Source organism: Abrus precatorius, unplaced genomic scaffold, assembly GCF_003935025.1.
Source record: "Abrus precatorius isolate BTA unplaced genomic scaffold, Abrus_2018 Scaffold6, whole genome shotgun sequence".
NCBI classification, from domain to species: domain Eukaryota; kingdom Viridiplantae; phylum Streptophyta; class Magnoliopsida; order Fabales; family Fabaceae; genus Abrus; species Abrus precatorius.
Window position 1 is genome coordinate 13,327,091 of NW_020874406.1, and position 71,633 is coordinate 13,398,723.

General features: G+C 31.7%; 10 protein-coding genes across 15 annotated transcripts in view; 5 read left to right on the top strand and 5 right to left on the bottom strand.

Moving 5' to 3' along the window:
* The window catches only part of LOC113868922 (putative transferase At4g12130, mitochondrial), an 11,367-nt gene extending 2,253 nt beyond the window's left edge, over positions 1-9,114 (top strand). Inside the window, exon 6 of the transcript XR_003505438.1 lies at positions 9,103-9,114. The gene's annotated coding sequence lies outside the window, so the exon portion shown is untranslated. The remainder of the gene's footprint in view (positions 1-9,102) is intronic.
* On the bottom strand, positions 256-3,156 carry LOC113870209 (LRR receptor-like serine/threonine-protein kinase GSO2). Its single transcript, XM_027506803.1, has 4 exons — positions 2,727-3,156; positions 2,221-2,481; positions 1,190-2,074; positions 256-737 (listed from the first exon to the last, which is right to left on the bottom strand). The coding sequence occupies exons 1-4, from the start codon at positions 3,154-3,156 to the stop codon at positions 256-258; spliced, it is 2,058 nt and encodes a 685-aa protein (XP_027362604.1).
* Positions 9,115-18,030: 8,916 nt separating the features above from the next.
* Positions 18,031-18,960, top strand: LOC113869481 (probable calcium-binding protein CML13). The gene has a single exon (XM_027505810.1). The coding sequence runs from the start codon at positions 18,184-18,186 to the stop codon at positions 18,625-18,627; it is 444 nt and encodes a 147-aa protein (XP_027361611.1). The 5' UTR covers positions 18,031-18,183; the 3' UTR covers positions 18,628-18,960.
* A 7,654-nt stretch (positions 18,961-26,614) lies between these two features.
* Positions 26,615-28,441, top strand: LOC113869429 (40S ribosomal protein S13-like). The gene is made up of 5 exons (XM_027505750.1): positions 26,615-26,721; positions 26,798-26,870; positions 26,961-27,099; positions 27,184-27,370; positions 28,200-28,441. Exons 1-5 carry the CDS (start codon positions 26,699-26,701, stop codon positions 28,231-28,233), a joined length of 456 nt encoding a protein of 151 aa, XP_027361551.1. The 5' UTR covers positions 26,615-26,698; the 3' UTR covers positions 28,234-28,441.
* A 610-nt stretch (positions 28,442-29,051) lies between these two features.
* On the bottom strand, positions 29,052-31,315 carry LOC113869128 (UDP-glucuronate 4-epimerase 5-like). Its single transcript, XM_027505290.1, has one exon. The coding sequence runs from the start codon at positions 31,086-31,088 to the stop codon at positions 29,793-29,795; it is 1,296 nt and encodes a 431-aa protein (XP_027361091.1). The 5' UTR covers positions 31,089-31,315; the 3' UTR covers positions 29,052-29,792.
* Positions 31,316-32,322: 1,007 nt separating this feature from the next.
* LOC113868754 lies at positions 32,323-36,311 on the bottom strand. 4 transcript variants are annotated; one of them, XM_027504621.1, is made up of 4 exons: positions 36,172-36,311; positions 35,542-35,646; positions 33,210-34,881; positions 32,434-32,789 (listed from the first exon to the last, which is right to left on the bottom strand). In XM_027504621.1, exons 3-4 carry the CDS (start codon positions 34,876-34,878, stop codon positions 32,434-32,436), a joined length of 2,025 nt encoding a protein of 674 aa, XP_027360422.1. In that variant the 5' UTR covers positions 34,879-34,881; positions 35,542-35,646; positions 36,172-36,311. The 4 variants fall into 4 exon arrangements, with proteins under 4 accessions (XP_027360424.1, XP_027360422.1, XP_027360421.1 ...); XM_027504620.1 differs by having other exon boundaries at positions 35,542-36,044; XM_027504622.1 differs by lacking the exon at positions 35,542-35,646.
* Positions 36,312-42,174: 5,863 nt separating this feature from the next.
* On the bottom strand, positions 42,175-43,630 carry LOC113868755 (protein ODORANT1-like). Its single transcript, XM_027504624.1, has 2 exons — positions 43,299-43,630; positions 42,175-42,755 (listed from the first exon to the last, which is right to left on the bottom strand). The coding sequence occupies exons 1-2, from the start codon at positions 43,559-43,561 to the stop codon at positions 42,221-42,223; spliced, it is 798 nt and encodes a 265-aa protein (XP_027360425.1). The 5' UTR covers positions 43,562-43,630; the 3' UTR covers positions 42,175-42,220.
* Positions 43,631-62,199: 18,569 nt separating this feature from the next.
* Positions 62,200-64,016, bottom strand: LOC113870210. Its single transcript, XM_027506804.1, has 2 exons — positions 63,689-64,016; positions 62,200-62,297 (listed from the first exon to the last, which is right to left on the bottom strand). The coding sequence occupies exons 1-2, from the start codon at positions 64,014-64,016 to the stop codon at positions 62,200-62,202; spliced, it is 426 nt and encodes a 141-aa protein (XP_027362605.1).
* A 2,345-nt stretch (positions 64,017-66,361) lies between these two features.
* Positions 66,362-68,300, top strand: LOC113868727. 3 transcript variants are annotated; one of them, XM_027504569.1, is made up of 8 exons: positions 66,362-66,602; positions 66,681-66,827; positions 66,911-67,008; positions 67,099-67,171; positions 67,249-67,309; positions 67,406-67,491; positions 67,577-67,666; positions 67,988-68,300. In XM_027504569.1, exons 1-8 carry the CDS (start codon positions 66,486-66,488, stop codon positions 68,048-68,050), a joined length of 735 nt encoding a protein of 244 aa, XP_027360370.1. In that variant the 5' UTR covers positions 66,362-66,485; the 3' UTR covers positions 68,051-68,300. The 3 variants fall into 3 exon arrangements, with proteins under 3 accessions (XP_027360370.1, XP_027360372.1, XP_027360371.1); XM_027504571.1 differs by having other exon boundaries at positions 66,387-66,587; positions 67,988-68,298; XM_027504570.1 differs by having other exon boundaries at positions 66,420-66,602; positions 67,994-68,162.
* A 1,423-nt stretch (positions 68,301-69,723) lies between these two features.
* LOC113868728 (21 kDa protein-like) lies at positions 69,724-70,532 on the top strand. Its single transcript, XM_027504572.1, has one exon. The coding sequence runs from the start codon at positions 69,727-69,729 to the stop codon at positions 70,345-70,347; it is 621 nt and encodes a 206-aa protein (XP_027360373.1). The 5' UTR covers positions 69,724-69,726; the 3' UTR covers positions 70,348-70,532.
* The last annotated feature ends 1,101 nt before the right edge of the window (positions 70,533-71,633 follow it).

Consider the following 71,633-nt stretch of genomic DNA (forward strand, 5'->3'; position numbering starts at 1 on the left):
TAATTGACAGGGTCTTCTACTTTTGACACCCAACTCACCCTTCGATTTACAAAATCAAATTTGATAAAGAATATACTTCAACAATCCCAGTTGTTGCATAGCAAAACAGGATACGAATCCGTTTAGATCTACAATTATTTTGCAAAGGCTAATTTTGCCAACTATATATGCTCATGGAAATAATAGCCATGGATACTGTGAAATGTTTTCCAGTTTTAACGTCTCTTAATACCAACAGAAAGTAGTAGATGATGATTATAAATGAGCAGGAAACACACTTAGCTCCTGAATCACATCCACCATTGTTGGCCTTTGGTCAGGAAGCTCATGAGTACATTGTATTGCAAGCTTTGAAAGCGTCTCCGCTTCGGATTTAGAATATCTTCCCCTAAGGTTTGTGTCAACAGAATCATCAAATCTAAAAGACTCAACTGCCATTCTTATTGAACTACCTATTGCCTTCTTGCCAGATAGAACTTGAAGAACAATAACCCCAAATGCGTATATGTCACTCTTCTCAGTAAAGCGTCCAGTGGTAATGTATTCGGGAGCTAGGTATCCCATGGCGGCACTTACTTTTAGTGCTGAGAAAACCACATCATCAGCAAGAAGCTTGGGGAGTCCAGCATCCATGATCAATGGGTTGAACTGTTGATCGAGGAGAACATTTTCCACTGAAATATTCTGGTGAACTATGGTAGGTTTGCTTGCTTCATTGCTATGAAGATATCCAATACCTGCCCACAATCGAATAGCAACTATCAAACAGAAAGAAGAAATAAATGTTATCTACAGTAGTATCTCATGCAGCATGACATTCAGTTCTCATGAATTTTAAGAATCGTAAGGCAGTCTCAATTGTTTGAATGACTGCATTGTAACTCGTAATCTCCTCCAATGTCCTTTTCTGAAAAACTGACTATTGTTGGAGTCATTTTTCTGTTGTATTCATTTGCACAGAGGACATTGCTGGAATTTTTTTTTTGGCTTGAAGTTTTCTTGTGGTACCTTATGTTGCTTAAAAAATATAAGGGGAAAGCTTAAGACACATGAGAACATGAACTAATGATATTGTTCTCCAATTAAAATTATCATTTCATTTCGGTAACCATTACTTTCATTTCAATAACCAAAATGGAAACGATTATCTAGGTGAAACAACTAAATTAGATAATTAGAAACAACTAACCCTTTGCAATGCCCTTGATGATAGAAACCCTCTTGGACCACTCAAGCACATGGCCACTTCCATCTTCTATGTCAAGATATTGAGACAGGTTACCCATGGTGACAAAGTCATAGATAAGGTAACACTCACCTCTACTACTTGAGCAACAAAAACCTCTCAACCTAACAAGGTTTTCATGTCTCAAAGAGGTTAATAAGCTCAACCCCTTTACAAATTCAGCTTCCTCAGTTTTGCAACATGTCACGCTAATGCTTCTAATAGCCACAAGAGAACCATCTCTGAGAACCCCTTTATAAACTGCTGAGAATTTGCTCTTGCCCAATATATTAGCTTCGGATAGGTACTGTGTTGCAGATTCAACCTCATCCACATTAAACCTAAATTGATTTAGATATTCATTGGATAATCCCCCAGCTTCAGCATTTTGACCATTAGACAATGGATCCCATCCATTATAGTACTCAAGATTAACAAGGGCAGATGGACTTTTTCTGTAGAACTCTTTAGGCTGGTCAGGACTAAGTTTCCCTTCAGAAGAACTTGATGTATTACTAATCCTCTGCTTTTGACGGCGGTATTTGACAAATGTAAAAAATCCAGCACATATTAATGTGAGAGTAATGATTATAACACCTGCTGTGATGACAGTTTGAGGAAACCTTCCTGATTTTGAGCAATGGATTTGGTTACAATGCCACTGGAGATTTGCAGGCTCAGGGAGCGCCTTAGCAGGATTACTATTTTTGTGTTGGCCTTGATCTGAGGTGTCAATATGATTGACTTTTAAGTCTTGATCTTTGTTGCAAACTCTCAAGGTTGAAAACCCAAATCCACACAAACCTGGGTTGTTTGCACCTTGGAATGCTTCCCCAAGTCTTTTCAATGCTTCATTTTCATTTTTAAAATTTTTATCAGTATATAAAAATTATACAATACACTAAAATGTATAAAGAACAATGCGAGGAAAGTTTGGTGGTGTGAGAACCTGATAGAAGTTTTAAAAAAGTCGTCTAAGGAGGATAGAGGCATACCCGAAGGAACAATTCCTGATAGAGAATTGTTCTGAATGTCTAGAACTTCCAAATGTTCATTATGTGCTAGTGTTGCCGGAATCATACCACTAAAGTTGTTGAAGCTCAAATTTAGCCTGCTTAGCCTCTCCAAGTTCCCCAAGCTAAGAGGAATTTGACCAGTTAATTTGTTGTACTGCAAAGCAAGAGTACTAAGCTGCTTTAAGGAACCCATCTGAGTAGGTATATTCCCAACCAACTGGTTGTCAGCCAGTTGCAGCACTGAAGAAAAAACAAATAACTTGTATCAACATAATCATCGAAAACACTTAAACCAATTTCTAAAGTCCAAACCTTTTAATTGCAGTTGATTCATATGGTTGAAGGCAATTCAAATGTTATGCAGCATTAGAGGTATCTTCTTCATCAAAGTTAACATAAACTTACAAGAACTTATCTTGTATAATATTAAACCACTATGGAAAAAATGATACTAGAACTAGAAGACTATATTGTATATACTTTACCTTGGAGACTAGCCATGTTGCCGACCTCAGGAGGAATGGTTCCAGATAGACTATTCACATCAAGATAGAGATCAACCAAATCAGTGAGATTTGAAATCTGTGGGGGTATCTCACCAGAAAGATTGTTGTAATGCAAGTATAAGCCCGACAAGCATTTGAGTTCAGCCACTGCTGGAGAGAGCCAACCCGAAAGACCCTTTCCCTGCAAGGAGATGTTGGCCACTTTCCTGTGCTCGTTGCACGCAATCCCTTGGAACAAGCCACTGCATGGATCACCATCACTGATCCACGAGCTAAGGATCTTGCCCTCTGGGTCCAGAGAGGCCTTCAAGTCCATCAGAGCTCTAACCTCTGCATTTCCAAGAACCTTCTGCAGACTGGGAAATGCAACCAATAGAAACAGAGAAATGAAGAGATGAACGGAATTCATGTCTGATTTTTGGAGTAAGAAATTTGAAACAGCAGCAGAAAGAGAGACACCCGTGTGAGATTTTATCTTAAATAATCAAACTTTTGATTTGGGGTATGCTGTAACATGTTGTTGGTCAATTTGTTTTATCTTTCTTTGTGGACTTAGGAGTGTAGATTTTGTTAGTTAGTGGATAGATAGAGAAGAAACCAGAAAGTAAGGATTTTCAATTTGAGTGCATAATTAATTGATTGAAGTAACTTTATGAGTTGCTGACAGTGAGAAGCAGGTTGGTTCACATTGCATATCTCTGACTCTGATGGAAGGAGCAGGTTTTGGGGGGAAAGAGAATTTTAATCATTTTATTCATAACACCTATGATAGTCGGCGGGTATGGCTGCCACTCCTTGTGAAAACATTTTCTATCGTGGAATTAAAGCCTGAATAATCATGCGGGTATTGCGGACCCACCACCTTTGACTTAACTATTCGGCTTTCAATCAACATTTTTTACTTATTTCAGAAAGATTTTTAAATAGTTTATGAAATTAATTTATATTTTTATATTTTTTATATAATTCATTAAAATAAATTATTTTTTAGTTATTTAAATAAATTTAGTAATTAAATTTATGTTCTAAATTATATATCCAAACATACTCTCATATATATATATATATATATATATAATTAAATAATTAATATTTAACTACTATTGGATTTAGCGTTTACAAATTACAATTGTTCTCCAGACAATTAAATTCAAAAATTATTTACGGGTCCATTGCAACATTTTTTTAAAATAAATATGTGATTCAAATTTTTATAAATTTATTATCTAATATTTAAGAACATATTAAAATGTGTTTAAATCTTCTGCTTTTAAAAAGGCCATATAATTACAATAAATTTTGTTATCTTCCAAATTTATAGTTTTGGCTTACGTAAGAAAAATTGTAATTTATTCCATAACATAAGATTTTTGACTAATATAAAATAATAATAACTATAATATATTGCCAAAAAACATTAACTTAATCATGAATTATGATCCTATAAAAAATCTGACAATCAATAATAATCATAAGATGGAGTCCACATGTTGCTGAATGGAGCAGTTTTCGTATCTTCTTTGAGGAATAATTTTTTTTTTCTAATTGCGTGCTGATTAATATGTTTTCGGATAAATAAATCATAAGAAAATTTGAAATATAAGTATACAACGTGGAACCAAGAATCAAAGGAATCGTCGATACACGTTAAATTTTATTCATTTCAACTTTGAAGTGCTGTTTTGAGGTCAAGGAGGGAACCTACCCTTAACCTAACTTTTGGCACCTATAACTCGAACTTTACAGCTATACGATGAAGGAAATATAAAATAGGGAACTCCGAAGTAATGAGAAAAATGAAATTATTAACTACTTAATTGTGATGATAATAATTATAATTTTAAGTGAATTGTATGTTAGTGTTGACAACTACTACTTTTCAACTTTCAAAATTCAACTACGTTCCAAACTTTTCAAAATCCTCTTTGACAAAGTTTTGCAAAGGGACAAAAAGATAACTGTTTCTAGTTCTTGGATTCTCCTTAAAATATAACCAAATTAATACGAGGCATAAAAAGGCATTAGATTAAAGATTTAAATTACATAATAAGATATTAATAATTAATATTTGAATAAAAACATTAATGTTAAAATTATTTATAATAAAATACAAATTAACATAAGTTTCCAGAAAGATACTGGTTATTTTTTAACAATATATTATTGAATATTCAAACTCTTGTTTTGCTACAAGGAGGAACAAGTTCCAAACTAAACTAAAACACTATACATCATGTGGGATAATTTTTAAAGTCCACATTGTTCTTCTTCTATTTTTTGGTATATCAACATTCTACTTTATCAAGCACTTTTGTGTATCTTCAATCAGATACTTATTTATGAAGAAAAGTTAATAGACGGACCCTCTTTCACTGCGTGTCTTCCTTTTTTGGTTTGTTCCTGTAGTTGTCATTAAGAATGTGAAAGTGATGTCTTTGATTGAAGCAAGATGCTCTCCCCACCATTCTCGACGTGATTGAGAGAAAAATAACAAATATTTAGAAATTTCAAATTCATTTGTCACCCCATCTAGTTGAACATTAAAGACATACAAAATTAATAGATAAATAAATTTAATTGAACATCATTTATAATACCCATAAAGTGAAATGAAAGATTGATATAGCAGTTCAAGTAAACAAATTAATGGACTTTTTTTCATTTGTACAGCATGTATGTGAGCTGAACTAAATGACACTGGTCAATTTTTATAGATTGAATTAATTCAAAATATTTAAATCCGCGGGTCTATTTATATCGGATTTAAGAAGAAAGGAAAAAGAAATCAAATTTTTATCTATTTATTTTCAATTTTTTTTACGCTATAAAATGAAAACATACACTTTCTAAGATAGTAACCAAAAGCTAATATATTATCAACCTAGTGAAAGTTTACAGTGAATAAGCAAATTCCAAATTAAATAATAAAAAACACATTTCAAATAAATACATAAAATAGCCTTTGAAACTGACATTTTATTATTTTTTTTATTTTGAAACTTTTGCCTTGTATAATTTAGTTTTCAATTTTTGTATTATAAGTTTGTTTATTACTTATTCACATTTTACTTGCATTTTTATGAGAAAAAACTAAAATACAAGTATATCAACACATTCGAGGACTAAATTGTATAATATAAAAATTTTAAGGATAAAAAAAAAGATGTTATCTTTAATTAAGATCAAATTACACATTTATTCATGAACTTAAAAAAAAAACTCGTTATCTTAATTTATGGACTAAAAATTTCAAGAATCATATTAGTAATAAACTCCTTACAACATATTTTACTGTTATTTAAATTTATTGAAAACTATGAAAATTATGTAAGTCACCTTTTTTTATTTTTAAATTAATATTACTTTCATATTTTTATATTTTTAATAAATTTTAATAAATAATAAAAAGAATGTTAAAGTAAGAGAATTATTAGATATTACTGTCATTTTAAAAAGCACATCAATTCTATTTCTTATTCATTGATATCAGCCGGACATAATTCTAACATGTTATTAAAAAAAATTATAGAAGGAGAGTTTTCTTTTAATTTTTATTCGTCAATATACATACCTTACAACATACAAGACTTAACATTTTATAGGCAAATATTTTGAAATAAATAATATTATTATTTTTAATTTATTATTTTACTAAAAATTGAATAATTTACATCTTGATGAATTTGTGATAGCGCTGATAAGTTTATAATAGACCTTCTTTTATAGCTCATATATTAATATTTAGTCTTTATTTTATTTAGTTTTTACACTAATTTATTTATTTGTATATCGTGTAGTTTAGCATAAAAAAGTCACGATGGGTTTAAGACGTGTTTTGGGTTCAAATTGGTTGCAAAATAAAGCTTTATAGCAGTCAACAGGTCCAGATCCTATTATCGAGGATGAGAGTGCTTCAACACATACACAGTCGTGCATATTAACCAGCACGTCCATGTATCAAGGTTAAGCATGGCCATGCTTATCTGCAAAAAGCCCAATTATAAAGAGCTTTTATGATTTTTAAATCATATAAAAAGAGAGACCTCAGTGTTAGAAAGAAGAGAGAAGAAGAAGAAACTAAAAAATACTTTCATTGCTGAATCAAAAATTTAGTACAAACAGAAACAAGAATAATCTATATATAATACTAAGTCTCAAGATTCTAACAGAATATGGTTAGGTACTAATTAACAAAATAACGAACTACTAAACATAATTATAAGTTTGGTCCTGCTCCCTATTATGCCCCTGCAAACTCAATGTGGATTTTTGTTTCACATTGAGTTTGGGTCTTAACTCCAAAAAGATGCTTGATAAAGGTGCCTTGGTGAGTAAATCTGCAACTTGAAAATGAGCTGGTACATGTTTAACAATCAATTCTCCTCTGGCAACCTTCTCTCGAATATACTATAAATCCAATTCAAAGTGTTTGGTTTTGCTGTACAAAACTGGATTTGCAGAAAGAAGCACAGCTCCTTGATTATCACACCAAATCAGTAGAACTCTTGTCATGGGAATCTGCAGTTCAATGAGCTAGTTTCATATATAAGCAATTTTTGAGGCTACTACTAATAAGGATCAAAATTCAACTTCAGTACTTGACTTATATACAACTTTTTGCTTCTTTGTTGTCTAGGAGACAATGTTGTTTCTTAAATACACACAATAATCAGAAGTTGACCTCAAGTCATTGGGATTTGAGGCTCAATCACTGTCGCAGAAAGCAGAAATGTTAAGATCATTTGTTTTATTAAAATAGAGACAATAATAAGTGGTGTCATTTAAGTATCTAAGTATCCTCTTTGCAGCAATCCAATGAACTTCAAGAGGATTATGCATGAATTGACATAATCTGTTAACAGGGCAAGCAATATCCGATCAAGTGATTGTAGCATACTGCAAAACTCCTATTACAGATCTGTATAATTGAGGATCTTGAGCGTGATTAGTGCCATCAACTAGAAGTTTGGTTGAAAGAGAAAAAGGAGTTTTTATTGACCTTGCATTTGATACATTAATCTTTGTTAACAAGTCTAAAATGTACTTTGTTTGAGAGAGCTGGAGGCCACCATCTGAAGCTAGTTAAACTTCTAGACCAAGAAAATGATGCAACTTGTCTAGATTTTTTAGGGGAAATTCTGCATTGAGTTTAGCTATTAAGTGAGAAATTACTTGACCGGAGCTGCTGGTGATGATAATATCATCTACATATACTAAAATGAATATTGTAAATTGTTGTGTGTGAAGAGTGAAAAGAGAGGTGTCACTTCTGGTTTCCTTGAAGCCAAGTCTATGGAGAGTTGAGCTAAGCTTTTGAAACCAAGCACATGGTGCTTGTTTTAGACCATAAAGAACTTTGTAAAGTCTGCATACAGTGTTGTCATTACCATTACTGAAACCTGGTGGTTGTTTCATATAGATTTTCTTCTAAAGAGTGCCATTGAGAAGGGCATTATTAATGTCAAGTTCTGGATTGGCCAGCCTCTTGATAGAGCAATGGAGAGGACTACCCTAATGGTGACTAGTTTGACTACAGGGCTGAAAGTTTCTATGTAATCAAGCCCTTCCTGTTCTGTAAATCCACGGGCAACCAATCTGGCCTTATGTCTGCTGATTTTACCTTTAGTATCACACTTTATTTTAAACAACCATTTGTAGGTAAGAGCTTTCCTGCCAAATGAAAGTTGAACAAGACTCCAAGTTTTATTGTGTAAAAAAGCATTATACTCAGCTTGCATGGCTTCTTTCCATTCTAGAATGGCAAGAGCTTGTGTATGATTGGATGGTTCTGTAGTAACAAGAAGAAGTCTGGGTTTAAAATTTTCAGCTTTGGCTCGAGTAGTCATAGAATAAGTGTTGTGGATAGTTTGAGATATGGTCAGTGTAGGAACAACAAAATTAGTTTATGGTAAAGTAGATGAAGTTGTCTCAGGGTTGGTTTGAGCAGAAACAAATGCAGATGTTGATGCGGAGATTGAATTCTCAAGAGTTATACTTGGACAAGGAACAATATCAGTAGGGGTCCTAGAAAGAACAAGATTAGTAGTTACTTGGAAAACTGGATGTTGTTTTGAGACCATTGGAATTGTAGGCAACATTGTCACTGGTTGTGCATCAGTGAACATGTGAGTAGCGGTTTGAACTCTATCTTTGTAAGGAAACTCAGTTTCATAGAAAACCACATTTCTTGCCATAATTATTGAACCTTTACTAGTGAGACACTTGTAACCTTTATATTGAGGGCTGTAGCCAACAAAAGTACAAAGTTTGGATCTAAAATCCATTTTATATTTGTTGTAGGGTCTCAAATATGGAAAACAAGCACAGCCAAAAGGTTTGAGAAAAGTATAATTAGGTAATTTGTGAAAAAGCTTATGAAAGGGTGTCTGAAATTGAAGATTAGGAATAGGCAATCTGTTGATGACATAATTAGGTGTGGCAAAAACATCTGCTCAGAAACTAGAAGGTAAATAAGAAGAAGCTAACATGGTAAGGCCAATCTTAGCTATATGTTTGTGTTTCCTTTTAACAGTATCATGTTGCTGATGTGTATATGAACAACTCATTCTATGTATAATACCTTGATCTGTCAAAAATTTAGTAAACATAGTATATATTTTTCTACCATCTAGTTGAACACAGCTAAGTTTTCTTTGGAATTGATTTTCAACAAATCCCTTAAAAAAGAGTAGTCTTGGTTCCCTGAGATTTAACAAGACAAGTGTCCAAGTGAGACTCAAAGAAAACCTTGTTTTCATGAGCAAAATGAGAAACACTTAACAAATTCTTTGTAATTAAAGGCGCATGCAAGAGATTTTTCAGGATAAGATTTTGATTAGTAATATTTAACTAAATATAAGAAGTACCAATATTAGAAATTCCTATACCTGAGTTATTACCTATATGTATCTTCTCGGAGCCAGAATACTTTGTTTGTTGTTGAAGATTATTGACATCAGGAGTTAGATGATTAATGGCTCCTAAGTCAGGATATTAACTATCATCATAGAGCAAGTGTTGGGCCGAAGTATTCATGACTTGCATAGCAACTAGATTTTGACCTATATTATGAGAAAAAGATATATTTGAGTTCTGATTTGGATCAGGTAATTTTTTATCATACCTGTGCCAACAATCATAAGCTTAGTGGCCCATTTTGCCACATAGTTGGCATTGAATTTTGTTATTCTTTCCACCAGTATGCTAAAATCTACTTCCTCAAGCACGACCACGACCTTGAAATCCTCCACCTCTGCCTTGATTGTTACTAAGACCACGGTTATTTGAGTGATTTTCATGTGCAAGATTGGCTTGCATGTTGGTACTATCAACTTTCTTTCGCGATTCTAATATGTCTTCTTGAACCATTAGCAGAGCTTCTATTTCTTGGATAGTGTAAGGATCTTTTCGAGATAGAATGGAAGTGACAAAGCCATCATATTTATCAAGAAGCCCATCAACAATTGCATCAAAATGTTTTTCAACACTCAAAGGAGCACCAATTGCTGCAAGAGTATCTACAACCTTCTTGATTTCCAGAAGATACAGAGTGATCAAAGACATTTTCTTAATGGATCGCAAATGAATCTTGAGTTACTTGATCAGAGCATGTGTTTGGGAACTAAAATAGGTGTCAAGGGTTTTCTAAATCTGATAGCTCCACTCACAACCTACCATTTGAATCTTGAATTCTGCTTCCATGGATTCAAAAAGTCATGATTTAAGAAGAGCATCTTGTTGCTCATAATCTTCGAAAGCTTCACTCAATTTATCTTTGACTTTATCCTCTGTAGAATCATATTTGTGAGGGATCGATGCATCTTCATGAATGAATTTCTTCAATTTGAATCCCTTGATGGTGGATTCAGCTTCATGTTTCCATATGAGATAGTTGTCTTTATGAAGACGACAGGGAATGGGGGTGGAGAAAGTTTGGACAAGAGATTTTTGAGTAAAAGCGAAAGTCATGGTTACGCTAGAACTCTTGATACCATATTAGAGAAAAGAGAGAAGAAGAAGAAAGTAAAAAAATACTTTCATTGCTAAATCAAAAACTTAGTACAAATGGAAACGAAAATAATCTATATATAATACTAAGCCCTAAGATTCTAACAGAATATGGTTAGGTACTAATTAACAAAATAACAAACTACTAAACAAAATTATAAGTTTGGTCACATCTTATCTTTTACTCTTTGATATACCTTTTATCTTGTCTCTCTTGCATAGGATCATTGGCATATTCTTGGCGAGACTTGAAGTTTTGAGCGACCATACTTGAAGACCGAAAAATTATATCTTTCTAGTTTGCTTTTCTCTATGGCTTTATTTATGATTGTTTTAGTTCTTCTCTTTAGCATGAGTAACTAAATCCATAGTTAGGGCTATAGAAACTATTGTTCATGAATTTATGAGATTTTAAAGTTTGAAGCTATATCTGGTTTCTGTTTGTGATTAGCTTTTATCTTATTGTACATAATCATAATACTAATTAATTATATCATCAGGCAACCATACCTTGATTAATTAATGGATCTATAGGATAAAATAAGACAAAATATTAGGTGGACCAAACTAATCTTTCTCTTTCAATTGTTATTAAATTAACAAGTTTGTAGGTGTTTTATTAAATTACCAATCTTAGGGAAAAGAATATTAATATTACATAACCATTGAGTATTAATAGTATTTGTATAAATGATTGGTAATCATAAGAAAAACGAATTTAGAGTTAAACAAAAAAATAACATAAAGAATTAAATGAGAAAACTCGTACACCATAGATTCTTCTCCTATAAGTTCAACTAAGACGTATGCTGTGTTATTTACTTTTATTCATAATTAATTTTATAATTAAATTTTGATTCTTACTTAATTTCACATTTTTTAGGCTAAAACAATTGAATTAAGAAATTCTTAATAATTGAAAATCAATCCTTGTGAAACGATATTTTGAGAACTTATTTTAGAATCATTTATTACTTCTCGACAGGTACACTTGTCTTCCAAACAATGAGTCTTTCCTTTGAGCAGCATCATCAACTCTTTGTTGTAAATTTGGTTCAATAAAACTCTAAATATTGTAAGCTTTCAAATGAGTAAATATTAACAATGCTCATTAATTATAATTTAGTTTCTCATCTAATTTGAAACTAGACAAAATAATATTATAATTTGTGATAATTTCTCTTTCTCAAATAAACTAAAAAAATAATATAAAAATGATAAAGTGAGAACTCTTTTATTACTCACACACTTAATAATTTGTTTTAAAAAATTTTTTAACAATAACTCTTTTACAAATTCACAAAATTAAGATCTAACCCGCTCTGATACTAATTTAATATTATACCAATCTGATATCAATGGGACATAATTATAACATGCTCTCGGAAACAAATTTATAAAGGAAGAATTTTCTTTCTAATTTTTTATTCATCAAAGTACGCATCCTACCACGTTAAAGACTTGGCCTTAGAGACAAATAATTCAAATAAAATAACATTATTGTTTTGAATACTAAGTTATTTCTCTATAAAATTATTAGCCTTAACCAGTTTAATGGACAATTTTTCTTTTTGACCTCTAATTAACCAACATGTATAAATAAAGACAAATGTTCTTGTATATCAATTTGTGGCACTTAATAGGCTGTGCCCACAATTCAAATTCAACTTTTAATTTTGGTGTAAAATTTTTAAATTATTTTAGAACGACTTTTAATTATTTTAGTGCGGCTAGTTGGCACCACAATTTAACAGCTTGATTTAAAATATTCTGACATTCCATGTTTTTACAATCGGACTAATAACAAGACTTACAATTGATACAAAACCAAACAACAGGAGCTGCTTAATTGCTGTTCATTTTTCATTTGTTCCTTTTGGATTAAACGGAGAAGTGAGAAGATGTTGATATCTGATAATGAATGAACTTCAATTATATTTCCTTGCCGTAAGAAGCATTTAAAGTTCAAAAAATTACCGCCGAATACTGATCGATTCATGATTGGATTTGCAATAATTTTGTCCAGCAAGAAGATGAGACCCTAGATTTATACGTCCAGGAAAATGTACAGAGTAAGCCCGTCGACTAGGCCCACTAGGTAGCCATTGTTAACTCTTAAACTGTGAGTGAATTACATTGGAGAAAAAAAATCGTAATTTTTGTTATAAAATAGTCTATTTAAAAAGAAGAAAATTACTCTAACATCTTTTCTTTACACTTTTTATATTGAACTAACTATATTTCTAAAAGAAAAAATAATTTTTAATATCTTTAATATTTTTGAATCTTTTCTTAATTAAAATATAAATTTCTACATTAATAATCGATCTTAAACTTTGATTGCAAGAGGCGTAAGTTTATTTCTTAATTTTAATCATAGAATTGTATAAAAAATTATGGATTATACTTAAGTTTTATCCCCTCTTAAATTCACACAAAATCCTATATATTTTATAAATGTTACATTTTCAATTCAAAACCTTTATTAATTTTTAAATATAATCGACAAAAATACTTCCATTACAGACTTTAAGTCATTACACAAAACTTTTCTATTTGTTTAACATTATATAATTTCCTTTCTATTTTATAGACAAGGTACAATCAAAGCCTTCTATAGAGTAAATTTTGAATGAATTAAATATCTATATAATAAAAAATTTGAAAAAAAAAAAGACAGAGTAACAATAACGTGACAAAAATATTTATACATAAAAAGTTATTTGAAGTTTGAACACCCCTGCCTTTTTATTCTTATTCTAAATAGTAAGTTATATTTTAATCTTTCGTGATTTGACTAAAAAAGTATATTTTGTCTCTCTCCTAAATTTTATATTTTAATCATTATTAAATTTGTAAAAAATCAGTATATCATACTAAAAAATAAGAATATAATTAGAAAAAGTCAATTACAGTTTTCCAACATATATAGTATTGATCCGGGTAAGTCCTAGGACCAGTGCCGACTGTCTGGTGTATAACAACATAGTAACCCGCAATCTGTTGTTATGGATGATGCCATGCTCTCTCGGATCATAACTCTATAAAAGACAGCCAACACAAATGAACTGTTAAACAACAGTATGACCCTACAGATGTATCCTCACGAACAACCATGACAGGTGTGTCAAATAACAAATTACTAAAACTCATAAAAAAGGGATTTTTCTCATATATGTATATTTTGAACTTTTTACAGAAATAATATAAAAATAAATAAAAAATTACGTCAAAAAAATCAGACCAAATTAATTTATAGAACTAAGACTCAATTATTATAGCAGTAATTGGGTAGTGGGGAACCGAATTTTGGAAGTTGATTTTTTATTTTTTTAAATTTATTTTAATATTTTTATATAATAAAATAAATTATATTATTAAAATTATATTTATATTTTGTTATGTAAAAATAAATAAAAATAATATTTATTTTACATGTTTATTAAAATTTATTTTATATAATTATGATAATAAATAATATTTTTAGAAAATAATTATTATTATATTTTAAAAACTAATTAAAATATTTAAATAATAAGTATATTATTTTAGATAATAATGTTAATGCTTAAAAGTTTTATACTTCAAGAATAATAATTATATTTTTAAAAATTAAATAAAAATATTAAATATTATTCTGTTTATTTATTTATTTAAATATGTAATTTTGACTTAATATTTTTAAATATTAGTATGATAAAAAATTTATTTTAATTAAATTATTTTTTTTAAATGACATTATTTAATATTATAATTTTTAATACTCTAAACCCTAAAATTTTACTATTATAATTTTTAATAAATTTTATTTGAGAATAAAAAATTATTTTTAAAAAGTAAATATAATAGTAAATTATAAGTTAATTATTTATACTTGAGACAAATATTATAAAATTAATGATTTCATATTATTAAGGTAACATTGATGAAGATAAAGTGCATTAACAAAAATGATAATAAATTTATACCAACATTAATAATTAATTATCTCTGTAATGGTGGTCAGTTCCACAACGAGTGCGATATCTGTAACATGGTGGGTTTCGTCATTGTGGTTGTTGTTCTAGGATTTCAGGATGAACTTGTGGAGGATTTAGATCATCATGAAGATCTAGTTGTTGGAATGCATTTGATAAATTATTAGGTTCATTAGCAAAATCCGGTTAGTAAAGAGATTGCATGTAAGTTTGTGCTGAAGACAGAGTTGTAAAATCAACTCCAACTAAGTTTGTAAAAATATCCTCCGATGTTGTTGCAAATGAATGTCTTGTGTTAATTATATTTGTTTCTGGCGTAATGTTCGGAGAAATTGATACAGTCTTATGATACGATTGTGTGGAAGTCGTACTGATTTCAAATGTGTTGGTAGTCCTTAGTTGTTGGTCGCTTCTCGTTGGATCTTGTAGTAGTGGTGGCACAGATAGAAAATAAATGAAATTGATAATGTACCATTCCATGTATTCTTGTGTGTGACACAATGGGCCTTGCATTGGATAACTCGTTATTGTCAGCTCATGTCTGTTATTCTATATCTCGATCCATTTAGCATGTCTCAATTTTCATCATGTCTTCCTCTCATGTCAATTTTGTGGAGGTCATTCAAATTATTCGGTTGAGAAGGGACTTCTTGGAAGAAGTCATACCATAAGTTAACTAGACAATTGCTTGCAATGCAACTGTATGTTCCGAACTTCCTCTGAAAATTGAGTACATAACCGGCATACAAGGGTAGCTTGCTTGATGAGGGGAATGTGTTCTTAAAGAGGTTTTTTTGAACTTTCAAGTCATGCATTGATGGTTTTGCCTTCTGCAAACCAATTGTTCAAGTGGATGGAACATTTTTGTATGACAAATACAAAGGGACTTTATTAGTAGCAGTTGTGCAAGACGGCCGCAACAACATAATTTCCATTGCATTTGTTGTGGTAAAAGGTAAAACTAGCGATACATGGTTCTTTTTTTAAAAAATCTTAAGGAGGTACGTAACCCCGCAAGAGGGATTGTGCATCATTTCGAATCGTCAAGAAGCCATAAGAAGTGCATACACCAGAAATGGAAGTGGTTAGACAGAAAACAATTCTGTCCATATCTATTGCATTACACACATTGCACAAAACTTCATACGACGATTCAAAAACGCTACACTGAAGAAAGATGTCCTCAATATGGGTAATTTTAATTTTTTACATACTTTATATTATCATTAATATTTTATACAATTGCTTAGCTAGTTATATTAATTTTATTTGTAATCTTATTTCCAACATATGGGATGACTGAACCAAGATTCTTTTACTATTACAACATAGTAAAAGATAATAATCTTGAAATTGCACAATGGTTGGACAACATTCCAAGGGAAAAATGGACACTGGCATCGGACAATGGACGACGCTGGGGACACATGACAATAAACCTAGCAGAGTCAATCAATTCGGTCTTGAAGAAAACTATAAACCTGTTAATTTGCTCCATGGTCATGGCAACATCCACCCGTTGCAGTAAGTTCTTAATTGACAGAGGTAGAAAAGTAGATGCAATGATTAATACTTGACATATGTACTCGAAGGTTACAACTAAAGCAATTCAAGATGCACTATCAAAGGCGAACATTCATAAAGTCATTACCTTTGACAAAACAAGCACTAGATTTTAGTTGAAGAAACGCAACATTCGACAGAAATTCAACCCGTAGGAAGATTTATAGTATAGTTAGATGAAATATGGTGTGATTGTGACAAGTTTCAAAAAGTTCACATCACATGTACTTGCTTCATGCTTATACATACCACAACTTTGACATCTACATATCTCCCTGTATACCTTATAACGAGTTTCTAAAGTATACGAATGTCAGTTTGGAGCACTCAGACATGAAGACTATTGGCCAACTTACACGGGCTCAAATTTGTGTCCAAATCCAGAACTAAAAAGAATTTCAAATGGTCGACCCAAGTGCAGTAGGATAAGGACAGAGATGAACATTAGAGAACAACAAAGTCGGCCAAAACATTATTCTTATTGTCACACTCCTAGTCATAAAAGGAAGACATGTTCAAATATCGCTCAAGCTTTTACTTTCCGCCATTGATTTATGGTGTTGTTATTACTTTAAAATTTTCTTCATGTAATTTTTAATTTTATAAATGTCATTACAACTTATAAATTTTACTATTAGTAATTTATATTAAATATATATATATATATATATCTACATAATATTATTTAATAATATTTATTAATATTAATAACATATTTTTTAAATAAATAATTATATATAAACTTTAATAAAGATTAATATCTCAAATTAAATAAATAAACTTATTATTATTTAATACTTGTATTTATTTTATAAAAATATAAAATTAAATAAATTATTACTGTAATTTTTATCAAATAAAAATTTAAAATTAATTCAATTATTATTGTAATTTTTCTTTTTTTTAAAATTTAATATTAAATAACTAAAAATATAATTTCAGAATATTATATTAATATCATTTTACAAAAATCATAATTATGTTAAATAATATAATAACAAAAATAAAAATATTATTTATTATCATAATTATGTAAAATAAATTTTAATAAACATATAAAATAAATATTATTTTTATTTTTATTTATTTTCACATAAAAAATATAAATATATAAATATTAAAACAAATTTAAAAAAATAAAAAATTAATGTCCAGAATTCAGTTTCCAGAGTTCTGACTACTCATTACTGCTAGAGTAATTAGGAGTAATTGGTAAATTAATTTGGTCTATGTCCTTTCATGTAATTTTTTATTTTTTTTTATATTATTTCTGTTAAAAGTTCGCATATTTTCTAGCTTAATTCATACAACAATTTAGAATAACTCTTTTAACTTGACCCACTACCAAAGTATTTGGGAGACCAAGAAGCATCTTCGACCACTTGAACAATCGTCTCTACCGGGAGTAACCATCCATACCAATGAACAAAGACATTTATCATTAAAGATTAATAAAATAACAAAATAATGCAGGGATTTGAACCCTACCCCACATCACGCAAGCTCATTTCGCTTGCAGTGGCACAGCTGAAGCACTGGGACAGTCCATGATTAATTAATTTCAATTCCCGAAGATCTGACATTTCCCACGCATGAAGAAACAGTTAATGATGACCCTGTACCGTGCCCACCTTCTTTTTCAATCTTCATGGGCTTCCATCTTCGGGCCCAACCCAAATGAGCGACCCGTAATTGCTTACAGCGTCACCTCAACGACGTCGTAAAACCTTGTTGAGAATTAAAAAGAAAGAAGTATCCTGCGACGTGACCATTATCATCATTTGCATCGGAGAAGAGAGAGAGAGTGAGTGAAGGGGGAGAAGAGCACTTTGAATTTCTGTGTTGTTGGATTGACAGCGTACTTGAGAGTTGAGAACGCAAGAAGGGAAATGGGTAAGGATCTGAGCGACGAGCAAGTTTCTTCCATGAAGGAAGCTTTCACTCTCTTTGACACCGACGGTGACGGTCGCATCGCTCCGTCGGAGCTAGGGATCCTCATGCGTTCCCTCGGAGGGAACCCCACCCAAGCCCAACTCAAAGCCATCGTTGCCGAAGAAAACCTCACCGCCCCCTTCGATTTCCCCCGATTTCTCGATCTCATGGCCAAACACATGAAGCCCGAGCCCTTCGATCGTCAGCTTCGCGACGCCTTCAAGGTCCTCGACAAGGACTCCACCGGCTTCGTCTCCGTCTCCGAGCTTCGCCACATCCTCACCAACATCGGCGAGAAGCTCGAGCCTGCCGAGTTCGACGAGTGGATCAGGGAAGTCGATGTTGGGTCCGATGGCAAGATCCGCTACGAAGATTTCATCGCCAGAATGGTCGCTAAGTAATACTACATTCTGCAACTGGAATCGCTTTATTTGTTTTCTTTTGCCACTGTTTCGGTATTGCTTCTGTTTAATTTGTGATGTTTGCTTTTCTTACCGCTTCGTTTCTTTTCAGTGGACCAATCTATTAACCGAGTTATGCTTATTTTTATGTTATGTAGCTAACCGAGGGCGGTTTTAGGAAACGGTGGCTATTCAATTTGCCCTATTTGGTTGGATTGGTTTGTATTATGAGATCTGATTCCGAGGTAGTTTATATATGCTGTAATTGAGACAATGTCATGGTTGGCAAACTTGTGTACTGTATCTAATCCTTTGTTCCTTTTTGTATCATACCTGTTTTCTTAATTTCAAGTCAAGGGGAATCAGCAAGTAGAGTGCGGTAGTGCAATCTTACCAAATAATTAAACCCTACTCCGTGTAAAATTCGTACACTATGTAAATGTCTGCATGAGTGTGGGGTTTCTAATTTCTATCTTGCTTGGATGACGTTTGACAATGATCTGTCAGGCATTTTCCCCACCTTTCTGCATATTTTCTAACTGCATATGATTTTTCTTGTTGAAGGAAGAGAGAAATGCATATAGTTCTTTATAGCAAAGATTATGTTTGGTACAAAAATGAATCTAGAAAATATTTCATTTTAGAAATTGATCGCCTAGATAATTCAATAGTAGTTGACTGTTGATCGGACAAAATGAGCTGGTGTTCACCATATGCAGATTGGTTTGACGTAAACAGTGGTTTATAGCATTTGGATGAGAGGATTAGATGGATAGATGTTAGTTGAATAAACATGTGATCTTTGTCAGTGTTTTTGTCTTGTCTATGCGGCATTATGGGGAACTGTGTCTTAACAACTCAATTTAAGAAAATGATCTAGTTCTAAAGTGGCATGCACAAGCTCTTCTGTTTAAAAATTTCATTTTGGAGTGCAGAAGCTATTCTATCCTTGAGCAAGGTTTAAGGAAATGATCTACGAATGGTTGGTAGAATGATAAGAAATTATTCTCATATTAATAATGTTTATTGTGATCTCTTTAACCAAGTGCTAGAGTGAAAGATTGGCCAGATCTGGATCTTAAGAATAATTATTATAACTGAGCTTTCCAGCAATAAATATGACATTTGTAGTGTATTTTAGTGAGGGTTGATATGTTCTGTCAGACATTATGGTCAGTTAGAATGGATTTGTTAAAATAGTGTTTGCATGTGAAATTGTTGATTCGTGATCTCATCAATGCCAGTTGTTGTTAGGGAATAGAATATTGGGTGATGCAAAAGAGAATCCATTCCTAGAAACCTCGCTGACCAAATTTAGAACATCTACCGAATATGGGAGTTGTGTTTAATGCAGTAATATTGGACTCGTGTTCTTGCACCATTATTTACTTGGTATGATACTCTAAGTTGATGTCATCTTTGTTAATTATGGATATTTAAATTATCTATGTTTTGTGGCGATAATTTTGTAAATACCTCTGAAACATTGAACTTCAAGATAATAATAGTTTTGAACCAATGTCCACGTTAAGATAAACGTCAAAATTGTACTTTTGAAAATGCAAGAATGGAAAATATTGAATGTCAAAAATTGAACCTTCAACATATACATTTGTTGATGACTCTAGCACAGGAATGAAAATGAACTGTGACTACTTGATTGAGTTCTCTTCTCGCATGCATGTGTCTGTTTGTGTGCCTATGTTTTTATATAAATTTCTAATTAGGTGCTTTATCCAGCATCGTGGCATTACATTTCTGGTATTGCTGTGTCATGTTTTGTGAGGTGTTTCTTGTCTATCTGCACCCTAGACACTTCCCATCAAGAATGTATACTTCTTTTGTTCAAACTGGCTGTAACAGAGGACTCTATGTTGTTATGTTGTTTTCAATTCAATTTGTTAGTATCCCAATATGATCTTCTGGGATTCCTGTTGGAACTCTTGAACCTTTTAAACTAGCATATAATTGTTTTTTAAAAATAGGAATTTTTAGGTTGTTTCTTTTTCTTTTTTTGAGAACCTAGGTCTGAACTTAATTATTCGGATTTTCTTATACGTCAAACTTTGCTAGAAAATGACTTTGGTAAGGTTATCTCTGCCTAAATCTGTCATTTACAGGCACGTCTTTCTCTAGGTTTTGATGATATGTCTCGTTTGTATATATGGCGTGTTTGGATTTACACCTTAATCAATTGCATTAAAAAAGAATTCGTTACCAAAGAGCTTATGTCAATAGTGATTAGTCAGGTCATGTTTAGTGGTCTCCTTGGTTGACATTGTTAATAGAAGTAACGCACATCCTAATGCAAAACACAATTTACGATGGATTTCATTGAACAGAGTTGTGCTCTCATTATAAACAGCCAATAGGAATTCAGCTAAAATTTCTAATGAAGTTGGTCTTAGCTTTAAATATTTGCGATCTTGCTTTCCATTATCAATTAAAGCGTCATAGAATTAGAACTGTTTGGTTTAATAGGTGCAAAATTAAAATATGCATAAAATTAAAAAATATATTTTCCTTTAAGTTAAGATTATTAAATGAAACCTAATTTGCATTTGCCAAAAATTTCAATTTTTCCTTCATTTTTAATCTACGGAATACATGCTTAGGTGAGAGACTGGAATCTCATTTGCTTAGCCATCTTTACCGCACTATAACTAATAGTGTTAACATATAAATATAGTTACCTTTTTCTTTTATTTATAAGTAATAAATAAAGTGTTGTTTTATATAAAATGACGTTATATTTATTTAGCAGTTGATTATGTGTTTATATTATAAACCAATACTAGTGTACAAATGTTAGTTTTTCGAGCAATTTTTTTCAACCTTTGATTTTGATAAATGCTATGTTTCTTAACGTTTCCGGCGCTATATGTGATAGTTATAGTGTTTTTTTTCCTTTTTCTTTTTTAAAGAAAGGCTTAAAGGGAAGGATTACAAAATCAAAGTTTAGAGAAAGGAATGTACGTAACATTTGCAACAAGGAAAAGTAATCGAGGAATAGGAGCTAAAGGTTCTATAACATTAGTAGGAGTGTATAACTTCAATAGAGAAGGTAAAAGTTCTATAACATTAGTAGGAGAAGACAACTTAAATTAGTTAGAGGATTTGCATATTGGTTAACTTCCTTGTAAATATATTTAAAAATGACACACCAATCACCTTGAAGAATTCAAATTTGGGATAGGAAAAGACAATACAGAAGTGATTTGCAATCACCTTGAAGAAGAATTCAAATTTGGAATAGTAAAAGACAATTCAGAAGCGATTTGCTGAAACATTTATTCAAAATAGCTTTAAGCTGAATTTTCAGATTATGTTGGTCCAACTCTTTGGCCATGGAAAAGCCATCTATAACATCCTAGAGCTCAACTTTATAAGTTGATGTTTGCCCCAAATAATGATAGTAACTTTTGAGCCCATGTTGATCCCTTACAAGACCACCCATTGCAGGAGGACTGTAATTTCCTTTGCAAGCTCCATCAAAAGTAAGGGTAAACCACCTATTAGATGTTGGTTGCCAAGTTATGTTGGTGCAGGTTGGTTCTTTTAGGAGAAATAGAAGATTCATGTATCAAAAAGGCAAAGGAAATATGCCTAAGTCTAGTGAAAATGGTAGCATTTGAATTGAAGGAACCCTTAAATTAACATTATGCAAACAAATATTCCTTTAATACTAGAGTAAATGGATAGTGATAATCTAGATAAGGTTCTAGGGATAAGAAGTTATATGTTAATCTTTTTTGCTCATGTTAAACTAGAACTAACTCCAAGAATCAAGAAGAAAGAAGAAGCTTTATGAGCCAAAGAAATTAATCGAGTCCATATCATAGAAATAATTAGACAATTACAAAGCACATGAAGAGTGCTTTTAGCTTGTTGAGGACAATGTTGGCGATACTTATAAGTAATTTTTCACTTGCTTAATCTCAGCTTAGTTAGAATATGATCATGAGCCATCTATCAAAGAAAAGTCTTAGTCTTGACTCATTCGGAGGCTTTCAGCTTCCAAATTAAAGACCAGTTGACAACATAAACTAGTTTAGTGAATTCATTAAGTAATTGGTATGTACCGCTAACAGTATAATCTACTGACTGACTAGGTCAACCTATATAATCATCTCTTTTAATGGCAATAAGAGGTAGAATGACTTTAATTTGTTTGATAATGAAAAGAAAGCAAATATTAGAAATCATATCCCTATTTCAAGTCCCAAAGGGAGTTAAATAAGAACTAACCATGATGTCATAGAGATCAGATGAAATATTAGAGACCAAGTCACTAATCCTTACATTAGGATCGACCCACTTGCATGCCAAAAGCTAATAGTACAACTATTTTCAATGCTCTAACACACTAGATTTTTTATGCTATGCTACACTTCAACCAAGCTCTTCCAGAGCTTGGAGTTAGAGGGCTTGGAGGAGAAATCTTGTTGATGATGGTCATATTTGCCATATTTAGCAAGCAACACATTGTTCCAGAGAAAAGTATGACTTAGCCTAATCTGTCAGGCCAACTTCATGATGCAAGCCTTATTCATCTCAATTAGATTTCAAACTATTATACCACTATGCTCCTTATGCTTAATCAAAGTTTCCCAAGTAATTAAATGACACGTCTTCTTCTAGAGATTTTAGAGACAACCCTTAGGAAACAAAATTGTCATAATTGGGTAGATAGGAATGGAATCTAAAACTCACTTGGATAAAGTCACTCTCCGAGCAAAAGAGGGTTGCATTGCCTGTCAACCTACTAAGTTGGCGTAAGCCTTGTCAATCGAGTATTAAAAATTTGTCTTTTTAAGGATTTGTTCATAATAGGGAATTCCAAATATTTTCTAAAACTAGATTAAGGTTGGAAACTAGTTTCTCAAGTAAGTTTCTACATAAAAAGGTAGGAATGTGAACACTCAATTTCATCTAAGCCTTACTTTTATCAATTTCATCTAAGAAACAATTTTTTCCTTTTTTAACCTTCTTACTTCAACCTGATTCATCAAGTTCCTCCTCTGTTAAAGAGGTGCTCGTGCAATCAAGTCATCTCACATGTCTTCCTTGCATGTAACGTGTCACTCTTTTACCTTGCTTTGGAGTATGATTTGATATACTCAACAAAGTTGTTAAGATAAAATTTTGTAATATAAATTCTATTATGATAGTTATAGTGTTATTTTATATGAAATAGTGATAGAAATAATAAATAATTATATTGTATGAAATTTATATATTAAGAGACAAAAAATACTTTAGAATAAAAAATATTAATTAAAAAATAAAATTTCTATAGACTCTTTCATATAAGCTTTTCTTTGTAATTTAAATATTACATATGTATTAAAAAATTGTTTGAAGGTATATTATGTAACAAATTAATATGTTAAGAGTTATTAAGTAAATTTAGAATAAAGAAATGTTGATTTATAGAAAACATTTGTTAAAGAATTACAAGAAAAATGGTTGTAAATAAAAATAAATAAGAAATAAAGATGATGAAAAAAGTGTAAGAAGATTATAAAAAATTAATAATACATAATGTTAAATTATAATAATTTTTTAAAAAAAAGTGGTACATTGGTTGTAAGAAAAAAATGTTGATATTATTTGATAAAATGTTATTTATAAATTATGACTATGAATTTGTGTAAGTATTATATAATATGGTTAACTGCTGTTTTTTTCATTCGATAAAAAAATAATAAAGAAATTATGATAAACAATTATCAATCAAATAACTTTCTGCATATATTTAAAAATATTTATGTTCTTATTTGAATTAGAAAAAAAATTAAAAGACCAAATTATTATAACGCAATGTGTAACATCTTATGTTTAATTTCAATAAATCATAATTTCACAAATTCATAATAAAATAAATTTTATTTCAAATAAAGTTCTCAACCCTTGGTTTCATCAAATATTTTTAAAATAAGGAAAGGAGTTACAATTTCTATCAAGTCACTACTATAGGACCCATTCAAATACATTAGTTTCAAAATAAACTCCTAGTCCTATAGCAGTTCTATCCACCCCTTTCACTGAGTCCGGTGCTGATCGTCTTGATTACTTGAAAAATGAATATAAGGGTGAGTACTCTACGCTACCAAAACACAATCAAACATAGAGTCTCACCTCCAGCACATTACACAATCATAATCACAGGCAACATTTCACATTCATAATTACAAAACACAAATCTATGCATACGCACACCAGCCACACTCACTGTAGCACTGTGATCACAAATTTACACCATGAATGGTCGCTGGTTACTCCTGCCTCACGGATATAACATGAGCAGTCACGGGTCGCTCAGTAAAGGTAATGGTCAGAGGTCTAGTCAGGAAGAGAATGTGTGGTCCATGGTGCACCCGTTCCACAGTTGGTGTCACCACCATTCCCTCTTCCCCAAGGTATTTCTACCGTCCTCGTCTCTCACGCCCCAGTGTATCGCTGAACCATTCACAGCACATTACAACGGTGTTAACACGCCCATTCACATATATTCCATTCACACATGTAATAATCATGCTTACACATGGCACACAACCCACATTGCATTCAAATACACGGCACTAGGCCCACATTCATTTTCACAGCACACACAACACATAGCCTATAGTTCATTCAAGACACACAACCCCTATCCTATTTCCATTCATATTACACGGCCTTCGGGCCCACATTTTCACAATATTCATTCAGATATACACACATGTATAAACGACACAAATTCTCATAACATATTTCAGCAATTTCCTACCCTCTACTTAGCCACATCATAATATCACACGTAAAGGAGTAGGGTAGAGTCCCCCTTACCTCGGATCAACTTCCCACACGCTAAATCCACCAAGATGCGCTCCTCTCACGAATTTCGTCCTAAACACATGAAGAAACTCCATGAGAACCCAAGGAAACCACGAAAACAGAGAAAGGGGATGAAAAACTGAAATCCTAACCATTTAAAACTCACCTCCAAGCGTTCCCCACACAAATCCAAGCTTCAATCTCGCTCCCAAACGGCTTTGGAGGCAATTAATCGGTGAAATAAGGCTTTGGGAATGAGAGGATCAAAGGAATTTCGAAGGAAGAGGGAGAAATAACTCTCCTCGAACCCTAACCTCCTTTAAATCCTTTTCTAGTCGCGACATTCTTACTACAGCGAGATATTCTCCCCTTACTGCAGCGACACGCCTTCTCACTACAGCGAAAAAACTAGAGAAAACTGCACTTTAGTTTCTGCAGAATCTCGCTACAGCGAGAAGGTGACAGTTTTAGTCCTTTTTTCAGGGTCCTCTCGCTACAGCGAGAACAGCCCAGTGTTACGCCCTGCACTTAGCCTATATTTAGCCTATCCAGTCATACATACACACATCCATGTACTTAATACACATAAACATCATTTTCAAATAAATCAACACACACACACACACATATATATATATATATAAGAATAATAATAATTAATATTACTAAAATTTAGGGCGTTACACAATGTATTCCGTAAATAATAATAAAATATTTAGTTTGATTGTTGATTAAATGTTGAATTTAATTGAAATATATTGTTAGTGTAAATTTTTTTTATAATGTTATTCATTTATAGAATATCATATTATTAAAAATTATTAACTTTTATAATAATTACTTTAAGGGTTTGTTTATGAGTTTATAGGAGAACCATATATTCAAAATTCCAAATTTAATACCAGAAAAAATAAAAATAAAAATGTATATTAAATAAAATAATAAAATCTGAAAAATATGATTACGATATTAATAATTAATACCAATATAGCAGCAATATTATAATATCATGTATTATAGATGTCCAAAGAGGTTAAGAAAGTCGAAAAAATGTTTTTAAGTAGCCCCAAAAGTACTCCAGAGTTTAGTATTTAAAAACGCTTAACATGAATAATAATTATTATTATACTGAAAAAATAAAGATATATGTCCAGTGATGGCCACTAGGGTTTTGTTTGTGAAGTGAATTCGATAATAAGATTGAGATCTTCTTCATCTTGTGCGGTGGAGTGACAGGAGAAAGGCGAAAGCCATGGGTCGTATGCACAGTCGCGGGTTGGTTGAACTTCCAATGTCACTAATTCACTCTTTGTTTTGGCTGCGCTTAACAATGTGTTTGGTTTGGTCGCAGAAAGGGTGTTTCTTCCTCTGCTTTACCATACAAGAGGACTCCCCCTACCTGGCTCAAGATCTCTTCCCAAGACGTAATCATAATAACTATTCATCCCTTTTTGTTTAATTTATGTCTTATGCATTAATTTTTTTATTATTTATATAATTTTGATTTGATTTAGGTGGAAGAGAATATCTGCAAGTTCGCGAAGAAGGGTTTGACGCCGTCTCAGATTGGTGTGATTCTCCGAGACTCTCACGGCATTGCTCAGGTGAAGAGCGTCACTGGCAACAAAATTCTCCGCATTCTCAAAGCTCACGGTTTCTCTCTTCACTTTTATTCATTCGTTGCTCTTTGTTATCATTCATTATTGAAAACTGAAGAATTGATTTGGTTTGTTACAGGACTGGCCCCTGAGATTCCAGAGGATCTTTACCATATGATAAAGAAAGCGGTTTCAATACGGAAGCATCTGGAGAGGAACAGAAAGGATAAGGATTCAAAGTTCAGGCTCATCCTCGTCGAGAGCAGAATCCACCGTCTTGCTCGTTATTACAAGAAAACTAAGAAGCTCCCCCCTGTGTGGAAATAGTATGATACCAGTTATACCCTTTATTACTAACATACCCATTTTGCTATATATATTATACCATGCTGCATTTCTATTGCGATTACTTTACTTTTCGAGTAACCATTATTTGAATTTTAATTTGATTTTGAGCTCAGACGCTGTCGTCTTCTGCACGGTTATACTTTGTTTTTGAAAGTCTATTCAGTGGTGTGCTTGGTTGAGTAGGTGAAAATGGATGACAAATTAAAATGATTTTCAATCAAAAGTGAAAAACAAGTCTTTTTGTATTTCCCAAATTCTTATGTCAACATTGTAGTTAATAAGTGTAGAGTGATTTTAATTTAAAATTTTTACCTTGCCTCTTTCCAACTTATTTTAAGTACTTAGCCGAATGCAGACCTATTATCTCGGTTACTCTCTTATTATTGCGGTAACTCCTTTATATGTTGTCTTTGTAGAGGTTTTTTTTACCATCATTTGTAGTTTCTTCCCCCCGTCATACCCCTGCTTCTGACCCATAAACATGGATGAAATGGAAGGAAGGCCGAAAACCTTAAGTTATGCTCATATTACCGTAAAGCATTTTCATGTTAGTGCAGTTCACTTCTTTGAAAGGTGATGATTATTTTAACATGGAAGTATGTTAACGAACATGCATAATAATGTATGCTAATAGGCTATTGTTGATTATATTCGGTTGTGTTGGCTTTCTTATGCACTTTTGTTGGATTGCACACTTTTCTGGCATGTCATCTAAAGCCTCTGCACCATCTGGAAGTTAATTTCTTTGCCTTCGGTGTGCAATTCCATTGTGTTCATACTGCTACTGATGAATTTTAACATTTGCAGTGAATCAACAACTGCCAGCACCTTGGTTGCTTAGGGAATGTTTCAGCCCCTGCTGCGTTGCCGTGGCTAGGTTGCTAGACTAGCAATCTGTGGTGCCATTTCTAGATTAATCTGGAAGCTAGGTGGGCTACTCGGTGTCTTATTTTTTGTTGAGAATCTCTGATTAGACAGAACATTAGTTTACGCTATTTTGACTGCAGTTTATGGTTTTTATTCTAAAATTTATTAAACTTGAAAAGTTATTTACAGGATCTCGTATTTCTGTATTCTTAAGTGTTTTCATATATTAATTGCATTTACGAATGAAACATAACATTTAATTAAGAGCTTCTTTAATCACTTCGGACACATTAGTTTGCACAAGAAGACATAGTCACAAACCTATGGTGCTGCAAGGGGCGCTCCTTCTATCGGCAACATTGCCCGTTGAGTTACTTGTACACAGTTAGTCTTTGGATGATACTTCTGTCTTGAGCTAGTTCCGGTTAGGAGTTGCTCACTGTGCTTTCAGTGGTCTCACAGAACAGAGTATGACGCTTGAACTAAAATTCGCAGAACTGATACCTCTATAGAAAAATAATTTGAAGACCTCTTTTTATTCCTACAAAATACATTTTTTCTTAATTATTATATGAAGAAAATATTAAATTATTATATATTTTTAAGATAATAAATATATATTTTAATAGTTATTTTATAAAATAATAGAAAAGTATTTAAAGAATATAGTCAACATAAAGAAAAAATTCGAAATGTATTATTTGTTATAGGTTTTTAATACACATTAATTGTTATTAAAGAAATTTCACGAGTTACTAAAAAAATGGGTACATGACATGATTTTGAGTCCTAGATAAATTTCACTGTATCAGGGTTTTGAAAAGCCTAGATGAGTGTCATACATGAACTGAGACAACATATTTAGTATTCTGGTTCCCCATCAAATCCCATTTCATATTATCCTATTCTGTATTACTCATTAGTCCAGAAGTTGCTGCGACCAAAACCAACAGAACGGATGCACGATGCAAAGAGGGATCTACTAATTCCAAACTGCATCCCGAACAAGTTGCACAAACGTCACCACTGGCTTCAGTGCAGAGAGTCCGGGGCAACTAGCACATGCAGGCAAGTACTCTCAACTAACACGTACACGCGTACCAAAATATATCCATAATTCCACATCAATGAAGATTCACAAGGACAGCTGTGATCTCTATGAGGAAAGAAGGCATCTTATACTCTTACGATAACTGCACCTTATGCTGGCAAACAGGTAATTGAGCATTCGTCAACGTATGACACTACGCTTGTAAAGCGCCGCGTCGAAATGCAAATGGTTTCAAACTCGGAAAGAAAGGACAAGGTGCACAACACAAACACCAATATGATCTCTTAATAAAAAAAAAAAACTGTACAATGGCTAACGTAAAAAGCATACATTCCAGGATTAAAGATTCAAAGTCAAAGAGAAGTTTCAATTAGAGAGAGAGAGAGAGAGAGACTATGATGGTTCTAGTCCTTCTTCCCTAATACAATTGTATAGGCTAAAGAGAGGGATTATTAGAAATTGTTATGCAGCAGAGATATGAATTACGAAGCACTCTTGTTCTTAGAGACAGAGTAGAAATCAAGGTACCATCGAACAAACTTCCTGAGCCCTGCTTCCAAATCAGTAGTAGGCATGTATGCGAGCTCCCTGTGCGCTCTGCTAATATTGGCATGAGTAAACTTAACATCTCCATTCCTAGGCATGGCCATCACTTTCCTTTTAGCCTTCACCTTCAGAAGCTTCTCCAATATGTTGACAAGCTCAGTCACAGGCACCGGCGAAGTATTACCCAGATTATAAATTCTATACTGCGCAGCACCCTTCTTCTTCCCTCCATTTCCAGACCCAGTACTCTTCCTAGCCGTATCCAAAGCCCCCAAACACCCCTTCACAACATCATCAATGTACGTAAAATCCCTCGCCACGCTTCCACCATCAGGCCCTTCAAAGATCGTTATTTGCTTCCCCTTCAGAATATCCTTCGTGAAGAAGAAATACGCCATATCAGGGCGACCCCACGGACCATAAACAGTGAAAAAACGCAAACCCGTCATCGAAAGACCATATATATGATTATAGGCGTGAGCGATTTCTTCACCAGCTTTCTTAGTCGCAGCATAAAGACTCGCAGGTTGATCCGTTCTGTCCTTTTCAGAAAATGGCACTTTCGAGTTCAACCCGTAAACGGAGCTCGACGACGCGTACACAATCGCGGGTTGCGGTTTCGCCGATTTGCAAACCTGAAGAAGGTTCACGAACCCCGCGATGTTGCTGTGCACATACGAACCGGGGTTCTGCATGGCGTAGCGAACACCGGCTTGTGCGGCGAGGTGCATCACGTGAGTGAAGGGTACCACATCGAAGAGCTTGTGGAGGAGTGAGGAATCGTTGATGTCTCCCTCCACCACGAACACCCCCGCACGCGCCAGAAGCTTCTGCCGAGCGCGTTTGAGGTTCACGTCGTAGTAGCGGTTGAAGTTGTCGAGGCCGAGAACGCCGTCGCCGCGCCGCTTCAGCGAAAGGGACACGTGGCAGCCTACGAAGCCCGCGGCACCGGTGACGAGGACGGTGAAGCCGGAGGCGGAGTTCTTACGCGCGGATTTGCTGACGCGCTTTTCCCAGTCGGGTCCGCCCCAGGAATCGCGGCGAGGGACGGCGGCGGTGGGTGGAGCGGTGGGAGGGGAGAGGATGAAGAAGAAGAGAATGAAGGCAAGGAATATCGAGGACCATAGTGTTAGTTTTGATAATCGAAGGCGATGAATGTAGTAGGGTTGGTGTTGATACTTCTCTGGCTTCAACTTCCCTGGTGTTGATGGTAGTATTCCTATGTTCTCCATCTCTGTGAATTGTGATTGTGATCGTTTCTTTCACACTGTCACATTGAATTTGTAATCCACTGAAACCCTAATTTCACAACGCACTCTGTATATGTTTGGGGTTGCGGAGATAAGGAAGATGGTTTCGTTGACTTTTTACTTTTGTTGACTCTTCCTCCTTTGCATTGTGCATCGATGGTGCCTCGAAATTCGTTGCTCTTATGACTCCTCTTTTAATTTTACTTATTCTGAATGGTTTAATTTCTATGGCCGAGTGGATTTATTGTCTGATAAATCTTTCTCTTTCCGCTTACGGCTTCCGCCACACTGGACGACCATTTCTCGTGGATTCTTTCTTGTTTTATGGAAAGGAGAAAAAAGGGATTTAAAAAATAAAAGATGCCCTTTATGGATAATATTAATATATTTCATAAGCTCACGCACCCAAATTCAAAATTTTTCGCCTGCAAGCAATTACCGAATACCAAGTGCAAGAGAAAAGTGTTACTCGTAAACTGTGGCCAAGTGCAAGTGTCATAATCAGTGTACTACCACGAGTGTTACAATATGTATGACTTTAAACGATGATGTATTTAGCATACTTTTATTATATACATTATTTATGTAAAACTTTAACTTGGATTAAAAACAACACTAAGGATACTTACTGCGTCTACGTTTTGCCCATTAGACTTTACCTTGTCAAAGCAATCGAAATCAGCGCCTCGTAAACAATGGCAATGTAGTTAGACTTTATCCCTCGTTACTTCCGCTTTGGAGTTGGAACTGAGGAAGGTTAGATTAGAGGTAAGTACAATTCGCCTTCATGACAAGCTAACCCCCAGGCCGGAGCACAAAAAATGGATCGATACCTCTTTGATTGTATCCCTACTTAAAAAGGAACTCTTCTATTAAACGGGTCAAATTTAAAAACCGTGGCGCAATTTTTTCATTCCTTTATAATAGAATTGACTTTGATTTTACCTATTACTACCATTTAGTTCCAAAACATCAATATTTCAGTGTTTATATAACAAATAAAACGTATATTTTAAAAACAAGCAAGGACATAAATAAATAATCCAGAGACTTAAAAAATGATCGCCTCATACTTGTTAGTAAAGATTTGTGCGCGTACAAGTTACGGTATCCGGATACCGTAGAATGAAGATAGAAGGAAAACCAACAAAAAGCCAGCTCAGAAATAAACGGCCTTGGTAATTATATTATACAAAGAAAGTAACGGTGTGCATCGTTAATCAATTTAATCATTAACTGCATATTTCTATATAGAAAATTTAACTACAATCTAAATGTACAAAATTATATAACACGATTTGATTAAATCTGTCCTTACCTCACAATGCTAAGGACTCCCTCTGCATTGAAGGGGCAAATCGTCCAACCACGAATCATCCATAAGTGGGGGCGAAGATTCTATTTCAGAGGGCCATTCACAACTACAATCTATTTCGTCATAGATAATGGGCCCAGATTTTGCTTTCCTACGTTGGGAAATGGTTTGTAACCAAAGATTGCTATGCACAAAAATCAAATCGCTGAATTTTTCCACCTCCACTTTGTTACGTTTCTTGTTATGTATACTCCTGAAAGTGCTCCAATTCCACCTGTACCAAAGGGAACTACAAGGTTGACTAAGTATCCGCACTGCTGCTTTCTGTAGTGTGGGGATTTCATAACCATAACTCGCCCACCAGTCGCCTACAAGTTCACAAAATTAAATAAGTAAAAACATTTCCCCAGAACAGAAACAAAAGGTGCATGTTCAATTCAGAAAAAAGACAATCAACTGGACTCTAGAAGAACACAAGTTTGTGAAACCTCTAAAGCTAATTCACCATGCCCATTATTTGTGCTACATGTGTTTTCATAATACCCTTGATACTTAAAATTCCTCTAGAGATAATATAATACAATACAAGGGCTGCAGCCAACCATTTTCTTACTTATCAGAAAAATGCAAGAGTCTAGAGCTTTTGACTGAATTATTTTGGCATACACAGAACAATTGATATGGTGCAACAAGACGCGAGCATCAAGGAGAAGAAGTACAACACCCTCCAACAATTACCCATTTTACAACAGAATGCAAGTTATTTAATTGTTGAAGCAGAGACATACCGGGGGCGTTGAGTGTTCTTCCCAAGACAGCAAAGTCAGTCCCAAGTGCACCTTGGGCGTTGATGTAAATAGGAAGTTCTTTGGTGATTTCCATTTTGTCTTTATCTGTAGTTGCCATCCTGAGCATGGCTTCTTGAAACCCATTTCTCAGCCTCAAATCTTTCTTGAAGTTTGGATTGTAAGAAATTGAAGGATTAAGAAATGCAGCTGCAGCATGTAATGATGAATGAAGTTGAATATTCCATCTCCGATCAATTATATCCCAGATTGGAATGTATTTCTCTTCAATTCCCTTATAATAGGCCTTGATCACAACCTTTGCCCTCTCTATTCCTTCATATATGTAACCCATAGCTGGCATGTCACTATCAACCATCCGTAGGAATTTAACAAGTGGCTCAGAAACACTCACAGCTTCATGCGCATACTTCCAAAATCTATCCGAATATAACAATGACTTAACGGCATGTGCATCTGGACGTCGGCTATATATGGAAGACAACCACTCTGAATGAGAAAACATATTCTTTAAACTATCTTCATGCATCACCACAGATCTCAAGGAAAGGAAGTTAGTGACAAATCTAGTAATTTTTGGCCTGATTAATTCCTTCCCACCAGTGAACTTTCTCACTATGTTCAGAATCCAAGCATGACTATAAATGTACTGTGTGATTGTCTTTGCCTCTTCTAAAACTGTGCTTACCCAATCTTGTCTACCAATATCCTCTAACATCTTATCAATACAATAAGCAACACAAGGAGACCAAAACAAAAAACTATACCGCCCTGTGAGAAGCCTTCCAGCACAAACATAACTAGCACTGGTATCTGTTATAACCTGAACAACATTTTCTACACCAACTTCCAACACAACAGACTCCAGAAGCTCAAACAAGTAAGTACTGTCATCTTCATGACCTGAAACATCAACTGACTTCAAGAACCATGTTCCTTTTGGGCATGCAACAGAAAACACAGCAAGTGATCCTGCCCTACCATCAGACCAGTTATCACACAAGATTGTGCATCCTGTTTCTTTCCACTCATCTCTGTATTTTTTGTAATCATTATGAATATCAGTTTTCACTTTTTCCAAGAGAGTAGAGCGTAATTTCTCATAACTTGGTGCTTTATAGCCTACCCCACACTGAGCTACAGCATTCACCATCTCTTGATAATACACAGATTTAGCAGCGCTAAAAGGAATGGAATTGTGGAAGAAAAATATGGCAAGTTTTCTATCAGCATCATCATGCTTTTGCTTTTGGGCATCATCAACTAATGGCTGGGCACTTGGTGAAGGATGCGGAAATAATAAAGATGGACAAGCACTACCATTCTGCCCACTATATCCATGGTTATGATGGAAGCCACCACTAGCTGAAGAGCTATTTTGTTGACCATTTGCAGCAGCTTGATCTGCCTTCTGTTTCTTGGGAGTTTTGGGTTTCTTGGGAGTACTTAATATACTTTGAATATGTTCCCGTACATCAGTTGGAACTTCAGTGCAGGGTACAATATCTTTGTTTTTAATTTGAGCCAAGTGAAATTTCATCCTGTATACCCCTCCACTGAATTCCCGTTGACAATAATTACATCTGACCTTTTGTCTAGTTGCATCAACTAGGACACAATGTTCCCAACAAGCATCTCTTCCACGAACCATTATCTTAAAATGCACATTGACTCGGTAAGATTCTTATAAAAGTTTGACATGATAAAAAAGTGCAAAATATGGAAGTGGAAAATAACTAAATGATCACTGAAGATGAACCACCACTCGGGGCAACAGGAAAATGGTTATAATCAAGAAAATTGAACAACATTAAATTTAACATATAAAACAAGATTAATATATGATCTAACATAGACAAAGAGTCTTTGAACACATCACAAAAACAGAACCTTATGGTCAACCATGTAATCTTTACCTTTCCCTACAGTAACCAACAATATCTTTCAGCACTGGTACATAATCAGAGTCATTTACTCTGAACCAAAATTACAATAGTCAAACCAAACAAGCAAGCTTCGGTCTGCTTTCTCATTCAGCAAAGAATAATGAAGAATAGAGCAAGGGAGCAACAGAGAAGGAAGAATCATTTTCAAAAAGCAGATAGTAATAAGTTTGAAAGACATCCAATGGTGTTTCACACAACCAACTGCATGCCAATTTTAAAGATTGACACAAACTAGCAGATCAACTCATCTTGAGCAGCAAGAATGTCATGTTAATTGTGTTCTTGCTTAGGAAATAAAAGAAAAGTGCTTGAAGTAAGTGGCCCCCATTGAATAGTTACAAGATTCCAATTTGCTCTATCAACCAAACCTGTGATAATTTTTATTCTTGTACTCCATTCCCATTTGACTGTTCCAAAATAGTCATTCTGTACTTTTCAGAAGTAATTATGAGACATCGTTGCTATCTTGAGAGCTAAAAGATAACAAAGTTATCACATAATCGAGAGAGACTGAAAGACGGTTGGAGTAAATGAGCACCTCAACAACACAAAATACTGTGCATTATAGCAGTCAAATGCGAAAGATTACTGGCCTAAATAAAAGTTCAAATTATATATGATCCCGGATCACATAAACTTAGCAAACTACAAATGAGTTTTAAGTTTTATAATAACAATAATAACTATAAGAGAAAATAAATTTGCATCAGCTTGTAAAGATTCAGCAGCAATTAGGGTTTCCATGCTAATCTTTGAGTTGCATAATAACTTGAAGGATTAAATTAAATCAACAACTTCATCTCCAAGTTACCACTCATGACTGACCAATAGAAGGGACTTCATTTCCTTAATAAAAGCACAATATCTTGGTCTAAATAGAAAATAAAAATTCATATTCAAAATTGAAAAAAAAATGGAAATAAGACAGAAAATTATGCAATAGAAAGAAAAAAAAAGGACAAGGGATATAAGAGGAGGAATTGATGAAGGAGAGGTACCAGGAGGATCTCAAAACGCAAAAGCAGTGGGAGCTGAGAGGTAAATTTGGAGTTGGTGAGTTAATTAAAGGTCATTGAGATAGATACTGGCAAACATGTGATTGGGATAAATGACCCGGATGAACGTCATTTACAGGATTTCCCGAATCGTTCGTCGGAATTTGCTTTGGGGGGCTTCGAAGACTAGAAGAGGGCAGTGAGAGAAAGGTGATGGGGATAGACATTGACCCAATAAGTGTGAATTTTATGAGATGAGTTAAAAACGGAAAAAGCGAGACATATCAAGTGCGACACAGGACAAGAACGTGAAGCATGTTGTCTCCTTTGTTGCTCCCTCATCTGTTCTCAATTCCGACTTCAGAAGTGGTTAACTGAGCACAATGTCAGAGCTGATCTTTTTTTTGTCAGAGCTGTTAGTTTACCAAAAGTTTTATTGGATCACTTCCCACATTTCATTTCCCATCAGCCCAATATGCAATCCTCCCTCCCACTCAGCCCAAAGCCATCCCATTTATTGCTTTTTCTTCACGTGTCCATAATATTTGAAATTATAAGATAGTTACATATAAAACTAGTTTTTGTAAAATTTATTAACTATAGATTAAAATAAAAATATCTATAATAGTTCAAAACAATAAAAGTTGAAAATATCATATCGTCACTTTACAAATTAAATTAAAACATTAAATCTCTTTTTAGCAAACATACGATATTATCCGTGATTCTGATCACTAGACGTGCTAATTTTTTAATTGGTCCATTGTAGTTTACATTGATTAAACTCATGTTTAGATTATTCATTGTGTATATATATATAAATTGAAACGATTTAGACCTGTTTTCTCAAAACTTGATCATTGAAACATTCATATTTTCCCTTTCTATTAATACGATTTCTCTCTTCTTCGGAAGACAACGAATCTGTCTTCTTTTTTTTTTTTTACATATTTGTTGATTAATGGCGAGATGATGTGTTAGAAATGATCAGGGTATATAATATTTTTCTTATATTTTTATTTATAATTAATGGAAATTTTATAAAAAAATTATTATTTTAATATTTTTTATAAAAATTATATGAATATTTAACATAATAATAATTTTTTTAATAAAATGTATTTTTCAAAAAAAAATTGTAAAAAAATATTTTAATTTTTTATAATTTTTTGTTCTAATTATAATTTCTTGATTAAAAAAATTGTAATTGTCAAAAAATTCGATAATCTATAATAATTAATATCAAATTTCAATATTATATTTACATAAAAAAATAATTTTTAATATATATTAAAATTTAAATATTTTTAAATTTAAGAGACTAAACTGTTTATTGCTAATTATATCAAATTCTGTTATTTATGCTAACTGCTTGTTTGAATTCAACAATATTTAATCATTGTGTAACATTTGCCTTGACTTATACCGTAAGAAAATCCAACTTGACAAATTAAGCGTAAATTATCGCCATGCAATGCAATCTAATAGAGCGAGCTAGCAGTGACACGCACGACACTTAATATCAACCAAATAAAATGTGAATTTTTTAATCTACAAAGGTAATACAAGGTGTGAAAGTAACATATCAAGAGAGATTGAGATTGAGATTGAGATGAGATCCTGTTTGTATTAGGTAAATATTGAAATCTGTAGAAGTGAAAATATATCACTAATTAATATTCAATGTATCTCAATTTTTGTGCACAACAAATAATAGCCATCCATCGTTCAGAAAAAGCCGATTGCATGTTACTAAAGATGTTAACAATCAGGCCATGGATGAATGTGCGACAAGGTCAGCACTGAACAAACACGTTTGTTTCAACCAAATGAAATTTTCATAGAACGATGATGCGGTCAAGTACTATAATGCAGGAGAAAACACCAGGGAGACAAAGCTGAAACAAGCAAGGAGCAAACAATGTTACGAGAATGGTGTGAAAACAATAATACAATGCCCACTGCAAATATTCCAAAAACAACAGATAACAGGGCGATTTCAAGGAGTACGTTTGTCTTCAAAAGTTTTTTTTTTTCAAAAAAGATAAGTATCTCTTTCGTAGAACATGTGCTAAAAAGGTTAATACGATGCAAAAACGTTCATGAACGAAGGAAAAAAAAACCGAATATGAAGAAAAGTTTCCCCGATAACAATTAATTAAATTCAAATAATTTATTCCTTTTATATATATATGATTAGTTTGTCCTTTTAAGTTTAAAAAATAACATCGAACATAGAAAATGTTACTCAAGAAATAAAATTTTAAATAATATATATTGTTTTTTAATTAAAGAAACGTTTAATGATGATCAATTGACTGTGCGGGCCTTTGATCTTTGGAAAGAGACTTTGTTTGGGATCAACGAGAAAGACCAAAAACTAGGAATATATAATTACATTTATGTTCGCTTACATTAGAACTTGTTTATTATACCGACGTTTTGCTTATATTAGACACATGATAACTTTTTGGCAAATATATCAAATTATTGAAGTAACAAAAAATTTATCGTTTATAGGAATTAACGTTAAATATCAAATCATAAAAATAATAGTAGAGTTATTAAAAACAGAGTATAAACAGAACAAAAATTAAATATATGTAAAATTGTAAAAGTTGAATTAAAAATACTGAAATTAAAATTGATAAATAAGTAGAAGCTGAGAATCTAAAACGTGGAATAATAATCAAAATAATTGTAGAATGTAAATGTTTTAATTATTGAAAGTAGGTCTAAAAACAATTGACATGTATGGTGAGTTCAGAATTGTTTATCTTTTTCTCTTTACATAAAAATATATGTATAATTCAAAATATAGTTTCATATAATGGTCAGATTTTCTAAAATACCCAATCCTAATTTCTTGGTTAATTAGTTCTAAAATCAATTTAGCTTCCTAATTCCTTAGATAAAACAAAAAACGTTTAACATTAAGATTTAAACTTAATTGACCACATCATCATGCATTTCTATTTCTAGATAATTTGTAACAAACAAATTGATTCAGTCTAAGAAAGTTTACAGTTTTTCAGCTATGAGTTCTTTTTCATCAACCTCGTTCACGTAAAACAGAGAGACATTACGTCAAAATCAAAATGTTAGATTAAAGTTTGTATCTTGAGTTATATTCAATGCTTAATTCATTACAAAGGATAAAAGAATAAGTTCATCTTTACTCAACTCCAAGATATTTAGCTAGACATAGTGAAAATAAATAAACTAAAACTAAAATATATTGCAAAAAATGAAATCATATTCACAGAAAGAGCTTACAACAAATAAGTAAAATGAAGCAAAATGAAGGAAGCTACTGTTCTATTACAGAAAATAGAGAAAAAAGGAATATAACTCAAGTTTCCATGAGAATCCTCTAAAAAGCATGTAAGAAAACTGCTCCAACTACCATTTCTACGTAAACTGTACAAAAACATAAATTTTTGCACTTCCAGACTGTAATAAAAATGAAAAATAAAAGGTGTTGGCTTTTTAGAAAATTTTGCTTTTATATGTTCTGTCAGCTTTTTGTCCCTACAATCAGAAGTTTATGTCTTCACAATTGTGTTATGTAGTGATTCAACTATTCTCTTCAATTTCAATTGTCATTTTTTTTCTAATCTTTTCAAAATTCAAATGTCAACAATCAATATATGAATGATTTATTAATTTTTTAGTAATTACAACATTCCATTAAAATTTTTAATTAATTGTATTATCTTATAATTTTAATTCAATGAAATATGCCACAAACTTTTAATTTTCTACATGAGTCAATGACTCATCAACACACTCTTTTAAATATATTTTTATGATTACCTCATTTTTTAAAATTAAATATTCACTTTATAAATTAATTTTTAAAAAGTGTTATAAATTTTTTAAAAATAAATTAATTTTAAAAAAGTGTTTAGAAGAATATACTAACGTTCCTCATTGTATAAAATACTTTGTAAGAGGCTAATTTTCTTAATTAGATATACTTTAGAGTATATATATATATATATATATATATATATATATATATATATATATGTTTTCCCACGCAAAAGCCATTGTAATTTTTCTTTAAAATGTTGTGTTTGTTCAAGGGAATATTAGACTAGAATATTTGACTAAATAGAGTTATATGCCCGCTGCTTTCTTTAATTAAAGTTTCAAATTTGAATTTTGTAAATAAAATTTTTTTCTATCCTTAAATAAATATATCAGACTTTCAAAAATGAAAAATTTCAGAAAAATAAAATTCCAAAGGCTTGGAAAAATCGTGGAACATGAAAGGGTAAAGAAAAAAATCCTTGTCGGAGAGAGAAGGAGAGGAGGGGGTAGGTTATGGAGTGAGATGGCTATATTTCTTTCTAAAATGTTATCATGATTAACTCCACTAGCTACTTCTAAGCAGTTAAGCTATTTTGGGGTACTATCAGGTTAAGAGATACACAATGAATCAGAAAATTTCTTAAAGCGCAATTTGTTTATCCAAAGCTGACACCATGATTAAGAATGCTTTTATTAGTTTATGCCAAAATGATGACACAGTGAATATATATAATTGTCGCAAACTGTCCTCATGGACAATGCGGTCTCAATTGAAGCCTCTGGTAAGTTCCCATATAAATGGTAGCATCCTAACTCGATTCCTTGATTCAGTGCTATCTATTTTGCATTTGCTGAAGAGAGCGAAGGGTTTATATATATAAATTTGGATAATTTAAATCACTTAATATCATCGTATATTAACATTATTTTATTATATATATATATATATATTTATATCTTACCTTATCATTTGCTTTTAGAAAATTAGATAAATATCTTTTACGAAGGTTATTAAAATATATTGAGCGTTTTAATAATTGAAAATATAAAAAAAGTTGTTTTTAAATTTATTTTGAAGAAGAATTCCATTTATTTAAAATTTTAATATTAAGAGTTTTAAATTTAAATTTTCACTTTAATAATTGTTTTAATTCTTCAATTAGTGTATTAAAATAATAAACGATTGTTAAAGCTAAAACTTAAATTCACCATTTTGCAATATTGGAATTAGATCCGGTGTACTGCTAAAAACCGTAATTGCTCAGTTGTAAGGTTAAAGAAAATAAAGTGTTAAATGATAATGGGAATGATTTGTTAAACTAGCAAAAAGTGAGGAGTGGGTGACAGCGGGAGGAGGAGTGGGGGTATTGTCATTTGTCAACCTGTCATGCATTTCATAGCAGTCAAGCACTATTCCTGCATTTAAAAACAAAAAAATTAAATAAATAAAGCACCGTTGAGTGTCGTGTTTCATTAGAAAAAAGGCCTACCAACATATTAAAATATATAAATGTATAAGATTTTTAAAATTTAAAGTGATAATTAATAAATTAAAAATAAAAATTACATATTTTTATACTTTTTTATTAAATAAAAGAAATAAAAAGAGAAAAGAAATAAATGTAAGACAATATAAACACTATATCTCAAAACAAGATCCTGCTCCACCTTCACTTGCGGATTCAATGTTTATGGCTATCCATCTCTACGCGACATAAACCAGGAAATGAAAAGAATTTATAGCCACAATAAATAAAAAAGATTTTGCCATTATTTTCAAAGTAAACATCTATGCACAATAGGTCTTATAATCACAAACCCCAGTAGCAGTTGACAATTCCCATTTTCTTGTGCCTATACACAAAAGATTACACAGCATTTACAAGAATACAAGTAATGTGGCACTAGGGATTTTGTTGGTAAATCATTCTTTTGATTTGGTTGTTGAGGAGGCTCAAGTAATGTTACATACTAGCTAACACCAAGAACCTAAATTCAAGCCCATGGTCTTTCCTAACGAGACTGGATCCTCCCATCAAATTTTAATAGGATAAAATCATGTTCAAATCTTGTATTTATCTCTTTTTTTTATATATAAACAATTAATAAGGTGGAACTTATTTAATATTTATATAGAGATAAACACAAAATTTGAACTTGAAATTAACGATGAGAAGATTTATTCCCATTTTGTCGCATGCAGATTTGATAGCTTACTCTCTTTTTTAAGGACAACTCACTTCACCAAATGTAGTCCATCCTGATGCCCTTTTCTCTCTACTCCTATAGTTTGCGATGCAGTTGACTCAATCTCGCTGAAACAATTAAAACCAAAATCATGAATACCAAAGTCTTGGCACTCCAACAACCAAGAACAATTGTCCTCCCATATTGGCAATCCCATTCCATTATTTGTATTATATGATTCAGGTGCAGTGTCCCATAATATGTCCATCAGAGGAGTTTCATCCTGCCACAGACTGTTCATTAGAGATTCATCGCTGCAAATGCTATCCAGCAAAAGGGATTCTTCCCCTGAAGAATTTTCAGTGCTTGAATTGACTTCTGAATTGAGAACCCCATCATTTTCCTTAACCTGATGGATGCTATCAACTTGTGACAAATGCTCTGATGTGCCTTGTTTGTTAACGGGTTCATGAGTAACAGGATCAATACCCATCTTAAGGAGTTTTTTCTTGACGTGGGTGTTCCAGTGATTTTTAATCTCGTTGTCTGTCCTTCCAGGCAACCTAGCAGCAATCTTGGACCACCTGAGACACAGCATCTACACCAATCAGTCATGTGTCAAACAAAACTCATGACCGTTTGCGTAAGTTAAGTCGCAGCAACATTTACGAATAAGCTTGATGTGAAGGTCTTTCTTGTTCGCAAAGATAGAATATCAAAAAAAGCATATAGATGTCTTAAAGTAAGATCCTAATTGAATTAGTGCTATTTATCTTACAAGTCTAACTAATGAGAATATGTCATTATTCTTCACCCAACGATCACCTCCAATTTATAAACTCTTTCATTGTACAAAAAATAAACCAATTAAATAATTTTTCAAGCTATATAATTAGGTAAACATGTCCAATTGACCATATATTTATACGGTTGTTGCTTAAAATATGATTTCAAATGTACGACTTTCTTCAACATTGTATGTGGTTTACACAAGTAACTCACGGCAAATATAGAGTTCCAACGTTGTTTAATGGTGAAGCCAAACTAAAGAACATGGTTGATTGATGAACAAGCTTTAAATTAACACATGGCAATGCATGAAGCAGAGGTAGTGAAAAATGAAATACCTGTTGCCAAGACGGGCATGGAGATCAATAACAAGCTGTTCTTCAGCCTCTGTGAGGAGCCCTCTCTTCAAGTCAGGGCGAAGATAATTAGTCCAACGAAGACGACAACTTTTACCACAGCGGCGAAGGCCAGCAAGCTTGGGCACCGCACGCCAACAACACTGGCCATTGGTGAGAATGAAGTTGATGAGTTTCTTGTCTTCCTCAGCAGTCCATGGACCTTTCTTCACCCCAAGTTTGTCACAGCAAGGTTGCCTCCCCATGGCACTAACACCACCCCACTAGCTAGCTAAAGCTAACCAATACAAAGCTTCAAATTAACCAATGCAAAAGTCTCACCAACACTAGCTTGTGATGACCCAAAAGTCCCTCACCCACCTTTATATAATAAAGCCCACTCCTTTTCGTGCCTAATTTTTATATGAAATAAAAATGTGCATCCCAAACAAAACTCAAATAGGAGGCACAGAAAAACTGAGGGGGAGGATGGGGACCCACCAATGGGTTGTGAAAGGTATGTGGGAACTAATATGGTGTGTTCCGGTGTTTCTCCTGCATAAAATGGGTGACGCTGAAAGATTGGTGACCAAAGGCAGAGCTACATGTAAGCATCCTAAAGGGAAAAAACAATGTGTAAAATGATTAATCTTTTTCAATTTTCCTTTACAAATCCACTGCCCTGATTGCACTCTTACTCCACCATTTCGTCATCACCACGTTTACGTGTCCTTATTAGAGGTAGATTATGATAGAGTGTACATGAATGTTAGAAGTGATGAAACTACTGCTATTAGATTTGCTCCAAGGAGATTAATCTAACGCCTTAAAATCATTGATCAATTATGGTGTGTGTGGAACAAGTAACTAGCTGAGCTATGTTTGAAAACGTTAATTTTCTTTTTATCTATTTGACATTCTTGTAATTAAGGAATGGACAATAATCCCTTGTGATTTGGGGGCCACAATTTTGTTTTTCTTATACTTTTACCAAATTACAAGAAATGATTCCCACTCTCCTTTATCCTGACGCTGGCTCTCTAGCCTCTCATCAATGCATAATGTGTAAAATTACGGAGACAATCAGACAAACGAATATGCCTAATATTTAGAAACCATACCACAAGTCACGACTTGAGTATATTTGGAAGAACGACCAAAGGATTAAAAACAAATGGTTGAGGTTAATTTCACTTGTCAGCTACAAGAAAAACGAGATCAGGTTTCGTAAAAGGAGTCGCTATAGATGCCCCAGAGAGAAAGCGATGCGTTTACACACTGTTCAATGGCAGCACTGTGCTGATTGAAGCAAAGTGCCAGCATATTTACATACATATATTTACGGGTAAAGTCTTCTATGGGTCAATTTCTTTATCTTCACGGGCCAACGCATTCACCCTATAATTGTACTGTAAATGATAATCTTCGTATTCTACATGTTTACTAACATTTCAAAATATCGAGATAACCCGTTGCTAGAGTTTCTGGTGTATTAGAACTCACTCTCTTTCAAATAATGGTATTCCCTTGCCTATTTTTACGTATCAATTTTGGATCTTCTACTGCAGCATTTTTGGTCTAGTAACATCCATGTAACTAGACCAAATATTGAGAGAGAATGGAGTGTAAGGTCAGGATTTTAGCCGTAAAAGGAAAATGTTGAAGAGGCATGACAGGATTTAAGCTCGTTGCAAGACATATACATGCAACCCAAAACAATATGTGGGAATTTGGGAGAAAAAATTATATTTATTATTAAGAAACATATTGTTCAATGTCTTTTAGAGTATGACAACTTTTTATTCCAGTTAAAAATTTCAATTTATTTCAAATATCTTTTTTATCTTATAAGAATAATTAATAATTAAATAAACTTATACCTTTTTTGAAGTTAAAAATATTAGTATTTGGTAATCCGATAAAAGGAGATAGAATAGTTTTTTATTTTGTTTTTCTTATTTAAACCCTTTTAATTGAACTAAAACGTTTGACTTTTTTTCCTTGCTTTATATCAAGTCCTGTTTTAGTTTTAAAATACATTAAACATAACAACACATTTATATGTTATATTTCTGCCTATCTTTACCCCCTTTTAAACAACTCATTTGAAATCAAGATAACTTTCAGTACTTTGGGAAATGACACTTCCATTTTTCAAGCCACAGTATGAAGAAACTGTTTTTTTTTTTTTTTTGGGTCACCATATCTACACACCCAGCATCTGCGAGCTTAATTATGTCGTAGTAAACCAGTAAAAGACTAAACAGATGACGGTTTTTATTTGAAAAAAAATACAATTTCTTCGCAATATTCTAAAAGGAATGGGTTTCTCTAGCCTCGTCCAAGAAAGTCCTTCGGAAGCCCTGCTACAAACTACACTTAATATCTGAAGTAATTATTTATTTATCCAAACAAGACCGAAAAAGATATGCTAACTCAGCGGACAAACCACAAGCCTTTTCTTCCTCTGTTATATATGATATATGTCACTCTAGTTCGACCATTATCAGAAAGATGCGTGCATGTGGTACTAAAATTAAACCACAAACTTGGTTAAGTATCTTTGACCCGGACAAGATATATATGAACTTGTTAATACTGACACGAACCATAAAGCAGGTTGTTTCGTCCACATATTCCTAGGTAGTTGATTCTAGATTACTCCATTCTCGGATCATGTTGATATGTGACTGTAACATTGGTTGAACTAAGCATTCGAATACGTTTTATCTTGGTATATCCACAGTTATATAGTGCCTTCTAACCTTTTACTTATAGATTAATGACATATCCCAAACAATTCATTTAGAAAGGGGAAAAAACAAAGCTACAAGATTGATAACAAAGCTAACACCTGACCTCGGGGATCTATATGCGACTCTTAAATATTATATTTATGATTTTATTTATTTTAATATTTAAGATTGATTTTAAGCATTTAAGAATACTACATTACTATTGAAAAAAAATTATTATATTAAAAATATAACAGTGTAATAATTATTTTTCAGATCGCGTCCGTTGCCAACATAGATTAATGTTTTGCTTTTGATTTGAATGTTTTCTGGTTTTTGCGGAAACGGCAAGAATTCTTTGCCCCATTTTGTAAAATGGAAATGTTAGAACGAGGGTGCCTATAAAAATGTTTCAAGTGTTAGCCAAATTATTATTATTATTATCGTATTTTATTTTTTTATTTTTTATTTTATTTTCTTTTAATGTTATAAAAAATTCATAAACAAATTTTTTTTTATATAAACAAATAAATATTAAAATATACGATTCCTCTGTTTATGATTTCCTTTTTAACCTCTTTCATTGGATTAAAAGTAATTTGAGTTACTCATATTCAATTTATTACAATAAAAGAAATCATTTGACATTATTGAAATAGCTATCAAATAGTAGGAAAGAAGAAATATATAAGAAAAAATATGATATATAATTTAATAAAAATAAATATAAAAATATAATCGTTGTACAAGATAATTAAATTAAAAAAGTTACTGTATTTTAGTCATTGGAAGCAAGCTACTCATCCGAAGTGCTACGTGTCCGAAACCGTATTCAAATACTGCGTTGACTTGCAACGTAAGAAAGATATTTGCTTGCACAAGTATCGGTGATTTTCAGTGAACCACATCCATACAACTTACCCGTAAGGAAGAAGGTAAATTAAAAGGACGGCAAAACTTCAGTCGATGATGATGATGGTGATGATACCTGCTAAGCAATATTCATACTTCCCACACGTAGAAGTTCCAGATTTCGAGTGGATAAGTACCCAGTTTTCTAGGATGAAAATTAATTTGTTGGATTAAATTATAAGAAATAATTATTGTACGTACATTCAGAACTTCTATTGCTACAGGAATTAATCTAATAATCAATTTAGCGCTGAATATGTAAGAACAGCTCATGCTTTAAAAAAAAATTGCTTAAATTTTAAGTCCTTGACGAATAATTTTAACGTAACTTTTAAAATTTTGTCACTTGTGTTCGAAAATTATTTAGGCTCAACTGTGCTTTTGATTTCTAAATTATTCTATTTGTTCGATTTTAGTTTTTAATTTTCAATTGTATAATTTTAATTTGATATTTATTAATTTAACAGATTTTATTTTTATTAAATTATCATTCAATTTTTAACGGGAATCTTTTAATCTTTTTTTAAGTCGGTGTCTGCCGTTGTGAACAGAGCTTCGTCATTGCCCCTACTACATCCTCTCTCGTGCTAATGATGAAGAGCTTCTCCTACTACAGCAGAAAATAAACAAGTTTCAGTTAACTAGAAAAACTTATCTACGAGTATGGTATAATTCACAACATCATGATTAATACTTTGTCCACCATTTCTCTTGTTCTCCTAAAATCCTCCCCCAAAACCTCCTCTTCCACATAGCCATAAGCCCAAGCACTGTACAAAACAACATCCAAACCCAACCATTCCTTCTTCATCCATTCAACCAAATTACACATTTCGTCAACCTTTTCCAATTTACGAAGAGCACTTCAAGGGTCGCGCAAGTCATCACATTGAGCCATAATAAGCTAGATTAACCATCAACATTCTTGAAAAACCTCAAAGCAAGTTTCGATTTTCCAATTTTGTAAAACCCAAAAAATCATCGAAAGAGTACCATCCTTAGTCATCAACTTCAACACCTCAATGACCTTACCTACCAGACTCTCTGAGCCTACGTTGCATGGATACGGATACATACCGGTATCACAGGTACAAGTACGAATATGAAGATGCACTAATTTTTTAAAAATTAGGATATAGATATGTCTATATATAATATAAATAAATAAATAAATACAATTTAATATAAATATAATTAAATAATATAAAAATATGTAAGAATCTATTCAAAATGATATAATAAAGTGAATCACATTGTTCAATAAAATTTTTTTTAATAAAAATATAAATTTATAAACTATTCTACAATCAATAATAAAACGACTAAATATTTATACTCTAATAGTGTTAATTTCATTATTTTCTTTTCCATCATCAATAAAATGTATTATCTTTAAATCTAGTTCATCAAGAAAAAGAGTAATAACTTTAAGAAAACTAGCTCCTACAAATGGATTTTACTTATCACGGCCAATATCTCACATTTTAGTCTCACATTTATAATAATTTTTATTCTTTCTTAAGAGCAATTGAATATTTGTATATATAAAAACTAAATCTTCAACTCCCTTAGGGTTGAGCCTATTTCTTTTCATGGAATGAATAAAAGAATAGGTACTTCTATTTCACTCACAACAAGAAGAAGAGGATGGTTGTGAAAGAACTTTTAAGGCAATGGTTTGAAGCTTAAGAAGTGCAGCATCATACATGACCTACCATTCTTTTAGCTTCAAGTTCCGCATTAAATTGACCAATCTCTTCTCTATCACTTGAGAATTTAACAAACTCCTGGGTTGCCTCTAATCTTTCCCTTGGATACAAAAAGTAGCTTCTCAAACATTTATTTCTCTTTATACAAATCTCATTGTCCCTGCGTGGAGGTACTCGATTTGGCGTTTCATCAAGCCATTGCCTATAATAATACATATTAATAACTTAAAGTTAGTTCACTATAACCCAACAAGTAAAATAAATTGAAACTTGTAAATTAATTAACTTTACCTAGGATTTAGTGAATGAGTCAAGCAATGAAGTGGTGTGTTACTTTTAGTCTACCTATCAATCAAAATGTTATACACCAATTCATAAAAGGATGAACGTTCATTTAACTCCTTGTCCTTATGTTGATATATTGCATATTTCACTTGCTCGATCATGGCATCTCATTTTTTATAAACCAAATGAAGAGTTGGTTCATCGGTATCACAAGAATAAAGCATATCATATATAGGGTTCGTGAAGCTTAAGATATAATCAATCTTATCCCAAAAACTGTCATTTAGAATTATTTCTTTCACAAAGGTAGCTCTTGAGACATCATCTTCTTTATAATGAGACCCTTTATATTCTAATTAATTTAATCCCGGTATTGGTATCCAAATATTTGTCAACCACTCATAATTAGTTCTATTAACATCCAATGATTATGCAATGTCAATATTCTTTTCCCTGAACAAACACTCTCAATGATCATGCAAGGTAATTGGTTGAGAAAGTATGAAGATCCTATAACTTTGTTAATTCAATAACGGCTGAAAGAAAGGAATTAAGTGTGATTAAACTAACCCCTTATCTCATTTTATCATATAGTTTCGTTAATTACACGTGGTATGATCATCTACAATACAACTACCTATGGAGTGCTAAAGTTAAAAGATGAAGAGAGTTCTCGTTCTCTGAATAGGCGTTCAATCACTTGCTTGGACTCTAAGAGAAAGCTTGTTGTTCTTGCCAATGGTCTTCAATGACTCTCAAAGATGAGTTTGGCTAGAACTAAGAAGGGGAAGAAGGTGTGTGAGAAGTGGAAATGTCTCCAGTGTGGAGCATAAGACCTCTTTATATAGTTTGTGTCCTGAGTTTCTAATCGGTTGAGCTTTATCTTTTTAAATCAGTTTTATCCACAATCAGAATCGCCCCAAATATTCATATCTAAGTTTAAATTTTAAATTCAAAATTCAAACTCAACTTCACATAATACTGTTAAGGACTAAAAATATATAATTTTTATCCAGAATATCTCCATAATGCATAATAACAACTTCTAGCTAAACTGCAACAATTAATAACATAATTAATGTAAATATATATGAAGTAGGGTTTAAGTGTATAAATATAAGTCATAAAATATATCAAAATATGAACTTATCAGTAGGTAAAAGCACTTGCTAGGTTTAGTTTTCTCAACAACCATTCTCTCAACTTGTTTCATTACTTCAATACATTCGTTTGACACTTTTGTACAAATTGCTACACCGCGTCCCTTTTCCCTCAACAAATGATTCTTAACTCTAGAGTCATAACTATTGTAAATTGCATTGCAATAATTGCATTTCCATCTAGCATTCCCTCCTTTATCTTTTTTACTTTGTACAATTGTCGCATAGGCCCAAAGAGGACAATGACCCTCAACACTTCCAGAAGCAAATTTACTACTATTGGATATGGAAGGATTGGAAGAGACATTTGCAAACCCACTACTTTGACAAATCAACCTAACCATTCAATCACACAATAAGCATCCAAAGGTAAATTTAATAAGAAAAATTGCATAAAACTTTTTACCAAACCAAATGCCTTAAAAAAATTATGATTAATAAGTTAAATTTAATAATAAGAAAACTGCATGATAACGTGAATAGAAGAGTTCATGGTAAAATAAATAAATAAATAAATAATGTAAAGGTAAAAAAGACAAAAGATTGCAACAATATTCAATAGTATCATTAATGGGAAGGGAAACAAGACAACTTATGGTAGAAGTAACAATATTTGTTTTATAAATATTTCAGATAAAGATGTTCAAATCTCTCTCTCTTTCTCTCTCTCTCTCTCTCTCTCTATATATATATATATATATTGCAGATGGGTGTGAAATACAACATGACAAGGGATGAGTTAGTAAAAGAATTGACACAGAATCTTATGAAATTATTTTGGCATGGGATGTGCATAGACCCAGCTGAAATTGCCCAAACTTTATGCATATTTAACTTTTGATGATTGATATTGATGTTTTTACCGAGGAGGGTAGGAGGTAGTCGTGAGTCATGATGGAATGGTATAATATCACTAAGCCTAGCTTGTATGCGATTAGGAAGATTAGCCGTAATTTGAGCAGTACCACGGGAGCCAACAGGAGAAACAAAATCAAATGAGAGAATGATGAAGACGAGTACTCTCCCAACACCTAGAAGCAAGAAAAATACCGTGATGGGTACTAGAATAAACAGGTTCAGATTGGGAGAGAAAGAACTGAGCTGCCCTTGGGTGAAGATCTCTACTAGCACTGCAGTTTTCTCAAGTAAGGGCTTGAGCTTTAGGGCACAAAATGAACGAAGGGGAAACTGAAAAATAGAGTATTAAAACTTGAATTTTTTTTAAATAACCAAAAAACGACATCGTTTTAATGTATATGTGTACCGGAAATGTACCTAAGAAGTACCCAATATGTACCTTTTAAAAAATATATATATATTTTGGTACATACCCAATGAGTACCAGTATCAGATACATACCCACTACCAATATGCTCACCGATTTTGCGTACCCATGCTTCGGAGCTTTGAGCTCAATTTGTGAACAATGGAACAAAAAATGAAGAAGACGGTCACACCATGGTCCTTTATGCAACGTTGCAAATGCAAAACTGCGAGTGCTTTTTTTGAGTCTTGGTGCTTCACACGGAGACCTTGGATGAGAGAGTCTCACGTGAAAGAATAGGTGATGTGCCTGAGGAGTGTTAATAAATTGCTATTTGCTATGCTTATTAGAATTGATCATATTTGAGGAATGATCACGTGAGAATTGAACGTGTTTTGTGATCAATATAAATAAAAAATTATTCACAAGTGATACACTAGATTTTTCTTTATAAATCATATTTTTAAGTCACAACGCTTAATAAGGCAATTTATATAGCAAATTTATGTGATTATATGACTGTGAACTAATCAAATATATAAAGTATTAACTCTAATTTTTTTTTATCATGAGTTTTTAGGTTAAGATATACAATTTAATCCATACTAATAAATTTTAGATATCCAAGTCTAAATTAATATATTATTTAAATTAATTATTTAGTTTATTTATATATTTATTTGGAGAGTAAGTGTACTCGTTAAAAAGTAATAAAATTTTTTAAGATGAGTCCCAAAATTATCATTACACAAAGATTAGTTTCTAATTATTAAGAATTTCTTTATCTAATTGTTTGAACTTAACAAATGTGAAATCAAACATTAGAATTCAAGATTTAAAACAATTATCATTAAATCTCAAAGCATTAATGACCTAATTCTCTTGAAATTGCATCAAAAAAATGTCCATAAGTCCTTTAAATTTTCACACATGTTCATCTATAACAATTAATGGAGTAATTAATGTAAAAATTCATTCAAATCAATAATAAGTGCATATGAACATGCTAGAAAAGTATGTCAAAATAAGGATTTATCAACACTTCATCTAGATCATGAATTAACTTGCTTTTATTAAAATTAAAATAACAATTGATTACAATTTGTCAATAATTATTAAATAGAGTTGATTGGGACATTTATTGGTGTTGAATTGAGAACTTCTCATGCTATTTGTCTTTGAGAGATAAGATCATACAACTTATATGTCTTTGACTCCTCACTAAGTCCAAGAGAAATGCAACTTAGACTATTGTCATAAAGTTTTTTTCTTTTGCAATCAAGAATATGAACATGAGACACAGATCCAAAGACTTTGAAGTAAGCAACTAATGGTTTGAATCTCCTCCAAGCTTTTTCTGAGATTTTGTTCTTCTCTGCAAGTGTTGGACTCCATTTAAAAATGTGAAATATTATAGCTTTAAGCCAAAATATTTTTAGCATTTTTTGACCCAAGGGCATACTCTAAATTATATTCATGATAGTTTGATTCTTTCCTTCTCTTACACATTTTGTTGAGTCATGTAAGGAGTTGTCTTTGGATATCATTTTCACTGCAAATATTAGTGAGTTCAAGTGATGTGAACTCACCTCACGATCAATACGAAAAGTGACTAAACCAATTCCTTTCTCAACTTGATTCTTATATGTATTTTTAAAGGTGATAAGAGTTTCTAATATTTCAACCAAAAAATAAATCTATATTTTTTTTTTTTACTAAAATCATCAATAACATTGATAATGTATCTTTTATTGTCACTGGATATAGGACTGATGGGTCCACAAATATTAATAAGTATCAACTCTAGAATTTTAGTGGCTCTCCAAATGGATGAATGTGGAAATGGATTCCTCTGTTGCTTTATCGTAAGATAGTCTACACATCTTTTTTATTGAAGTGTATTCAAACCATTGAAGCTCAAATGATCATATCTACATTGTCAAAGTCAAACTAGATTGTGCAAGACAGTGTTAAAACATGTTTTCTCGTTTTGCTATATTGTTGTAGAAAACTTGAATACCCTATTTGAAGACATTGCACTCTTCAAAATTAATCCTTTTAATTTTCTGGATGATAAATCTTACACACTCCTTGTTGTATAAGGATTTCAAACCCTTTCTCAACTAACTGCCAATGCTCAAACAAGTTGTTTCTTAATCCAAGAATATAAAATACACTAATAAGAATATATGCAATATCATTTATGAGCATTCAAACAGTATATTTGCCCAACACGTTCATGCTTGAATAATCTCCCAATATCACCTTTGGTCTGAACCTTTTGTCAAGATCAATGAAGGACTTTTGGTTGTCATACATATGATTGTTGTATCTAGAGTTGATAGACGATGCCGAGTCACTATCAAAACAACTAAGTTTTCTAAAAGTTTTATAGTATAAAGCCAAACTTAGGTCGATTCACAGAAATACATTTTCAGTCAGATTCGATTTTAGGTTTTGTTTTAAAGAATGCAAATAAGATTTTTTGGAGTTTTGAAAATTGTAAATTAATTAAATTAAATTACGAATAGAATTAAAGTGAGTAAAAATGAATTAAGAAACATCAATCCACAGAATACCAATTGCATATAACTCTGACTATCACAGTATCTAAAGATTTAAATCCGCATTTAAACAATCACCCAATTTAATTATTAATTCTATCGAATATCCTAATTGAATAGAGTTAAGAATTAAATCAAATAATTATTTAACCTAATTCGCATTAATTACCAAATCAGAGCATCAATCGAGTCCTAATTTGAATTATAACAACAGAAAAGTCAATTACGATCGCAATACATAATTCTAAGATTAGAGAGAAAAGAGAACAAACTCGGAGCAATTTAGCATAGAACTCAAGTCGAAATTACAACGTTTGGATTTCACGGATTGAACGAGAAATTTAGCCTTCCATCGGAATGCTTACCCTTCGTAAGAATGAGAAAAGAAAAAGACAGTTCGAGAGAAAGTAAAAACAAAGATTCTTATTTCAACTAAGTCTCAAAATCTCAAAATGTTTAATCACTTCCCATTCAGAACCTTATTAGTCTATTTATAAGTTCTAATTAAGGTAAATTAAGTGGCCAAAATACAAGCATCAATAATATCTAAAAGCACAAATACAATTATTAAATAATAAGGTTCCAAATGCAACCCCTCACAATATTCAACAAATCTACCTCAACTTTAAAAAATCACAAAAAAATCAAAAACAACTCCAAATCCAGTATCTATATATGCATTTTGAAGCCTTGGATGTGTAGAATTTAATGCAACTAGAATCAGTCAAAAATAATATCTGTAGAAAAAGTTATGGCCAAAAGAGTAGTCATATGTTAAAATAACCGAAAAAAACAAAATTAAAACATTTATTTGTAACAAGCTCAATTTATTTAAATAACTAGAAAATGATAAAAACTCTAAAAATAAAGCATATGAAAAGTGTTTATTAATCAAAATAAAACTATAAATATTAACTTAAAATATATCACATCAAAAGTCTAGAAATCATGGTTCTTCTTTGCTAACTTCTTTGTCTTTCACATATGCCATCAACAACATTTCTTCACCATTAGAGAAATAATTTTCTGAATTAGATTCATTTGTTGGACATTCAAACTAAAAGTATTCAAGTTTATTGCAATGACAACATTCAATTGTAGATTTACTAAAATAGCATCGGCCTCCACCCCTTCTTCATCCAGACATACCACTGCGACCTCGTCCTCTTCCTTGTGAGGACTAAAGTAATGGTAACTTTCAAAGTCTGTTTTTCTACTATGGAGGGTTGCATTCATTGTTCATGTACCTTAATAGAACATACCATGTAGTTGAACCTTGGGGTCATGGATCTAAGAATTTTTTCAATGATGTCAATGTCATCTATTTTTGTATTATTAACTCAGAGTCTATTGATTATGACAAGAGTACATGAAAAATAATCATTTAAGATTTAGGGTTTAAGGTCATGCTAAGCATCTCAAACTCTTAACATCATATACTTTTTGTTCAATGAGTCTCATATACTTTTAGTTCTTTCCTTATTTAAAATCGTTGCTAAAATTAATTTATCAGTAGTTTGAAATAGATAATTTTTTGTTTTCATATCTTTCAATCATGTATCATTCATAGCTTTTTGTTGTGATTCAGTGAGTGAAACTCCTTCTACTATTATAGGTATCTTATTTTTAATTAGACTTCAATATTTCTTTTGATTACAAGAAATTCTCCATGTGTATATTGTAGTGTCCATTAAACTTTAAAAGTGTCATATACACAAAGTCATTATTAGTAGCTATATTATTATCACTGTTGTATGCAAAATTAAAATTTTTAAAAAAAACTCTATGATTTAGAAAGTTGTAGTTTTACATTTAAATCTTCGAAGATAGAAATTATTAAAAATAAATTAGCTGCTTCAAAGACTAATTAAGATTTATTTAAAATTTTAATAGTTTAACAGAAAGATCTATGATTTAGAAAGTAAAAAAGAGAGATACAATGAAGAAAGGAAAATTCAATAAAAGTAAAGTTGAATATATATATATATATATATATATATATATAGGGATAAAATCCATTAACACTAGGTATAAGTCTAAATCCTAAACTCTAAAAAATTTACACCAAATTCTAATAGTACAAATCAAATAATTTAACAGTTAAAAAGTTACCTCTTTCTATTATTTTTATTTTACATACTTTTCAAGTAACTTAGATTATTTTATTTGTACGGTTAAAATTTTAGACTTACACATAATATATATATATATATATATAATAGTATGGTCAAATTTTCAAAGCAAAAATTTAATTATAATTTAGAGAAAAATACATATATTTCTCACTTTCTCCAATTGCTATATCTACTTAACAGTTATTATAGCACCATGAAAAAAAAAAATTTGTATTATTCAACAGGTGTTACAAAGTTTTGAATGTGTGCAAAAGGTCATACATTGCTTTAACAATATTTTATTGAAGAACACATTTTATTTTGCTATTTAATATGTATTATTACATATATGACTAAGTTACAATATAAAAAATTTATTTTAAAATTTTAAAAAATGTTCCTTTATAAATTTTATTTTATTTTAAATTATGACTCACTTTAAAAATAATAAATTTTATTTTTATTCTTATTTTTAATATTTAATTTATACTATGTAAATAAGAGAGAGTTTAACTAAAATAAAAATTTATTTAGCTACACAAATAAATAATTTTAAAAAAATCGAGTGTTTCTCTATGATCTTAATTTTTTATAAAACATTATATGACAGTTTTTTTTAAAGAAAAATTCAGTATTTAAACCTTCTAACCTTAATTTTTTTATTATATTTTATTATTTAACTTTTTAAAAATTTATTTAATCTTGTCTCACTTTGTTTAGTATTTATTGATTATATGACGATAAAAACTATCATAATAAATAAAAAATAATTTATGATAGTGAAAAATCGTTACAATTAATCAAAAAGATCAAATTAAAATTAAACAAAAAATAAAATCAAAATAAAATTAAAAGACTAAATTATTATTTTAATTAATTTATCTTAGTTTAAAATAAATTAAGTACATCATAACTATCAATTAATGAAGTCTTCAGCTTTACTTATTTTTGCCCAATATAATCCAACATGTTTAACTTCTCAGTCATTTTAGTTGAACATATTATGATTATTTAAGAGTCTTTAATTTCTCACTTTTTCTTTTCGATCTTTAAATTAAAGAGTCATATCTAATACTTTAATAAGAAAATATCAATTCTTCTTTTAAAAATCAGCATAATACTACTAGTGAGAGAATAATGATTAAATTTACTATTTTGTAAAAAAGTATCATATATATATATATATATATATATATATATATATAATGATTCAAGTATACATTAAAAAGTAATTATATATCAATTTGAGAAAGTAATTACGCAATCTGAGTGTAATGCAGTCGTCACTGGGACAAACATTACGCAAAATACATTCTGATCACATGGACTAATTGTCATTAGAGAATGAAGACCGACAAGACTTAAAACAAAAAATTAATTTTCAGTGCTATTAGCTTTTTCAGGGACTGATGCAATCTCGCCAGAGTGCAAAGCACGATTGAGAAGGGTTTTCATTATTTTCAACACATTGGAAGAGTAGACAGCATTAGATTGTCCAAAATTTCAACAGCATAATCTTTGATGTGATGATGAGGGCAGCTATTCCAAGACATGTATTCGTGACCCTAAGAAGGCTGCGTAGTTTGTTTAGGAATATTTGAGACGACGATATACTACTGTTTGGTGGGAAATTTTAAAGCACAAGATAAAAGTATGCATTAAATGTAAACTCATATCAAAGAATGTAACGAGCGAGGTACTGATATTAATTGACGTCATATATATATATATATATATTCCGGAAAAAAAATTGTTTGGAATTAGGATAAAATTTGTTATATATTTTATAGATGATTGTTTTGGAGTGATACCTCCGATGGCAGTGTAATTGTTTTGAGATAGAAGTTCAGAGTGGCCATAACTATGTAGAAGGATTATCAATCGTAGGTGATGTTTATGTGAAAAAAACAAAAATTTCCACGCTTAAATCAGAGATAATTTTGGCAAAAAAATAATACGAATGAGATAAGATAATTTTAAGGGTTATACATTATTTTAAAGGCATGTCTAGTTTAGAAGTTTTTACTAATATAATATATAAAAAAATATAATTACGTGAAATTTATAGAATTAGACCCAATTATGTAGTGTAATTGGATACCCAGAATTTGGTCCTGAACTACCGAATTCTGGAAGTTTGATTTTTTATTTTTTCAAATTTTTTTAATATTTTTATATAATTAAATAAATTTTATTATTTAAATTATATTTATATATTTATATTCTATTATGTAAAAATAAATAAAAATAAAAATAATATTTATTTTACATGTTTATTAAAAAAAATTTACATAATTATGATAATAAATAATATTTTTAAAAACTAATTAAAATATTTAAATAATAAGTATATTATTTTAGATAATAATGTTAATGCTTAAAATTTTTATATTTAAAGAATATAAATTATATTTTTAAAAATTAAATAAAAATATTAAATATTATTCTGTTTATTTATTTATTTAAATATGTAATTTTGACTTAATATTTTTAAATATTAGTATGATAAAATAAAATTTTGAATTAAAATTTTATTTTAATTAAATTAGTTTTTTTAAATGACATTACAGCAGGATGATGAAGAAGATTCCCTCCCACTTTCAAATATTCTACCATCACAACCATTACCATTATACAACTCACCTCCACATTTTCTAGACTTTTCCAGTCAAATACAAAAACATGACTCTGAGTTTAGTTATGTACTTGAATGTGAAATGGTAGTGTATCCGCTTGGAACACTATTTGTTGGCCAACGCTTCCTAACAAAAGAACAAGTGCAAGACACTATAAATAGATTTCACATTATCAATCATTGCACTTACGACGTGAAGATGTCAAGCACAATTAGGCTTGTCGTGGAATACGTTCATAACGACTGTTCCTAGAGATGTCGCGTAATATTGCGCACCAAAGAGCAACACTGGAAAATAATGAAGCTTGACGGGTGTCACACATGTGCTTCCCCACTCATTTCATAGGATCATAATAACTTGGGATCACAAATGATTTCTCATGGGATTCGTGAAATGATACAGACTGATCCATCCACACCCATCACAACCATCTTAGCCCACATAAAGTCCACAATGGATTACGCAATCAGCTATAGAAAGGGATGGTCAGGGAAACAACATGCCATTGAAAATATCTTCGAAAATTGAGAGGAGTCATACCATAAGTTACCAAGACAGTTGCTTGCAATGCAACTGTATATTCCGAGCTTCATCTGGAAATTGAGTACACAATCGGCATACAAGGGTGGCTTGCTTGACAAGGGGAATGTGTTCTTCAAGAGGTTGTTTTGGACCTTCAAGCCATGCATTGATAGTTTTACCTTCTGCAAACCAATTGTTCAAGTGGATGGAACATTTTTGTATGACAAATACAAAGGGACTTTATTAGTGGCAGTTGCGCAAGACGGCTGCAATAACATAATTCTCATTACCTTTACTGTGGTAAAAGGTGAAACTAGCGATGCATGGTTCTTTTTTTAAAAAAAACTTAAGGAGGTACGTAACCCCGCAAGAGGGGTTGTACCTCATTTCAAATCACCACGAAGCCATAAGAAGTGCATACATCAGAAATGGAAGTAGTTAGACAGAAAACAATTCTGTCCATGTCTATTGCATTACACACATTGCACAAAACTTCATGCGACGATTCAAAAACGCTGCACTGAAGAAAGATGTCCTCAATACGGGTAATTTTAATTTTTTACATACTTTATATTATCATTAATATTTTATACAATTGCTTAGCTAGTTACATTAATTTTATTTGTAATCTTATTTCCAGCATATGGGATAACTGAACCGAGATTCTTTTACTATTACAACATAGTAAAAGATAATAATCTTGAAGCTGCACAATGGTTGTACAACATCCCAAGGAAAAAATGGACACTGGCATGGGACAATGGACGACGCTGGGGACACATGATAACAAACCTAGCAGAGTCAATCAATTTGATCTTGAAGAAAATCAGAAAACTGCCAATTTGCTCCATGCTCCTAACAACATACACCTGTTGCAATAAGTTCTTCATTGATAGAAGCAGAGAAGTAGATGCAATGATTAATGCTGAACATATGTACTCGGAGGTTGCAACTAAAGCAATTCAAGATGCACAGTCAAAAGCAAACACTCATAGAGTCATCACCTTTGACAGAACAAGCATTAGATTTTTAGTCGAAGAAACGTAACATCCTACAGAAATTTGACCTGTAAGAAGATTTACAGTACAGTTAGATGAAATGTGGTGTGATTGTGGCAAGTTTCAAAAAGTTCACATTCCATGCTCGCATGTACTTGCTTCATGCTTATACACACACCACAACTTTGACATATACGTATCTCCCGTGTATACCTTACAACAAGTTTCTAAGGTATACGAGGGTCAGTTTGGAGAACTCAGACATGAAGACTATTGTCCAATTTACACAGGCCCAACTTTGTGTCCAAATCCAGAACTGAAAAGAACTTCAAATGGTCGACCCAAGTTTAATAGGATAAGGACAGAGATAGACATTAAAGAACAACAAAGTCAGCAAAAAAATTGTTCTTATTGTCACACTCCTGGTCACACAAGGAAGGCATGTCCAAACATTGTTTAAGCTACTACTTCCCGTCATTGATTTATGTTGTCGTTATTACTTTAAAATTTTCTTCATATAATTTTTAATTTTATGAATGTCATTGCAACTTATAAATTTTAGTATTAGTAATTTATATTAAATATATTATTATATATATATATATATATATATATATATATATCTACATAATATTATTTAATAATATTTATTAATATTAATAACATATTTTTTAAATAAATAATTATGTATAAATTTTAATAAAGATTAATATCTCAAATTAAATAAATAACCTTATTATTATTTAATACTTTTATTTATTTTATCAAAATATAAAATTAAATAAATTATTATTGTAATTTTTATCAAATACAAATTTAAAATTAATTCAATTATTATTGTAATTTTTTCAAATAATATTAAATAACTAAAAATATAATTTTAGAATATAATATTAATATCATTTTACAAAAATTAAAATTATATTAAATAATATAATAACAAAAATAAAAAATATTATTTATTATCATAATTATGTAAAAAAATTTAATAAACATGTAAAATAAATATTATTTTTATTTTTATTTATTTTCACATAATAAAATATAAATATATAAATATAATTTAAATAATAAAATTTATTTAATTATATAAAAATATTAAAAAAATTTGAAAAAAATCAAAAATTAAACTTTCAGAATTCGATGGCCAGGGACCGAATTCTAACTACCCAATTACTGCTACACTAATTGAGTCTAATTCTGTAAATTTATTCGGCACCAATATATTCACATAATTATATATTTTTTATATTATATTAGTAAAAACTTCGTCTAGTTTAAATAGAGACCCTATCCCAATAATGTCGTGTAAGCATGGGATTCTACCCAAGCTATGTTAGTTTGATATAAATCATAATGTTAAGGTTAAAGGAACCTTCTTAGATCGAAATAAAATTTAGTCTAGAGATGGTATAAAAATGAACCTTTATCTTAAATCGAGTCTTATATATAATATAATGATCTATAATAGGCTAAGAATATACAAATATTTGGATGAGATGGCCATATAATCTAAGGTAAACGTGTTTATGTTGGGGTTATATAGTCTATTTGTGGTGGTGTACCCGGACCAATGCTAAATTACGAATGTGTTAATTTATTTGCTTTATTTTTTTTATCAATAATTATAATTTTGACTTTTCACTCTAAAAAAAATTCTTGCTTTAGAGTAAAATATTATATATAAATGAGAAAATGGAGTAAATTGTAATAAAACAAAATTAATTATTGAAATTTGTGTATTAGCGAATATCGATTGACATTAAATGTAAAACTTAAACACTTATTATTACTTCAATAAATTTTCATAAAGAACGAGATTAATTAATTTAATTATTAAATTTTATATAATTTAAATATTTATAAATATATTATCTAAAATTTTGAAAAGTAAGAACTACGACTAATCAATGTAAAATTAATTTTATAAATACATTCAATGATGGAAAAGAATTATTAACTCCAATATACAGTGAGGGGTTTCTGAAGGGAAAACGCTGCCTTCCTAATTAAAGAGTACAGAGAAGCAGCACATAAGAAGTGCGAAGGAAAGCCCGGCCATAGCAACTCTGCAAGCACCTCCTTCATCGTCTCCTGGCATTGCTGCAAAAGGGAGAAAATGTAATATTATAATGGACAAAATTAGTAATTGGCTCATATAGGCAACTGCTTAGTTAAGATAGAGTGTAATTCTCTGGGCGCTCTGTAATTTGTACGCACGTAAAGAACTAGCCACATCAAATTAATTGAGTCAATTATTATTTTCCTCTTGGCAACCTGTGTATCATACAAATTTTTACTTATTATAAAAGCTGCATAAAATTACATGTATTTCTTTTTTACAAAAAATAACTTTTTACAAGTAAAAAATTCGGTAGCATAATAAAACTCTCTCTTATGATCAGATAGTTTTAATACATAAATTTAAAATCCGAAAATAATTGCGTATTATAAGTTGAATTTATTAACTATAACAATATTTTAAGATTAGTTTTAGAGGTTATTTATAAATGAAAAAGCTTAATTTTACATGTAATATTAAAAATAAATACTAATATATTAAAAATGGAATAAATGAGGAGTTTTTTTTTTAAACTATCAAGAATAAGAATGAAAGAAAATATCTAAAAGTTATAATATCAAACATTAGTTTAAGTAATGCTTGAAAAAATATTATAAGTTAGTAAGATAAGTTTATTTGCTATTTTTTTTATTTTAACAAGAAAAAATAAGCTATCTACATAAATTATAAATTAAAATAACAAATGAATACTCTAAAAAAATCATTGTCTTAAGATTTTTTTATTGTGTGACAAATTAGTTTTATTTTTTAAAAATAAAATGTGAGTTGACGAGACGCCGTACATACGTAATATAATGTGAACTTGTCCTATTATTTAAATAAATGCAAGTTCAAGTTACATCAATCCTAATATATATAAACTAGTGAAATGTATCACTTATAAGAATATGAATCTTAAAATAGGAGAAACGTTTTAAAAAATAAAATATAAAATTATAAATATTGATTCAAAAATCATAGGTAAGCTGAAAGGAACAAAATGAAAAATAAAAATGTTTTATGAAGGATTTAGTGAAAAAAAAAAACATACAAATATTTTATAGGGCAAACATTTAATCAAAAGCGAGGAAAAAAAAATAATATATATATATATATATATATAGGCTTCTCACCTGGGGGTTGCATCGTTGACGGAGGCAGAGCTGAGACTGAAAAAATGAGAGAAAATACTGTGAAATTCTAGGACCCAAATCAATTTTCAATGGATTCACAGCAAATACACAGAGAAACTGGTGAATTAGTTAAATGTCAGTAGCGCGATTTTATTTATCCCAGAACAATGAAGTAAGAAGTATTTGAAAAATGAAAGATGTCAGAACTTAGTTAGAAAGAAATCTAAAAAGAGTTGGAAATGTAATAAGGTGAGAACAATTGTGAAGGAAGCGAGTGATAAAATAAGAAGATGAAAGACCTTCTTTGCAGGTGGTGGTGATATTGAAGTTGACGCCGCATGAGTGGAGAAGTTGCACAGCCTGAGCGGTAGTGGTACCAAGACCTTCAAGAACACCGGGAGTTAATCCAAGTTCGCAGAAACATGTTTTCTGGGTTGCGTCTATTTCTTTGATTGGATTGCAGCATGTGTCCGGTGGGTTTGTGGAGTTCATATACTCGATGCATGGAGATAGCTCAACAGCACAAGGTGGAACATTTTGCCCATTTGCGAAGCTAATTACAGCGATGCCCATCATTAAGAAGATCAAATCCATCATTAACGGCATTGAAATGCTACACCGATCCATTGACTGTCTTCTGGGTATTGATTTGCTTTGGTGATTAATGATTATGTCCCATCTTCATTCATTAATAGCTCAATTTGCCTCACTGGACATGTAGATATCACTGTTCATATTCACTAATGAAAACACAAGATGCCCACGTCCTCCAATAATTAAAGACAACACCGTCACAAGTTGCAAAATGTTTTTATGAATATTGCTCCACAGTAATTTATAATATAGATTCAGAAGTTAATAAATAAAATGTTTTATTAAAAATATATTAAAATTATTTTTCTTTTAAATTTCTTAATAATGTCCTTAATTAGCATTATTTTTTCAGTTAGAAGTTAGAACTGTCATTAAGATGTTAGTTAAAGATTTAATAAGTAATTTTTTTTTTATTAAAATCATGACAGGAATACATTAACAATTTTTTAATAAAAAATTCTCACTATTAAATCTATAATTTATTTCTTAAAAATATTGGTTAATTTTCTTTTTTTGTTTTGAGTGAAAGCTTAAACATGCCTACTAAATGCATAATTTAATATCTAACGATAAATAAGCGATATCAATAAGTATCCTGAAAATAGTGATTAATAAATAGTTTCCATAAAAAGTTATTTTTAACACAGTCGCTTTCACTTTCTAATATAATTTTGTTATACTTTTAAATCAAAAATTATTTATTAGCTACTAATACTTTAGAGTATTGATTAAAAATACCTTTCTTAAAAGAAAAATAGTACTATTAAGTTAATTCTCTTACGTGGCTGATGGTGCGACATAAAGGGTGGAAAACTCTTACAAATTCTGTAGGTTTAGGGATCGAATCATATCGTGTACAGAAATAAGTACATGAACTTAAATACAAACGGGGTATAAGAATACAATACTAGTATATATTTACCCATATTTACTTATAAATAGTTATTGTTTAAGATATTGTGTAAAGATTAAGAGAGTTGTTATATATTTTTAATTTGAAGGAAAATAAGTTTAATTTTGCTATATATTACCTTCCGATTTTATTAATTAGTGATCGTTTTATTCAATAATGATAAGATTAAGGTTAAAAGTAGTTAATATTTTATGATATTTTCTTATTCTAAATAGTAAATACCCTAAGCATATTGATGAACAAGACTGATTATATAAAATCAAAATTAAAATGAATAAAAATTATAACAAAAGAATCTTATTTAAAATATAAGCATTAAATCACTTTAGTTATGGCTAAAAGTCTAAAACCAAATGAACACCCAAGTCCAGTATCGAAAGGGACAGAATGGTTCTTTGAGACCTTAGACTCTTGAGGAAAGCAATTGCCCACGTCCTCTAATCCTGATATCATGATTCCAAGTTACTAATATTTTGAAGTAGGTCGCAGGCAGCTGTACTAATCATGCTTCAAACTCAATGATTCTATATGGACGAAAACACAAAACAGAAAAGATTCTCTTGTTTGATTCCTAGCTATCCATTACCCATCCCACTTATTACTTACCGAATCTTATTAGACTATAAAAATGGAAGTTGACCTTTAATCACCTTATAAGTGTCAAAACAAGGTTGGCAATATCGAAGCATAAAATGGTTCAAATGAAACGATAAGGGACTAGTTTTGACGTGCGTACCAAATTCTTGGTTTTTCTTCTCTAAAATGCACCAACCAAAACTCGTTCACGAATCCCTGTCGTCTTTGGCCAACTATTGGACAGAATGGACCATATTCTAAATATCCAAGAGGTCAAGGCGGGTAGAAATTAAATTGTTATTTGAAAATACTATATATGTCCTCTAAAGGGGCATCTTTAATTTATTTTTTTGGCTGACTCAACAATCATCCGAGAGAACGTTTCATCACAAGTAAATGAGTAAAGTACAAGAAAATTGAAACTAGCTGAAAGAGCCAGAAAAACAAAAGGATGAAGATGGAAAGGAGTTAAATGATAGGATGCTGCACAAAAATGTCACGACACAGGTTCGTGAAACACCGATTTGTTTTTAAGTTATATAAAGTTCATGTTTAAGATGTTCAATATAATTAAAATGTATGTTTAAATTAATTTTAATTATAAAAATTTATATTGGAATATATACAGCAAGGGAGGAATTAAAAATGAATAATTGTCCGTCACTTTTTCTCCCTTCTATTTGCTCTTAACATGTTATTCGCCAACGAACTTTTTTTTTCAAATGGGCAACAAACTAATCTAATAATTGAGTATGCACACGATCCTTTGAGGCCTGTTAGGAAGCAAATCCCATTAGGCCCGTATAGTATTGCGAGATTATGAATTGACTGAGGGTGGGAAATGTGTTGTTCAAATTGAATGGACCAAGCCCAACCCAATGAAAAAGCTGAATTACTCCGTTACCCTACGCGATATTCCAATTTCCAAGTTTGTAACGGATAATGCAGAAATTGATAGAGAGTTTGTGAAGAGTGGGGGAGGCCTCCCTTGAAGAGTGAAAAAGTTGAATCTCATGGCCACACTCAGCTTTGGCATCGCTACGACAAGCGTGAGAGCCGCGGGCGCAGGTGGTGGTAGAAGAAGAAGCAACTGGAGAATTGGTAGAGCCAGGATTGTGTGTATTGGATGGGTAACTACTAAATAAACTTGACTAATTACTTGTCTTGGAAGTTGGAACTTATTTTGAGAAATTGTTTTGCGAAGGAAGGACCCAGAAGGCGTCCTTGGGCCACCCCAAACCGGGCACCTCGCTAGGATTGAGTTCAAGAGGCGCCTTGAGAGAGACGCAGAGGCCCGCGAAGCCTTCGAGCGTCAAGTCCGTGAAGAGAAGGAGCGTCGTCAAGCCCTTCGACAAGTATTTCTCTCTATCTCAATCCCCCTTTTCCTTATTTATTTGTTGGATTATTCATTCGTATTTTCCTTTTTTTGTTGACTTAGTCCCGTGATGTTCCCGATACTCCTCAAGACCTCATTGAATACTTCCTTGACACCGAAGCTCAAGAGATTGAATTTGAGATTGCGCGAATGAGACCGCGGCACGTATTTTTGAACCTTTGTTTCCTAATTCACTTTAATTTAACTCAACCGCTCACTGTTTTCTCATAATTCACTCTTGTCTTGTGCAGATTGGATGAGGAATTCTTTTCACAACTGAAATTCGAGTTAGGACAGCTTCGATTTGCTGTTACCAAAACACAGGTTCCTAGCCTTGGAATTTGGATACTTATGTTGGTGTTGCACGAACCATGCTCATCTTACAATGATGTTTTCTGCAGGCCACGGAGGACAGATTGATTGAGCTGGAGGCTCTAGAGAAAGCCTTACAAGAAGGAATAGGTTTGTTAGAAATTAGAATCCTTATCCTAAAGAATAAAAATAGAAACACTGTGTGTGTACAACTTGCTCACTAAGAGCTCCTATCTTCTGATACAGAAGCCTATGATAAGATGCAAGTTGAACTCGTAAAAGCCAAGGCAAGCCTAACCAAAATCTTGACATCCAAGGATGTGAAAGCCACTGTATGTCATTCATGTTCATTACTCCTTTTAAGTTTGTTGATTTTATTCAGATTATGCTCCCACTCATAATTTACCTCCGATGCAGTTGCTGGAGATGGTTGAAAAGAATGAGATTAATAGATCTTTGTTGGCACTTCTCGATGAAAACATAGCTAATGCACATAGGGGCAACCAGGTAATAGCATATAGCAATTTGGAATGTGCTTTAATCTGATTAGCAGCACCCATGTCGTGGAACTGTCAATTTTCAGCCAATATATAACTGTTCACTAGTTGACTAGGCTGTAACCAATAATTCAGGACACTTCTTACAACATTTTCGCGCAACAGGACTAGAAAAATAAAAGCTCTGATGGGGCATCAATTTACCTAGGGTTGTAGGAACACGATTTGTTGTTGGATAATGAACCATAACACGGGAACCTGTGGTGTTGAGATTGGTGCTTGCCTTCTGCCTCGTGTCATGACTTATTACATGTTATTTTCCTTGTTGCAGAAACAGGTTGCAGAATACATGGAGAAGCTCCGCGGGGCTGTTCTCAAGTACATTACAGTTTAGTACTTACAATTATAGTATAGTTTTTCCCCCTACTTTACTATTATTGACATTAGTGAAAATTTGTGCTGTCGATAATTGTATCAAATAAACACTAAAAAAATGAGATATTTTGGTTGGCACATCGCTCCACTGTGAAACGAAAATGTTAGTAAAACGAAACGAAAATGCTGTTATAAAACATTATGTATACACGTGTAACAGTATACTATTTGCCAATTAGATTGCCACCATGACATTTCCTTCTGCTCCGTAATTTTCTTCTTCTTTTTCAATTTTTTTTTTGTTATTTTTCCTTTTTAGTCATTTTTTTTTCTTTTTAGTAATCACTGACATTACACATCTTATATATAAATAAATAAGAGCTTATAAAAATTAAAACAATCCTTACCTTATGAGATAACTTTTGAGGATGAATTTATCTTTTCTCTTTTTCTTCTTGGTGTTCTTTTCTTTCTTTTTTGAAATTCTTCTTCTTATTAGTGTTACTTTTCAATTCTCTGTTCTAGGCAATTCTTTTTCTTTTCCTTTTTGGTAACTCTTTTTCTCTTTTTTTTCTTCTTCATACTACTTCATTTTCTGTCTTGCTGATTCTTCATCTTCATTTTAGTAAATCTTTTTTCGTGGTATCTTTTTTTTAATTCTTTTTTTGGTTCTTGGTGTTCCTTTTTTTCTCTTGATAATTCTCTTTCTTCTTAGTATTCTTTTTTCCTCTTCGCAATACTTCTGTTTCCTCCTTTTTGTAATTCTTTTAGTTGAAAATTTGATTTTAAAATCATAATATATATTCTTGTTAAGAATTGTTTAGTTTGATTCTGCGCAACCTTGAAGGATGGATGAACGAAGAGTATTCTGTGTCAATAAAGTGGGCACACTGGCAAATTTTATCGTTAATATGGAATTTAACGCTTAAAAATGGAAACTTGTGTTGCTATTCTCAAAAGTACAGGTTTAGATAAATTAGTAACGAAAGTGATAAATAAACTATTAGTTAACGTTACTAAAAACGAAAATGCTGATATAAAGCATTAAGTATACGTGTAATAGTATTTTATTTGCCAATTAGATTTCCACACTGACATCTCCTCAAGAAGGCATATTATGCTTTTATTTTTAACATTTTAAAATTTCCTGCTGGGTTATAACCTTTATAAAACTCGAGCTAAAACATTGAAAAAATAAAGTACTCCTCTGTTTACATGAAAGAACATATTTGTTCCAAAAAGAACTTATTATATTGCTGTTGGAGCTAGCATACCGAATATTTGCATAGCACAAAGGGTATAGATCTCTAAAGTATGTGCACTTGGTTTAATATCAAAGTTTATATATATATATATATTGTTAAAAGAAATTTTCATTTTGACCACTTATTAACTGTTAAAAATTATTTTATCACTAGCCGGCTAGGAGGATACAAAAAAAAGAAAAGGAGCTGACATATATGTAGGAAATATAAAACACACATGCATCGATTTATATTAGAGCAAGTAAATTTTACACTTCAATTATTGAATAAGTTTTTGCGGGATAATTTAATCCAAATCTACTGTTAAGAGTGGAGTGCACATAATTTAGGACGACCAAAACATATTTCATGGAATAATAAAAAGAAATTGGACATTCCACCCCTTATATAAACAAACGAACCATATAACAGAATACATGATTTGGTAGACATGGCAGGTAAAGTGGGATTCTCTTTACTTCTTCTGATGAACCTTGTCATTCACATGGCTACCACAGCACAATCTTCCATCACCAGACATCCCGATCCTAACCCATCAAACTTCATCAAGTCCTCATGCAGGTCCACGCGCTACCCTGTTTTGTGCGTGCAATCGCTTTTGGGGTACGCAACTTTGATTCGCCGAAGCGATCGACAACTAGCCATGACCGCTTTGTCAGTGAGCATATCCAAGACCCGATCCTCAGCTTCGTTCGTTAGGAAGATGTCCAAAGGAAGGGGCATGAAGCACAGACAGTACATAGCCGTTCAAGACTGCATAGAGAACATAGCTGATAGTGTGGACCGTCTTAAGCAATCTGTGAGGGAGTTAGGGCGAACACGTGAGGCCGCTGGAGATGACTTCACGTGGCACGTGAACAACGTGCAGACATGGGTTAGTGCTGCCCTCACTGACGACAACACGTGTCTTGATGGTTTTTCTGGTTCTGGAATGAATGGAAAGGTGAAGGGTGCCATCATGGACAGGGTTGTCCATGTTGCTCAAGTCACCAGCAATGCACTCGCTTTGGTTAATCGCTTTGCCTCAAGACATAGAACTACCTCTCCTTAAATCTTAGCTTCAGCCAATCGTTTTTGTTCGAATGTTTTTCCTATGTTTGCTGTTGGAATTTGGAAAAGCCCCTCTTCTATACTATGTTTTTATTTGGTCTTTGTTGGTTTCTCTGTAGTTTATGTTGTATACTAAAATCAGCATCTAAGTGCGTCTGTGTCGTTTTTGTGATAGGGGGTTTTGTATATATGGTGCATCTAAGAAGTTCTTATTCTGAAGAATACAATTCCTTTCTGTCTATTTAGGTTACACTAAGTAGTTTAATCTTTTACGATGTTAAATTCTTTTACGTAATATTTATATAACTTGCAATTGGGAGGACCTTGAATTTAAATTGGTGATCATAAACAATAAATAAGGTTATGTCACTAGATAACCCCGAATTGCCAAATTAATCTTCGAGGTCCACTCTAATGTTTGTTGTGATTATGGTTTAATGGTTACCCGTGATATCTTCACATTCTCTTAGAGCCAAACGATGCAGGTTTGCTTGGGAAGTGGAAAATTTTCAATTACGTGGAAATGGAATTAGCGTGTCTATACAAACAGACATTAATCAAAACCCGTTATGATTTGATTTAAGTGCTTTGGTGATTATGGGGTTAGTTAGTTACCAAATGATTTGTTTTTAATATTATTGACCTAATTATTTTCGTTGTATGAATAAAGGACCAACAATATGTCAAACTGTGAAGGCGAAAGAAAAGGATGAGTTTGGAATTCAATTTGTAAAAGTTAAAGCTGCATGAGGCGGATAAGCATGAACTAATCGAGGTGATTATTGTGTTCTAATCGAGCTCAACTTCCTAGAAAACAATAATAAATAAGGTCCACTTGCATGATAGTAATTTGCAAGTAGACGGCGATTGAAACAACCTACCAAGAGTTTATCTAGATTTAAAAAAACAACTTCTAATATTTATAATTTTTAAACTAATCTTAATGAATTCTTCAATAATTCAAATTTATAAAAGTAAGTTTAGTTTTTTTAATAAATTTAATAGTCAAAATTATAATATAAATATAAATTCTCGCGTAATAAAATTTATTTAATAAATGCGTTATTACATTATTTGTATAAAATCTCCTAAACTGAACCGTGATACTGTCGAAGTAAATATTTTACTCTATTTCTTCCAAAAGGAAAAGAAACGACAAAAGAATTGAAAGGAAAGTAAAATATAAGAAACGGAAAACCTTTTAAGAGCCGACATAATATGTCATGAAAGTAGAGGAGATTAAATTTAAACAACAATTATTATATTATAATTCAATTTAATTAAATA

Bases quoted from the DNA above. Each gene is read 5' to 3' on its own strand.
- LOC113870209 (XM_027506803.1), bottom strand. From the start codon at position 3,156: ATGAATTCCGTTCATCTCTTCATTTCTCTGTTTCTATTGGTTGCATTT. The intron at 2,482-2,726 runs GTAAAGTATATA...TTTTTTCTTCAG, and splicing joins CAACATGGCTAGTCTCCAAG to TGCTGCAACTGGCTGACAAC. The intron at 2,075-2,220 runs GTATGCCTCTAT...ATGAAAATGAAG, and splicing joins ATCAGGAATTGTTCCTTCGG to CATTGAAAAGACTTGGGGAA.
- LOC113869481 (XM_027505810.1), top strand. From the start codon at position 18,184: ATGGGTAAGGATCTGAGCGACGAGCAAGTTTCTTCCATGAAGGAAGCT.
- LOC113869429 (XM_027505750.1), top strand. From the start codon at position 26,699: ATGGGTCGTATGCACAGTCGCGG. The intron at 26,871-26,960 runs GTAATCATAATA...GATTTGATTTAG, and splicing joins TCAAGATCTCTTCCCAAGAC to GTGGAAGAGAATATCTGCAA. The intron at 27,100-27,183 runs GTTTCTCTCTTC...GGTTTGTTACAG, and splicing joins CCGCATTCTCAAAGCTCACG to GACTGGCCCCTGAGATTCCA.
- LOC113869128 (XM_027505290.1), bottom strand. From the start codon at position 31,088: ATGGAGAACATAGGAATACTACCATCAACACCAGGGAAGTTGAAGCCA.
- LOC113868754 (XM_027504623.1), bottom strand. From the start codon at position 34,878: ATGGTTCGTGGAAGAGATGCTTGTTGGGAACATTGTGTCCTAGTTGAT. The intron at 32,790-33,209 runs GTATGTCTCTGC...GTGAACTTGTAG, and splicing joins AAGAACACTCAACGCCCCCG to GCGACTGGTGGGCGAGTTAT.
- LOC113868755 (XM_027504624.1), bottom strand. From the start codon at position 43,561: ATGGGGAGGCAACCTTGCTGTGACAAACTTGGGGTGAAGAAAGGTCCA. The intron at 42,756-43,298 runs GTATTTCATTTT...GCTGTGTCTCAG, and splicing joins CATGCCCGTCTTGGCAACAG to GTGGTCCAAGATTGCTGCTA.
- LOC113870210 (XM_027506804.1), bottom strand. From the start codon at position 64,016: ATGGATCGGTGTAGCATTTCAATGCCGTTAATGATGGATTTGATCTTC. The intron at 62,298-63,688 runs GTCTTTCATCTT...TCCCTTTTGCAG, and splicing joins CACCACCACCTGCAAAGAAG to CAATGCCAGGAGACGATGAA.
- LOC113868727 (XM_027504569.1), top strand. From the start codon at position 66,486: ATGGCCACACTCAGCTTTGGCATCGCTACGACAAGCGTGAGAGCCGCG. The intron at 67,492-67,576 runs GTATGTCATTCA...CCTCCGATGCAG, and splicing joins CCAAGGATGTGAAAGCCACT to TTGCTGGAGATGGTTGAAAA. The intron at 67,667-67,987 runs GTAATAGCATAT...TCCTTGTTGCAG, and splicing joins ATGCACATAGGGGCAACCAG to AAACAGGTTGCAGAATACAT.
- LOC113868728 (XM_027504572.1), top strand. From the start codon at position 69,727: ATGGCAGGTAAAGTGGGATTCTCTTTACTTCTTCTGATGAACCTTGTC.